A 62,637-nucleotide genomic window follows, 5' to 3' on the forward strand; every position below is an offset into this window, starting at 1 on the left:
AATTATCCCGATATGAGCTTGTCGGTAAGTCATATCCTTTATATAGTCAGGGTAAACTCGTTGTTTGTTCCTGAAGACGTTATCGCTCTATACTAGCAGAGCAAGCTGTCTAGGAGCCGTCCATCTCGTGATACTATATAGAAATAATCACTGAAAGTGTTCAGTATTCATGAGATATATCGTTGTCCAGTCGTGAGACTACATATATACATGTACTATGAGAGAAAGTACTCTCCGTTGAGAATTTGATGAGAGACTCGTGTCTCAATACTCACTTCTGATTGCTGGATCAGAGCTTCGTATAATTATGAGTTTACGATTTTAGCCCTTGTCGAAAATCTACCATCTACAACAGACTCACTTGAATTTGAACTCAAAAGTTTTAAACAATATCCATGAACAAAATTTAACTTCGAATCCAACTCTCTTCCTCTATCAAATATCATTCGAGTATAATTAGTACTAGATGAAACATTACCAATAGAAGTAGTATGAGTTAAGTGAGCTAAGGAGTACAACCTGATAAAATTGATGAAGTGGGATAGTATTTGTTGTAGGTTATTATCTGTAATAAACTCCACCTTTCAAACTGTCTAAATACATCATCAGAGTTTTGATTCAGCATGTTGAAGTCCTTCACGCCATAGTTTGTACCTTGAGAACCGATAACAACATTAAGAAAACTATGTTTAGAATTGAAGGGTTTACCCTCTTGGTAGTCGAGAAACGTCGAATATCCTTTGTAGTTCAGAACTGCACCAACATCACCAGCTCCTTCGATTGTTGAACAATTAGGTATGAGACATGGAAAACAATCATCCCTTGCAGAGGAATTAGAAGAATTTTGAGTGACCCCTTTTGACAAGTTGTAATCTTCTACCTCACTATTTGTAACTCTTCTAACTTCTTCTGCCGGACTAGGAGTTGAAGAATTTTGAATGAATTCTCTTAATGAACTCGAATCGCCTGGATCAAATGAAATTGATTCCAAATTGACATCAATTTCATTCTCAATTATCTTGGATTAAATAAGCTCAACACCAATTAAATCGATGTTTTCATAACCATATTTTAATTTTCCAGCATCAACTATCAATTTTGAATCGATACCCGGACCCTCAATTCCATCAATGAAACTTAGTCGACTGTTGAAAACCCTTTTCAAGTCAGCTTGAGAATTAGAACCTATTGGTGTTTCCGGTAAATCATCACCGGATCCAATTTTCTTCTTCAACAAACGTTCTTCGAGTGCCTTCAATTTATCTTCTAAGATCGTCTTCACGGAAGAGAGGAGTGCAGTTTCAAATTTATATATGATAGCAGTCTCAGAATCGACTGCTCCGATACTAATTGTAGTGATTTACACTACAAATTAGCACAAAAACAACTCATGATCTCTAATGATAGAGATGGATTGGGGAGAACAGAAGGTTATAAAGAGAAAAGATACTTTTGATTATTATTTTTCGTAAGATCTGAATACAGACGCGGCTGGACTATAAGTACTAGACTAGACTCATTTGCACTGCGTACGAGTCACCCAAACTACTAACAACAAAAATAAATTAATAAAAAAATAAACGGACAGTTATGTAAAGGCTAGCTAACAGGCACCCATAAGAACTGGTTAGCCCTTGATAACTATGGAACTGTGAGAACAGGTTCATGACACCGAAAGTGATTGTCTATGGATTGAGTCAAGACAATACAACTAATCGGTTCACACTTCATGTGATCGTCTATGGATACGAGATCGAGACAATACGACAACAAGATAACTTGCATGATTGACTATGTATACAAGATCGAGACAATACAACAACGAAGTATGATTACTTGATAATAGGTTCGGACTTAACCAAATAAAATAGGATTGCTATCAAGTAAATAGGAATTAACATTTGTGTATTTTACTTCTAATTATAATAAAAACAATTATAATTGCGGAAATAAAAAAGTAAAAAACACAGCAAGATTTTGTGGAAACCGCAAATGCAGAAAAACCCCGGGACCTTGTCCAGAATTGAATACTCTCAGAATTAAGCCGCTATACAAAATCTAAACCAACTTCGTATAGTTGAGACCAAGCAACTAAACATATAGTTCACCTAGTTCCCTCAGTATCCCTGCGCCCCCAACTTGTAATAAGTCACGCACTTGGAACAATTCCTTTTTCTCGTATTCCAAACAGTAAAGGAACAACAAATTTGTTCGGTAACAACTCTTTTCAAACAACGTGCTATGATTTTGACAAAAAGCTCGTTAAAGAGTGTGCACGAATTCACACTCATTTTAATCTCAAAAATCTTTGATCCCATTGGCTCGTTATAACTTGCTGCCTGTGCATGACCATTCTTTCAAATCTACTTGGCACTGGCACCTCTCCATTACCAAAATCTAGCCACCATTGCTTGCACTGGGTTCTTGAATTCAAACGCACCTTCACTTGAAAGGAAACCCCATAACTGACTACCGATTGCCAATTCAAAGTAACCTGTAAGCACTTTCCTCCAATGCATCGACGGCAACAGTCCCAGCCAACAAATATCTCACTCGGACCACAATCCAGCCATCTCTCGGACCTTTGTTCGCTGCCAATATTCTTTCATTCCCTGAGCTCCTATATTCCTCCAAGTTCATCTTCAAGTTCCCATCTCACAGAACCGAGCTCTCTATGCAGCCACCAATTACAACCATCTCGAATCAAACAATCCCATGCACTAGTCACCGTCATCAACCTGCACTCATTCCTTTTCTCATCATCGACTGCACAGATCCATTTTTTGCTGCCAATCACCATTCGAAAGATCGAGATTGTCGTATGGCAAACCTCTGTAGCACTAAGAAATAGATTCCAAGCTCCATTTTCGTTCCCATTGTGGATATTAGAAAACAGACACCACCGTTGCTGCAATAATTTCCTTGATCAATGACAAACAACAAGCCACGAAGAATTGTTGGGTTGGTCGACAAAAAAAAATACCCCCAAAATCTGTACCGACAACCACTCTCCATTTTCTCTGAAGCCTTGCAATGTAAACACCTGGGAGACACTTTACACTTTTAAATCTTCCTTCACCTGAAGCCAGCAGCTTTATCGACTGCACAACGCCAGACCCACTACTGCCATTCATTACTCCGACCCAGTCGAGAACAACGAGCTGCTATGAACTCAGTTCCAGACCACTGCCAACTTCAGACTCCGAGCAACACCCCCATCAACACCAAACAAAACCCCATCGTTTCAGCTGAACTGACGCTGCTTCATTTGGACATAAAAATATTGTTGGATGCTTGAGAACAGATCACACAGAATTGTGGTGGTGAGAAGCCCACGTCCAGTCAAAAACTTTAAACCTTCATCTCCTAATCTCGCATGAGCTAGGTCCCATTGCTCTTTAGATTTCTCTAACGAACACCTGGCAGCTCACACGCCCAATAATTAAGCTCCCTTCCCTAACTAGACTGGTTGCTGATATATGGAAATACCAGGCCAACCCAATTTCATCACCATGGTTGCTGATATATGGAGATATCAAGCCAATCCCATTTTATCATTGTAGTTGCTGATACATGGAAATACCAGGCCATCCTTATTTCATCACTATGGCTGCTGATATATAGAAATACCAGGCCAGCATAATAAGTGTTGTTGATATATAGAAATACCAGGCCAGCATAATAAGTGTTGCTGATATATAGAAACACTAGGCCAGCATAATAAGTGCTACTGATATATAGAAATACCAGGACAACATATTTGATCATTGTGGTTGCTAATACATGGAAATAACAGGCCAACCCCATTTCATCATTTTCGTCGCAAACACCATTAAGTCTCACATTTTGCTGTTTATTCGCTGGATGATCGAATTCACTTGTACTTTCTACAAAAGCACTAAAATAGTATTAGCAACTAAAATATTGTATCCTACCTAATATAAATATGGGTACAAAATGTAGCATTTACATGCTTATCAACACCCCTACACTTATATTTTGCTAGTCCTCGAACAAAACAGAGATATTATGCAATAGATTTTATTTATTTATTTTTTTAAAGAAAAGTGAAAACTTGCAAAAATATGGATAATTACCCACTCCCCCACACTTAAACATTACATTGTCCTCAATGTAATTGAGTCATTCAACGTAGAAATTAAGATGGAAAATACAAAAATAAACAATAAAAATAAGAGATAGAGTAGAGGGAACAAATTTGATGGGTTGACTCTAAAAAAAAAATCCTCGGCAACGGCGCCAAAAACTTGATAGGCTCGGAAACCTACGATAATAATACTGCAAGTGCATAGAGTTAACTAGTAGAACAATGGAAAGTACAGGTCGTTCCCACGAGGAGTGTGAAATACTACTACTAACTAATATCAAAAGTAACTAATCGAGAAGATGATGTTTTAACGATTTTTCAGAATATTGGGACAAAATGAATAATACTAATTATAAAAATAAACAAATGAGAATGGGTTATTAGGGTTTTCGATTTCCACCAATTCAATCATATAAAATTCTACTAATTACTATTTATTACTCAAGACAAGTATCGAACTCAATCTGATGTCTCGGAAAATAGTATGTTTAATTCTCGAATATTAATTGTTTCTCCGCTGTAATTTCCTTCGCTTCAAAGGTAGTGATTCTAAAGCATTACATATCAATCCTAAAGCATATCACGTCAAGGGATTCAACCAAAGCAAGAAATATCAATTGAAAAGCATACATAATCAAGAAAATCACATCATCAATTAAACACCAAACTATATGAAGAGAAATCACTAATCAATGAATCATTATTAGAAATATCATTGTAGAGTTTGTATAATTAAAATGGTTTCCATCTCAACACTAACAAACAACTTTAGCAAATCACGAAGAAACGAAAAATCCAAACTGCAAACCCTTGTTTTCTCCTTTTCACGGCTCTCCAGCCGCCTCCGGCCTCTACTTCCGCGTTGCGCTCTCTAGCCGGCCTCCCCAAACAGCATTCAATTCCTGATTTCATAAGCCGCATGAAATGACGCCATAAAATAATATTGTTTTCCTTCTAGCCAATGGCATGATGCCATGTCATCTATTCCAGCACATCCTTCCATTTTAATCGAGTCCAAATCTGTTCACACTCCTCTAACGAGTGTATATTTCACATATTCTTCTGATTGGTTGATTATTTAACTGATGGCCCTATTACCCTCCATGTTTAGAATCACGACCCTCGTTACATGACTTCCTAAATTAAATCAAGGGTAGGGATTGAAATGTGAAATATACACTCTTTAAAAAGTGTGCACGAATTCGCACTCATTTTAATCTCAAAAATCTTTGATCCCATTGGCTCGTTATAACTTGCTGCATGTGCATGACCATTCTTTCAAATCTACTTGGCACTGGCACCTCTCCATTACCAAAATCTAGCCACCATTGCTTGCACTGGGTTCTTGAATTCAAACGCACCTTCACTTGAAAGGAAACCCCATAACTGACCACCGATTGCCAATTCAAAGTAACCTGTAAGCACTTTCCTCCACTGCATCGACGGCAACAGTCCCAGCCAACAAATATCTCACTCGGACCACAATCCAGCCATCTCTCGGACCTTTGTTCGCTGCCAATATTCTTTCATTCCCTGAGCTCCTATATTCCTCCAAGTTCATCTTCAAGTTCCCATCTCACAGAACCGAGCTCTCTATGCAGCCACCAATTACAACCATCTCGAATCAAACAATCCCATGGACTAGTCACCGTCATCAACCTGCACTCGTTCCTTTTCTCATCATCGACTGCACAGATCCATTTTTTGCTGCCAATCACCATTCGAAAGATCGAGATTGTCGTATGGCAAACGTCTGTAGCACTAAGAATTAGATTCCAAGCTCCATTTTCGTTATCATCGTGGATATTAGAAAACAGACACCACTGCTGCTGCAATAATTTCCTTGATCAATGACAAACAACAAGCCATGAAGAATTGTTGGGTTGGTCGACAAAAAAAAATACCCCCAAAATCTGTACCGACAACCACTCTCCATCTTCTCTGAAGTCTTGCAATGTAAACACCTGGGAGACACTTTACACTTTTAAATCTTCCTTCACATGAACCCAGCAGCTTTATCGACTGCACAGCGCCAGACCCACTACTGCCATTCATTACTCCGACCCAGTCGAGAACAACGAGCTGCTATGAACTCAGTTCCAGACCACTGCCAACTTCAGACTCCGAGCAACACCCTCATCAACACCAAACAAAACCCCATCGTTTCAGCTGAACTGACACTGCTTCATTTGGACAAAGAAATATTGTTGGATGCTTGAGAACAGATCACACAGAATTGTGGTTGTGAGAAGCCCACGTCCAGTCAAAAACTTTAAACCTTCATCTCCTAATCTCGCATGAGCTAGGTCCCATTGCTCTTTAGATTTCTCTAACGAACACCTGGCAGCTCACACACCCAATAATTAAGCTCCCTTCCGTAACCAGACTGGTTGTTGATATATGGAAATACCAGGCCAACCCAATTTCATCATCATGGTCGTTGATATATGGAGGTATCAGGCCAATCCCATTTTATCATTGTGGTTGTTGATACATGGAAATACCAGGCCACCCCTATTTCATAATTATGGCTGCTGATATATAGAAATACCAGGCCAGCATAATAAGTGTTGTTGATATATAGAAATACCAGGTCAGCATAATAAGTGTTGTTGATATATAGAAACACTAGGCCAGCATAATAAGTGCTGCAGATATATAGAAATACCAGGCCAACATATTTGATCATTATGGTTGCTGATACATGGAAACACCAGGCCAACCCCATTTCATCATTTTCGTCGCAAACACCATTAAGTCTCACATTTTGTTGTTTATTCGCTGGATGATCGAATTCACTTGTACTTTCTATAAAAGCACTAAAATAGTATTAGCAACTAAAATATTGTATCCTAACTAATATAAATATGGGTATAAAATGTAGCATTTACATGTTTATCATCTTTCAAGCAAGGAAAGTGATGTTTGGACTGTTCTCTTTCCATCTAAGAAGATATGGTTTGATTCTTCTGATAATGCAATGAGCCATGATCCTCACGGCTCTTCTCTGGACGGGAACGTCTCTGTTTCTCATTTTGATAAGCTCTCTTTAACCATGAATCTAGTTTTGGGACAAGTTTGTGCCTAAAAAGTGAACTTGAAACTTCTTCCAAGAAACTTGAAGAAAAGATGGATCATCTGGAGTCTAGAATTGATTTGATCGAAGATGAGCTTGATGAATACATAGAATATGAGAAGAGTATTCAAAGTAAGTGAAATGCTTTATAGGAGTTTATTTGCCTAGTAAATCTTCTATTTTCCGTGTTTTGTTTAGAAGAATAACTAGAGTTTAGAATAACCATTATTGTGATTTCACATAGCCATGTCCAACGTTTTCATCTTCATGTTTTTAGATTTATTGGTTTAAATTCTAAATTTGTTCGGAAGATGATTTTTGCAGTATTAATCTTTATGGTTTTATATATTGCAATATTGTTATGGGATATGTGTGCTTACGTCCGTAAACTATGATTGTCCCATACCTTGTCAAAAGTAAAGTCTTTCGTATGTCGATTTGCCTATATTGATAAAAGAATGAATAGACTTTTGACAAACACAAAAGTTAAGCCTATTATGTCAATTATTGATGGAAGATAGGTTAAAATCTTTTTTTTTGCAAGGATTATGTCTATTGAATGTCGTTATGCGAATAGTGATGGAAAATAGAATGAATCCTTGTGTATTCCATAGTATTGATCTTCCCTGATCCATATTTTATGTATTACTGTGAGGCTCCGTAAAGTGTCTTATGTTGAGCGCTAAAATGGCCAAGTTGATTATTTTTATGATTAGCTTAGTTATTGTTCCGCGAGATACTTTATGTCGAGCATATTCAACTAAATTAATCATCTTGTTTGGTTATTTAGTTGTTGCTCCGTAAGTTTTCTTATCATGAGAATGACCAATTAAATTGATTACTTTTGTGATTAGTTTGGTTGTGTATTTCGATTAGATTAATTATGGATTCTCTTGTGATTAATCTAATTGTATTTTTCTTGAGTCTCCAGAAGTTCACTTATATTGAGCATCTTTCGATTAAATTAATCATGGGTTCTCTTGTGGTTAATTTGATTGAGTTTTTTGGATTCAAATTCATACTTGTATGGGATTTGTTATGTCCAAAGAAATCCTTCTTTTCTTTCGAAATTAAGGTCGCTCTTGTTGTTCTTTCGAGAATGACATTTTATGGGGGAGAGTTCTTAATTGAACTTGTGCTTAATTGCCAAATCTTCGTGGGGAGTGCGGCTGTGGAATATTATAGGGGTTATCTTGTATCTTTATAAACTCCTTGATGAATGCATTTAGATTCGGATTTATGATTGCATCTAAATAATATGATATGTGTTTCTTTCTTTTGGTCATGAAATGTCTCTTTCAGAAATTTCATTAGGATCCCGTTCTTGTACCTTTGCCAATTTTATTGACAAAAAGGGGGAGAATTAATATGTAGTTCACACTACAAATACATATGGTTTTCGGATCATTATGTAAGGGGAAGTGGTTTCCATGTGATATGGAGTATTGACTAAGGGGGAGTGATACATATCACCATAGTATTGTTGTTGAAGTTGTGATACAATTGAACTTTGACGTTGTGTAATGATACTATGACACTGTATAACAATGATTGAGAACTCTTGTTTTCTCGTTGTTATTGAAAAAGCAGGGGTCTAACAACACCACCCAATATTTCGATTAGCAATTTGTATGGACTAACTCCGAAACACTTACTAGAGAATCAACTAGACAGTCAGACTCAATCTAGATAAAAGTATCTCAAGGAGTTAATATCTCTCTCTTGTTTTGATTCACTCAAGCTAATAGAAATCAGCGAGTCTATAATCAAACACAAGGAATAACTTGGACGGTACCAAAGACCAATGTCCAGGGACCAATCAATATCAATCAACAACTAAAGGTCGGATTTCCAATTGATTGATTCAAACGCACAACCTGTATTATTTCAATTATATAAAAAATATAATGCGGAAATAGAAATAACACAAACACCGGAATTTCGTTAACGAGGAAACCGCAAATGCAGAAAAACCACGGAACCTAGTCCAGATTTTTTACACACTGTATTAAGCCGTTACATACACTGGCCTACTCCAAGCTAACTTCAGAATGGACTATAGTTGAACCCCAATCAGTCTCCCACTGATCCAAGGTACATTTGTACTCCCTACGCCTTTGATCCCAGCAGGATACTGCGCACTTGATTCCCTTAGCTGATCTCACCCACAACTAAGAGTTGCTACGACCCAAAATCGCAGGCTTTAACAATAAACAAATCTGTCTCACACAGACAATTCTACAAAGGATCAATTTGTCTCCCACAGAAAAAAACCCTAAAAGTTTTTGTTCCGTCTTTTGATAATAATCAAGGTGAACATGAACCAATTGATAATCCGGTCATATATTCCCGAAGAACGGCCTAGATTAGTCAATCACCTCACAACAATATTAATCGTATGGTAGCGAAACAAGATGTCATGGAATCACAAATGATGAGACGAAGGTGTTTGTGATTACTTTTTATATCTTTCCTATCGGAGAACTCTCACGATCTCAAGCCAATCAATATGATTGTACTTTTACGGTAGAAGATGCAAGATCAGATCACACAACTAAGATAAAAGTAGTATCGGTCTGGCTTCACAATCCCAATGAAGTCTTTAAGTCGTTAACCTGGTTTTAGAAGAAGAAAACCCAAGGTTAAAGGAGAAACGACTCTAGCACGCAAACTAGTATCACACGTAAGGTGTGGGGATTAGTTTTGCACAATACTAGATGTCTCCTTTATATAGCCTTTCAAATCAGGGTTTTGCCTTAGTTACAAAGAAATCAATATTCACCGTTAGATGAAAACCTGATTTAGATTCAAGCTAATATTTCTCAACCGTTAGATTGAAAACTTAGCTTGTCATACACAAATGACTGTACGCTTCTAGGTTTGTTAACCGCACCCAAACGTGTACATTGTTGGTTCAACAATAGTATACCCAAAGAGGTTAACCATATGAGCGTTTCATACCAACCACGTTCTTCTTCACCATAACTAGTTCAACTGACTCAAATGAACTAGTTAAGAGAGTTGTTCAATTGCAAGGAAATCTTATGTCACTACACAAGACATAATTGAAGAAAAGATGATTTGATTCACTCGAATCGGTTCATGAACTTCAATAGCCACAGTTTGCAAATGCATTCCTTAGTCTTTTAATATTAAGTTCAGAAATCATCTTTATATATATAACCTTCTCAAGTTCGCAGACTAGGTTCGCGGACTTAAGACACTGGATAGAGTTTACAAACTCCAACAGAAATTCTCGGGTTCGAGAACTACGTCGGTTCGCGGATTGGGTTCGCGGACTTGGCTCACACAAGTAGTTTGTCAACTCCAGCAGAAATTCTCGGGTTTGAGAACTTCGGAAGTTCGTGGACTGAGTTCGCGGAATTGGCACTTGCCATACTTCCGGTTCTCTTGATCAACAAAGTTCGAAAACTTCGGTTCAAGGAATCCATTGGTTATGTAATCTAAACTCTCATTCCAATCATTGAAACATTCTTAGAGGACGTTATATAGTTGTTACACTATTTCTCGTCAAAGCAATTTTCAAAGTGATTGAAACATTCATGACCTTCGTCACTAGGTAAAGATAAACTTGGTCGAAGCGAAAAGCTTACCAACACATATTTCGAGATATAGATAGGCGATGTATACTCGGCCCGAAATACCAAATGTGTATGATCTAGTCTATATATATAGCATACGACTTTTGTCTCAAAGAGTAGGAGATAGAATAGATAGACTTTTGAGTGACAGATAAGTTCAAGTCTCCACATACCTTTTTGTCGAGAAGTTCCACCGGTTCCTTGAGTAGATCTTCTACTTGTATGATGAATCGACATGAAGTCCTTGAGCTCAACTACACTTATTATCCTAGTCCGAGACTTAGCTGTAAGATACTAGAAATAAATACTTATAGTTTTGATCACTAACATTGACAAACATGTTTGAGATAGCAACGCATGCGAGTTTGACCGAGCAGTGCTCTAACAATCTCCCCCTTTGTCAATTTTACTGACAAAACTATCAATACATATGGAATACAAAAAAAGATAATGAAACTTTAGTAGCTCTTGTTCCACATGTCTAATCTTCAACATTCCTCGAAATCTTTGTCACTTCCAAGTACTCCAATGATCCCAAAGGTTGTAAGTTTAAAATCACCGTTGTTGAAGATCCGTAGCTATAACAATGAGAAAGCATCGGTCTCGATCATTGTTATACAGTGTCATAGTATTATTACATAGTGTCGAAGTCCAATTGTATCACAACTTCAACAATAATACTATGGTGATATGTATCACTCCCCCTTAGTCAATACTCCATCTCACGTGAAAACCACTCCCCCTTACACAATGATCCGAAAACCATATGTATTTGTAGTGTGAACTACATATTAATTGTCCCCATTTTTGTCAATAAAATTGGCAAAGGTACAAGAACGGATCATAATGAAATTTCCGTAAGAGACATTTCATGACTGAGAGAAAGAAACACACATCATCTTATTTAGATGAAATCATATAGCTGAAGCTAACAACATTCATCAAGGAGTTTTAAGATACAAGATAACCCCTCTAAAATTCCACAGCCGCACACCCCTCAAGATATGACCATTAAGCACAAGTTCTAAAGAACTCTCCCCCATTTGATGTCATTCCCAAGGGAACAACAACGAGCGACCTTAATTTCAAGAGAAACGAAGGATTTTTATTGGACACCAAAACCATGAGAATGACTTTTATATCCAACACTCAATCAAATTATTCATAAGTAAACCCGTGAATAATCTAGTCGGAATACATAATCAAATTAACCACAAAAGTGATCAATTTAATTCATTATGCTCAACATAAGTAAACTTACGGAGCAACGACTAAGTTAATCATACAAGAGAGTGATTGGCTTAATCGTTCATGTACTCAACACAAGAGAACTTGTGGAGTAATAACTAAATAACCAAGAAGATGATTAATTTAGTTCTAAATGCTCAACATAACGTACCTTACGGAACAACCAACAAAGCTAATCAAGAATAATCAACTTAGTTGTATCGTGGTCAACATAAGACACATCACGGAGCCTTACGGTAATACAAAAAGATGGATCAATGAAGATCTATACCGTGGAATACACAAGGATTCATTCTTTTGCACAAACATATACAATATCAATAAACCTTGGATACAAAATATTTTAACCTATCTTCCGTCAAGGGTTGACAATATAGGCTTAACTTTTGTATATGTCAAAAGTCTATTCATTCTTAAACCAATACGTGAATACCGATCGTGAACGACTTTACTTTTGACAAAAATATGGGACAGCAAAGTTCACGGACGTAAACACAAATATCCCATAACAAGTTGCAATATAACAAAATCAAAAATATTGCAAAACATCATCCTACAAATAGTTTTAGAATTTTAAACCAAAAACCTAAAAACAAGAAGATGAAAATAATAGCTATGTGTAGTCACAATCATCGCTATTCAAAGCACTAGTTATTCTTCCAACTAAGCCAAAAAGAAGACCTACTAGGCAACAATGTCTTTGAGAAATTCTTTATCATTCCCGAACTCCTTGTCGTCAACAACCGTTTGTACATAAGGTTCGTGAAGATAGGAGTTAATATCAACAAACCGTCTTGGCTGATGATGTCGAATCAGGGCTTTCTGAATTTCCAAAGATCTTAAAACGCAAGCTTTTATATCACGAATCTCCTTTCTTACCTCCTTCAACTCATCAAGAACATCGGAAAATTTCTGAGAGTTAGAAGGGACAGCCCTTGGCTTTCTTGTATTCCTCCTTTTTCTTTTCAAGGACGGAATTACTGGAGATTTTTCTTTTTTCTTGATTGATGGCTTAACAATCATGTTGACATCCTTTCCATCCAAAGACATGATGCTTATGAGAACAGCTATAACCAACTGATTTTTGTGATTGGAATTCACAATCTCCACAAGCAGTCTTGGAATATAAAGAATATCAAAGAGGAAAAAGGAAAGTAGGGTTCGAAACCTTTAAACAGGTTCGTGGACGTCCAACTATAAACCCTATAAAGAGTAGAATTGTCGAAAGTAACCCTTCCTTTTATTTGATAGACAGAAAAGAATAAACCTAAGAAATCTTTTCCTAAAGCATGTGCATTCAAAACCTTGTCTCTTTTGAACAAGCACATGAGACAAGATTTACCAAACAACACAATTAATTTGTGTTGTGGTGAACAATGATTTGTCCACCATTTTCCTCATGAGAGGAATCCTCTGACTTCTGTCTATGAAAGAGATTTGACCATACTTTCTTCTCAAATGGTCTTGTTTTGTCTTTGGAAACTAACTTCTTGGACGAAGATAAAATCCTACATACCTCAGCGGTCTTCTGAGCAAGTTTAAGCTTCCTTGCTAACTGATTTGCTCTTCGTTGAAGTTTGTTGGTGTGCCTCAATTGATGTTTTTACTTGTAAAATCTTGATAGTTCATGACCCTTCTGAGAACAAAACGAGCACGTCAATCTTGGATAATAATCAGGCATCTGTGGTGCAACAGCAGCTAAACACATGGTAGATCCTGAAACATTACAGACAAAGTTTCCAAAGGTTGGGTCAATTGATTCTTCCATCATGATTGGCTTCTTATCTTCACCAAAACCATCAAGATTGATATATGTATTGCTACAGTTATCAAAATCAATGTTTTCACATAGAAGACCGACACTTGATTTCCTATCTTCATCAGAATCATAGATCTCGGACATCTCATCAAGTGTTACAGCAAGACCTTGGTTCCCAGTGTATTTTCTACGATTTGGTCACTCGTTTGCAAAATGACCAAAACCTTTACACTTAAAGCACTGTGGCATATCCTCGTCATCAGCCTCGTCAGCGTCCCTATTTTTAGGAGGAACACGATTGTGAGGTTTATCTGATGACCTAGGTTTGTCTCTTGAAAACCGTTTACTTCTCTTCAAAAGAAGATCCCTAAACTGTCTTGTGATCAAGGAGACTGATTTTTCAAGATCTTCATCTGAAAAATCACCCTCAGACTGATCATCCTCAGAGACATAACCACTTTTACTCTTATCAAGTAATTTAGTGTTCTTCTGTGCTTTAAAGGCAACATCCTTTCCGATTTTGGATGTATGCTCATGATCAATGATCTTTAGCTTTCCAACCAATGTATTTCTGGAAAGATTGTCAAGGTTATTTCCCTCAATGATGGCATGCTTCTTAGACTCGTATCTAGATGGCAGCGATCTGAGAATTTTCATCAGAATGTCCTTTTCAGGAATAGTCTTACCCAATGCAAAAGATGGATTAACAATTTCAGACACTTTGTGATTAAACTCATCAAATGTATCTTCATCTGCCATACGAAGGTTCTCCCAATCGGAATTAAGGTTTTGAAGTCTGGTTTCCTTTTCACTATAGTTACCTTAAAATACGGTTTCTAAGATATCCCAATCATATTTAGACCTAGTGCAATTAGACACATGGTGCTGAAGATTTGGGGTAATGACATGTATGATGGCATTCAAACCGTCGAAGTTTTAGCTTTGCAACAAGTATCTCGGCAGGGATGTACTCACCAATATTCTTGGGAACGTTTACATCTCCAACTGCCACAACGGGAGCATCATATCCATTAACAACATATACCCATGATTGAAAATCACGTGCTTGAAGAAAAGCTCGCATAGCAATTTTCCACCATAAGTAATTAAAGTTATCGAATACTGGTGGTACGTTAATAGAGATAGAACCTCTGTCCATAGAGTCAGATCGCTACAAACACATACTTGTAAGGTCTTGAACGTGTTTGCCTACTCTGATACCAATTGATAAAGCGGGGGTCTAACAACACCAACCAATATTTCGATTAGCAATCTGTATGGACTAACTCTGAAACACTTACTAGAGAATCAACTAGACAGTCAGACTCAATCTAGGTAAAAGTATCTCAAGGAGTTAATATCTCTCTCTTATTTTTATTCACTCAAGCTAATAGAAATCAGCGAGTCTATAATCAAACACAAGGAATAACTTGGACGGTACCAAAGACCAATGTCCAAGGATCAATCAATATCAATCAACAACCAAAGGTCGGATTTCCAATTGATTGATTCAAACGCACAACCTGTATTATTTCAATTATAAAAACAAATATAATGCGGAAATAGAAATAACACAGACACCGGAATTTTGTTAACGAGGAAACCGCAAATGCAGAAAAGCCCCAGGACCTAGTCCAGATTGAATACACACTGTATTAAGACGTTACAGACACTAGCCTACTCCAAGCTAACTTCATACTGGACTATAGTTGAACCCCAATCAGTCTCCCACTGATCCAAGGTACAGTTGTACTCCCTAAGCCTCTGATCCCAGCAGGATACTGCGCACTTGATTCCCTTAGCTGATCTCACCCACAATTAAGAGTTGCTACGACCCAAAATCGCAGGCTTTAACAATAAACAAATCTGTCTCACACAGACAAGTCTATCAAAGGATCAATCTGTCTCCCACAGAAAAACCCTAAAAGTTTTTGTTCCGTCTTTTGATAATAATCAAGGTGAACATGAACCAATTGATAATCCGGTCATATATTCCCGAAGGACGGCCTAGATTAATCAATCACCTCACAACAATCTTAATCGTATGGTAGCGAAACAAGATGTCGTGGAATCACAAACGATGAGACGAAGGTGTTTGTGATTACTTTTTATATCTTGCCTATCGGAGAACTCTCACGATCTCAAGCCAATCAATATGATTGTACTGTTACGGTAGAAGATGCAAGATCAGATCACACAACTACGATAAAAGTATTATCGGTCTGGATTCACAATCCCAATGAAGTTTTTAAGTCGTTAACCTGGTTTTAGAAGAAGAAAACCCAAGGTTAAAGGAGAAATGACTCTAGCACGCAAACTAGTATCACACGTAAGGTGTGGGGATTAGTTTTGCACAATACTAGATGTCTCCTTTATATAGCCTTTCAAATCAGGGTTTTGTCTCAGTTACAAAGCAATCAATATTCATCGTTAGATGAAAACCTGATTTAGATTCAAGCTAATATTTCTCAACTATTAGATCGAAAACTTAGCTTGTCATACACAAATGACTGTACGCTTCTAGGTTTGTTAACCGCACCCAAACGTGTACATTGTTGGTTCAACAATAGTCTACCCAAAGAGGTTAACCATATGAGCGTTTCATACCAACCATGTTCTTCTTCACCATAACTAGTTCAATTGACTCAAATGAACTAGTTAAGAGAGTTGTTCAGTTGCAAGGAAATATTATGTAACTACACAAGACACAATTTAAGCAAAGATGATTTGATTCACTTGAATCGATTCATTAACTTTAATAGCCACGGTTTGCAAATGCATTCCTTAGTCTTTTATGATTAAGTTCAGAAATCATCTTTAGATATATAACCTTCTCAAGTTCGCAGACTAGGTTCGCGGGCTTAAGACACCGGATAGAGTTTACAAACTCCAACAGAAATTTTCGGGTTCGAGAACTACGCCGGTTCGCGGACTTGGTTCCCGGACTTGGATCACGGAAGTAGTTTGTCAACTCCAGCAGAAATTCTCGGGTTTGAGAACTTCGGCAGTTCGCAGACTGAGTTCGCGGACTTGGCACTTGCCATACTTCCAGTTCTCTTGATCAATAAAGTTCGAAAACTTCGGTTCAAGGAATCCATTGGTTATGTAATCTAAACTCTCATTCCAATCATTGAAACATTCTTAGAGGACGTTATATAGTTGTTATACTATTTCTCGTCAAAGCAATTTTCAAAGTGATTGAAACATTCATGACTTTCGTCACTAGGTAAAGATAAACTTGGTCGAAGCGAAAAGCTTACAAACACATATTTCCAAATATAGATAGGTGAGGTATACTCGGCTCGAAATACCAAATGTGTATGATCTAGTGTATATATATAGCATACGACTTTTGTCTCAAAGAGTATGTGATAGAATAGATAGACTTTTGAGTGACAGATAAGTTCAAGTCTCCACATACCTTTTTGTCGAGAAGTTCCACTGGTTCCTTGAGTAGATCTTCTACTTGTATGATGAATCGCCATGAAGTCCTTGAGATCAACTACACTTACTATCCTAGTCCGAGACTTATCTATAACAGACTAGAAATCAAGACTTATAGTTTTGATCACTAAAATTGACAAACATGCTTGAGATAGCAACGCATGCGAGTTTGACCGAGCAGTGCTCTAACAGTTAGAACTACGGATTTTCAACAACGATGATGTTGAACTTACAACCTTTGGGATCATTGGAGTACTTGGAAGTGACGAAGATTTCGAGTAATGTTGAAGATTAGACATGTGGAATAGGAGCTACAAAAGTTAATTTATTTATTTTTTGTATTCCATATGTATTGATAGTTTTGTCACTAAAATTGACAAAGGGGGAGATTGTTAGAGCATTGCTCGGTCGAACTCGCATGTGTTGCTATCTCAAGCATGTTTGTCAATGTTAGTGATGAAAACTATAAGTCTTGATTTCTAGTCTACTATAGCTAAGGTCTCGGACAAGGATAGGAAGTGTAGTTGAGCTCAAGAACTCCATGGCAATCATCATACAAGACGAAGGACTACTCAAGGAACCGGTGGATCTTCATCGACTAAAAGGTATGTGGAGACTTGAACTTATCTATCACTCAAAAGTCTATTTATTTCCTATCTTGAGACAAAAGTCGTTTTGCTATATAGACTTAGATTATACACATTTGCTATTTCTAGCCGAGTTTATCTCGTCTATCTATTTCTCGAAATATGTGTTGGTAAGCTTTCGCTTTATCCAAGTTCATCTTTACCTAGTGACGAAAGTCATGACAAGTTTCAATCACTTTGAAAATTGCTTACTTTGACGAAAACTAGTTTGTGAATAACAACTATAGAATATCAACGTCCTCTAAGAATGTTTCAATGATTGAAATGAGAGTTTAGATTATATAACCATTGGAGGATATAAGCATTATTGTGGAAACACATATATGGTGGCGTGAGCCAAGTCCGCGAACTCAGTCCGCGAACCCAGTCCGTGAACTTGAGTAGGTTATATCTAAAAACGATTTTTGTGAACTTATTCTTATATAAACTAAGGAATGCAAATTGCAAACCGTGGCTATATAGTACATGAGCCGATTCGAGTGAATCAAATCGTTTTTGCTTCAATTATGTCTTGTGTAGGTACATAAGATTTCCTTGCAATTGAACAACTCTCTAACTAGTTCATTTGAGTCACTTGAACTAGTTATGGTGAAGAAGAATATGGTTGATATGAAAGTGATCATATGGCTAACCATTTGGTTGACTATTATTGAACCAACAAATGTACAAGTTTGGGTACGGTTACACAAGCCTAGAAACGTGCATTTCATTTGTGTGTAACAAGCTAGTTTTCGATCTAACGGTTGAAAGATATTAGCTTGAATCTAATCAGGTTTTCATCTAACGGTGAATATTGAATGCTTTGTTACCAAGCTAACATTGATTGCAAAACCTGATTTGAAAGACTATATAAGGGAGAGCTCTAGCAACTTGGAAACCTAATCCCCACACCTTCTGTGTGATACTAGTTGTGCGAAGCTAGAGTCGATTCTTCTTTAACCTTTGGTTTCTTATTCTAAACCAGGTTAACGACTTAAAGACTTCATTGGGATTGTGAATCCAGGACGATACTACTTTCTTGTAGTTGTGTGATCTGATCTTGTTGTTTTTATCGTACGAGTAAAATTGTAATAATTGGCTTGAGATTGATATCTCCGATAGGCAAGATATAAAAGAAATCACAAACACTTCGTCTCATCGTTTGTGATTCCGCAATATCTTTTTCGCTGCGTCGATTAAGATTATTGTAAGGTGATTGATAATACTAGGTTGTTCTTCGGGAATATAAGTCTGGTTTATCAATTGGTTCTTGTTCACCTTGATTTATCAAAATACGGAACAAAACTCGTAGGTATATTCGTGGGAGACGGATTTATCTATTACCGTATACTTTTCGGTGTGATACATATTTGTTTATTAAAGTCTTCGACTTTGGGTCGTAACAACTCTTAGTTTTGGGTGAGATCAGCTAAGGGAATCAAGTACGTAGCATCCTGCTGGGATCAGAGACGTAGGAGCATAATTGTACCTTGGATCAGTGTGAGATTGATTGGGGTTCAACTACAGTCCAGACCGAAGTTAATTTGGAGTAGGCTAGTGTCTGTAGCGGCTTAATACAGTGTGTGTTCAATCTGGACTAGGTCTCGGGGTTTTTCTGCATTTTCGCTTTCCTCGTTAACAAAATTCTGGTGTCTGTGTTATTTCTTTTCCGCATTATATTTTGTTATATAATTGAAATATCACAGGTTGTGCGTTGTTCAATCAATTAAAATATCCGACCTTTTGGTTGTTGATTTAAATTGATTGACACTTGGATATTGGTCTTTGATACCATCCAAGTTATCTCTCTAGTATTTGACAAAGACTCGCAGATTTCTATTTGCTTGAGTATATATCAAATCGAGAGATTGAGATATAAACTCTTTGATATAATTTTTATCTAGATTGAGTCTGACTGTCTAGTTGATTATCTAGAAAGTATATTGGAGTTTGTCCATACAGATTGTTAAGCGAAATATTGGGTGTGGTTGTTGTACCCCCACTTTATCATGGATTGCACCAAACACAGATTGTTAGATATTTTCGTGTTTGCCTGCTCTGATACCAATTGAAAAGGCGAGGGTACCCAAATATACCTCAAGCTAAAACTTTCCTACCTATAAGTCCTTTCACTGAAAGTGATTGTCTATGGAGTGAGTCGAGACAATGCAACTAATCGGTTCACACTTCGTGTGATTGTCTATGGATACGAGATCGAGACAATACAACAACGAAGTATGTTTACTTGATAAAAAGGTTCGGACTTAACCAAACACAATAGGATTGCTTATCAAGTAAATAGGAATTAACGTTTGTGTAATTTACTTTAATTATAATAAAACAATTATAATGCGGAAAATAAAAGTAAATGACACATCAAGATTTTGTTAACGAGGAAACCGCAAATGCAGAAAAACCCCGGGACCTTGTCCGGAATTGAATACTCCCAGGATTAAGCCGCTACACAAAATTAAACCAACTTCGTATAGTTGAAAACCAAGCAACTAAACCTATAGTTCACCTAGTTCCGTCTGTATTCCCACGCCTCCAACTTATGAATAAGTCACGTACTTGGAACAATTCCTTTGGTTCGTAGTCCAAACAGTAAAGGAACAACAAATCTGTTTGCTATCAACTCTCTTCAACCAAGTGATGTGAGTTCGACAAAGGATCTTCTGTTTATCTCAATAAACTCCTTCGTCAGGTTCTTAGATCTATCTTATGTTCAACTACCAAAGGTAATTGTTAAGATTTTGCAATCAATACTTTTAATCACAAAGAATTGTATTGATGTCGATCTACACAACTAAGCAATCCAATTTACCACAAGGATAAACCGATTATAGTTGGATCCTCTTATACCGAAACAAGTATTGTGCACACTAAAGATTATGAACCACAAATCATAAATCTTCAATATCTTCTTTGTCTTCAAATCTTCTTAGATATTCAATAAACACTTGCACACAACAACTTGAATCTCTTGTGGTCAATCACGCACAGAACGGAGTCTGTTAACAATGGATTATAACAAGATCGTCTTTAGAACTACAAACAGTCTAAAGATCCCTGTCGAAACTTCGATCTAGTTTGAGTGAATCTTATATCAGAAGAGAAGATTCTCAAGCATAAACAAACTAGGTGCAATCAAAGTTCAACCACCATTAGTCAATCAAATCAATCGAAAACACAAAATAAACCGCAATTATCTAGTTTCCCACCAACGGCTAATAGAGCTTCTCAATCCCAAAGAAGACTTTAAACTGAGCGGCCGTAAGAGATTTCACCTAATTAGGTTACTCTCCTCTCCTAATAGGCGGCTACACCAGTAACAACACAACCGAGGAAGTTTATTGTCACGAAGGATTAGTTTGCTAGAAATGCAAACTTCAAGTATTTATAGACAAGGAAGTTTGGACACCAAGGAATTTCCAAAACCGAAAATATTCTCAAATATATTCCAAATTCGGTTTCCATAATTCCTGGAAATGCTCTGTCCAAAATAATGACCGAAAATCTCATTGGAAAATCTTTAACTAGTAAATGCACATTACTAATTCTCGTTTTCCTAAAATAAAATTAAAAACTTTAAATAAAAGATTCTTAACTTATTTATCTTTCGATCCGGGGATTTTCTTCCTTTAGCTATTAAGGAATAACTTTGAACAATAAAAGATAAACATTGCATCACATGTTCAAAGTATGTCGACATCCTTACTTTGTAAGTCCTCTTTCATACTTACAACCTTGAAACCGGTTTGCCACACTTCCAAACAAGTTTAGAATTGGTTCATCTGACTTTCAAGAACTATGTGATTGATCAAGAACACTCAATCACAAATCATGAGTTTAACGGTTCTACCAAAACAAGTTTCGGTTCTACCTCCATGTGAGTACTGTGCATAGTCACACTAGCTTCCCAAATTTCAGTTGACTAGGTACTATGATCGTTTCCCTACATATATATGGTATCTAACTTATATGTGTTGCACATGTCCATAGGATCGGTTCCTCTTTCTGCTACAAACTTGTTGCACCTCATACAAGGATCGATTCCCCTTTGTGATGTGTTGCACATCTTACTAGGATCATTTCCCCTTTACCCAGATTTGGTCATACACAAATCACAAACTCGATCATACCATCTCAGGTGATTACTTAAGATCGGTTTCACTAATAAAAGTCATACCAATACATAAGTCAGGTCTTTGTGAATAGTTTTACCAAGAACACAAACAAGTCATGAGAGGTTATACTAAATCACACATATTGGTTGTTCACAAGATATGCAATGAATAACAATACCAATAACGCCTGGTGATTTCCTTTTCGATTCATAAAAAAGTTTATGAACTTACTTCCTTAAAACACATGTAGAACATTGTTTCCTATGATGAAATCCTTACCTCATACCCATACATAATCACAATATCATTTAAACGATTATGTCGATGTCTTATCTACAAAGTTTAATGGTTAAGCAATAAACTTCATATTGTATTCCTTAATACTATGTATATCTAGAGTGTTCATGCTTCGCAGTTTTGTTTTCAATATGCACGACTTGAAAGATACGTTAGGGAATGAAACAGTTCAAGTAAAATATCACTAACCTCAAGTGGAAGGATGATGTTGTCGTTGTAGCTTCTTACTTCTTCGCTTCTTTAAGTCTTTGCAATACTTGTAATGTCTCATATCCTAATACTATCAAGCTATACGAAGTTGACTCTAGTACATAATCAAGCGACTCTTAAACTGAGTTTTGATTCACTAAAATATGACAACCAAACTTGACATACCAACGCTTGGTGGGTTCAACCTAGCTATGCTCTAACAATCTCCCCTTTTGTCAATTTTAGTGACAAAACTCTTACAATCATATGGATCAACAAATTACAAGAATTCATTACACATACGCTTGATTCCCGAATTCAACAACACAATAACCTCTATACATTCAATCCTTAAATATCGTTGTTGACATTATAATAACAAATTTAATACTCCCCCTAAAGGTGAGATAGGTAGATTTTATCAATCCGCACGTCTTTTTTATACCAATTAATATGATATGCTACTCCCCCTTTGTCTATGCTTTCACTCTTTCATTACATAAACGTTTAAGCACAATTGTCCTTTTCCTTAGTGATACCAATCAATATAAAATCAATGCCAGTATCACTTGTTTACTCCATATCTCTCCCCCCCCCCTTTTTGTCACAAAATGACAAAGAAACGAAAACATAAAGGACCAACCGAAAAGAATCTTACAAAACTCAAAATAGACTTGCAAACCTAGAGTTAAGCACGGGGTTCCACACACCATTTTTGATAACCAATATCAAAACCAAAACTACAAAGTAATTTGTTTTGATATGTTATCAAGGAAATAATTGTCCGAAGCAATTTTCCAAATTTAGTTTAGCAAACCAAAAATCAACTAAGCACCTTAGTTCCTTTGCTAAACCGATTGTACAAATACAACTGCTTCGTCCGATAAGACCAAAATAAAGATAACTCTATTTTTCTCATCGGGTTCTAATTATCCATATAACTTAGACCTTAAATTTTAAACAAGACAAGTACTAGGTTAGTTGTTAACTAGCATTTCTTATTAAGGCATTCGATTAGACTTGAATAACCGAAACCTCCACTTTGATAAGTCTAACTAAGATAAACTTAGTTTCTCTTATCCGGAATCGAATTGGACTAAGCAATCCATCTCGTAAACCTTTTTATTTCGTTAAGCCATAAACAATTCATCCAAACCAAATAAATCAACTTGCATAATTATTCACCTCAACCGGAAGCAATTGAAACAACACAAACAACCGGAAGTATTAATCTTCCCCGATCCATATTTTTATGTATCTACTGTGCGGCTCCATAAGTTCTCTTATGTTGAGCATTTCCGATCATGGGTTTTCTTGTGGTTAATTTAATTGAGTATTTTGGATTAAAATTCATATTCGTATGTGATTTGTCATGTCCAAAGAAATCCTTATTTTCTTGTGAAAGTAAGGTCGCTCTTGTTGTTCTTTCGGGAATGACATTTTATGGGGGACAGTTCTTAATTGAACTTGTGCTTAATTGCCAAATCTTTGTGGGGAGTGCGGCTGTGGAATATTATAGGGGTTATCTTGTATCTTTATAAACTCCTTGATGAATGCATTTAGCTTCGGCTATATGATGGCATCTAAAAATTTGATATGTGCTTTCTTTTGGTCATGAAATATCTCTATGGAAATTTCATTAGGATCTCACTAGTTTCCGTACCTTTGCCAATTTTACTGACAAAAACGGGGAGAATTAATGTGTAGTTCACACTACAAATACATATGGTTTTCGGATCATTATGTAAGGGGGAGTGGTTTCCATGTGAGATGGAGTATTGACTAAGGGGGAGTGATACATATCACCGTAGTATTGTTGTCGAAGTTGTGATACAATTGAACTTTGATGTTGTGTAATAATATTATGACACTGTGTAACAATGATTGAGAACTCTTGTTTTCTCATTGTTATAGCTACGGATTTTCAATAACGATGATGCTAAACTTACAACCTTTGGAATCATTTGAGTACTTGGAAGTGACGAAGATTTCGAGTAATGTTGAAGAACCAAGGAGATCATGCATGTGGAAGAGAAGCTACAAAAGTTTATTTATTTATTTTGTATTCCATATGTATTGATAGTTTTGTCACTAAAATTGACAAAGAGGGAGATTGTTAGAGCACTGCTCGGTCGAACTTGCATGCGTTGCTATCTCAAGTATGTTTGTCAATATTAGTGATCAAAACTATAAGTCTTGATTTCTAGTCTCGGACTAGGATAGAAAGTGTAGTTGAGCTCTAGACTCCATGGCGATCATCATACAAAGACGAAGAACTACTCAAGGAACTGGTGGAACTTCATCGACTAAAAGGTATGTGGAGACTTGAACTTATCTATCACTCAAAAGTCTATCTACTCTATCTCCTATCTTGAGACAAAAGTCGTATTGCTATATAGACTATGATTATATACATTTGCTATTTCGAGCCGAGTTTATCTCGCTTATCTATTTCTCGAAATATGTGTTGGTAAGCTTTCGTTTTGGCCAAGTTCATCTTTACTAGTGACGAAAGTCATATTAGTTTCAATTACTTAAAAATCGCTTTGACGAAAAATAGCTTGTGAATAACAACTATATAACGTCCTCTAAGAATGTTTCAATGATTGAAATGAGAGTTTAGAATATAACCTTGAAAGGATATAAACATTATGTGATAACTCATATGTGTGTAAGTCCTTATTCCTTGAACCAAAGTATGCGTACTTTGCTGCTCAGGAAAACCGGAACTAAAGTCTGCGTACCAGTATGCGCAATGTCGGAAGTTCACATCCCATGAATTTAAGCTGGAGTTTGTGAACTGAAAACAAACTTATTCCGGGTACCTAAGTCTGCGTACCAGTATGCGTACTTAAGTGGGTTAGTTTCTAAAAATGATTATTCGTGAACATAAACTTATATAAACTAAGGAATGCGTACTTGTAAATCGTGGCTATAAAGTTCATGAATTGATTCGAGTGAATCAAATCGTTTTTGCTTCGATTGTGTCTTATATACTTCTATGAGATCTAAGCAATTGAACAACTCTCTAACTAGTTCTCTTGAGTCATTTGAACTAGTTATGGTTAAGATGAATATGGTTGATATGAAAGTGCTCATATGGCTAACCATTTGGTTAACTACTGTTGAACCAACTAAATGTACATGTTTGGGTACGGTTACACAAACCTAAATAAACGTTCATTTCATTTGTGTTTAACAAGCTAAGTTCGATCGAACGGTTGAAAGATATTAGCTTGAATCTAATCAGGTTTTCATCTAACGGTGAATATTGAATGCTTTGTTACTAATCTAACATTGATTGCAAACCCTGATTTGAAAGACTATATAAAGGAGAACTCTAGCAACTGGGAAACTTAATCCCCATACCTCCTGTGTGATACTAGTTGTATAAGCTAGAGTCGATTCTCCTTTAACCTTAGGTTTCTATCGAGACCCTGTAGGTTAACGACTTGAAGACTTCATTGGGATTGTGAATCCAGACCCAACTATTTTCTCTGTAGTTGCGTGATCTGATCTTGCTGTTTCTATCGTATTTGATCACATTCGTAAGATTGGCTTGAGATTAATTTCTTCGATAGGCAAGATAGAAAATTAGTCACAAACACCTTCGTCTCATCGTTTGTGATTCCACAATATCTTGTTTCGCTAGACGATTAAGATTATTGTGAGGTGATTGATAATACTAGGTTGTTCTTCGGGAATATAAGTCTGGTTTATCGATTGGTTTTTGTTCACCTTGATTTATCAAAAGACGGAACAAAAACTTGTAAGTATTTCTGTGGGAGACAGATTTATCTATTACCGTATACTTTTCTGTGTGATACAGATTTTTTTATTAAAGTCTTCAACTTTGGGGCGTAACAACTCTTAGTTGTGGGTGAGATCAGCTAAGGGAATCAAGTGCGTAGTATCCTGCTGGGATTAGAGACGCAAGGAGCGCAACTGTACCTTGGATCAGTATGAGATTGATTGGGGTTCAACTACAATCCAGAACGAAGTTAGTTTGTAGTAGGCTAGTGTACGTAGCGGCTTAATACAGTATATGTTCAATCTGGACTAGGTCCCGGGGTTTATCTGCATTTGCGGTTTCCTCGATAATAAAATTTCTGGTGTCTGTGTTATTTCTTTTCCGCATTATATTTTGTTATATAATTGAAATATCACAGGTTGTTGATTGAAATTGATTAATCCTTGAACATTGGTCTTTGGTACCGTTCAAGTGATTTCTCTCGTATTCAATTAGACTCGCAGATTTCTATTTGCTTGAGTAGGTATTGAATCGATAAAGAGAGATATAACTCTTTGATATACTTTTATTAAGATTGAGTCTGACTGTCTAGTTGATTCTCTTAAAAGTATATTTGAGTTTGTCTATACAGATTGCTAAGCGAAATATTGGGTGTGGTTGTTAGACCCCCGCTTTATCAGGTTCTACCAAGAGTGGTGCCCGTAAGGGTGATGGTAGGAGAAGCGATCTCAGAACCACCATTGCTGGTATTATCATACTTGGGATTAAGATTATCAGTTACGGATCCGACCTAAGATCCATTATTTTGAACAACTAAAGAGTTGGTTTTATAACTGAGAGGTCGATCTCTCGATGTGGTCCAGAATTGCTTTAGGGTGAAAAAAATGTACTAGAAAATTACTTTTTAGGTTTGAGAAATCGAAATTCTACCAGATGGTCCAAATAAAGAAATGATCGTTCGTGCTTTGGAAGGTGGAGATGATGGGTTGGTATTAGAGGAAGGAATAAGAAAAGGTCGAGAAATCACATGTGATGTATATTTTAGTATAAAGTTGTTGAATTACTGTGTGAAGGATTTTAAGTCAGATAAGATCCCTTCTAAAAATAGATGAAGCCATCTATTTATAGTTGTAGTGAAGACACTGATTTCTCGTAAGTTGTGGGAGTTGTGAAGAAATGGAGATTGTGAAGGTATCATTGAAGTCATGTCTGTTATTTTATGGAGTGCCATCAGTTGTTTATAACCTTTACTCCCTCATTCCTCTAATTGTTCTTAACCATTCCCATTACTTCTTATCATGGGTGTGTCGCCGCACCTTACGTTGTAGTAAACTTCCTGACCAACACCCTAATAAGACTTCCCCTATGTGACATATTTGATACCTGTAAAAAATTAATGGAGACATGGACTACTACTATTTTTGGTTAAGTTAGGATAATAACCTGCTAAATTAGTGAGGCAAGTTGCACGGTTCACTATGTAGCTAAGTAGACTGTTCAATGTCATGTCTAGTGAAAATAGTAAGTTTGGTATTGAATTAAATTTCAATGTGTCTAGGAATGGAGCGTATTGATATGATTTGAGCATCGAGATCTCTGATGATAGGTTGTGATCAACAAGATCTAAACAATATGATGTGAGCAATGAGATATAAGTAGTGATTCCAGTTGCGTACATTGAGTAAGTGAGGTACCCAGTAATGACCAATGGTGATATTTTAAGTGATCCCTGAAAAAGCGGGGGTCTAACAACCACACCCAATATTTCGCTTAGCAATCTGTATGGACAAACTCCAATATACTTTTAAGAGAATCAACTAGACAGTCAGACTCAATCTTAATAAAAGTATATCAAAGAGTTATATTTCTCTTTCTCGATTCAATACTTACTCAATAAAATACAAATCTGCGAGTCTGATTGAATACAAGAGAAATCACTTGAACGGTACCAAAGACCAATGTTCAAGGATTAATCAATTTCAATCAACAACCAAAAGTTGGATTTCCCAATTGATCGATTCAACGCACAACCTGTGATATTTCAATTATATAACAAAATATAATGCAGAAAAGAAATAACACAGACACCAGAAATTTGTTAACGAGGAAATCACAAATGCAGAAAAACCCCAGGACCTAGTCCAGATTGAACACACACTGTATTAAGCCACTACAGACACTAGCCTACTACAAACTAACTTCGGTCTGGATTGTAGTTGAACCCCAATCAATCTCACAATGATCCAAGGTACAGTTGCGCTCCTTACGTCTTTGATACCAGCAGGATACTACGCATTTGATTCCCTTAGCTGATCTCACCCACAACTAAGAGTTGCTACGACCCTAAGTCGAAGACTTTAATAAACAAATTTGTATCACACAGAAAAGTCTACGATAATAGATTAATCTGTCTCCCACAGAAATACCTACAAGTTTTTGTTCCGTCTTTTGATAAATCAAGGTGAACATGAACCAATTGATAAACCGGAATTATATTCCCGAAGAACAACCTAGAATTATAAATCACCTCACAATAATCTTAATCGTCTAGTGAAACAAGATATTGTGGAATCACAAACGATGAGACAAAGGTGTTTGTGACTCCTTTTCTATCTTGCCTATCGGAGAAATTATTCTCAAGCCAATCTTACGATTGTACTCAAATGCGATAGAAACAGCAAGATCAGATCACGCAACTACAGAGAAAATAGTTGGGTCTGGCTTCATAATCCCAATGAAGTCTTCAAATCGTTAACCTACAGGGTCTCGATAGAAACCTAAGGTTAAAGAAGAATCGACTCTAGATGATACAACTAGTATCACACAGGAGGTGTGGGGATTAGGTTTCCCAGTTGCTAGAGTTCTCCTTTATATAGTCTTTCAAATCAGGGTTTGCAATCAATGTTAGCTTAGTAACAAAGCATTCAATATTTACCGTTAGATAAAAACCTGATTAGATTCAAGCTAATATCTTTCAACCGTTAGATCGAACTTAGCTTGTTACACACAAATGAAATGCACGTTTATTTAGGTTTGTGTAACCGTACCCAAACCCATTTGCATAGATGAGTGGGTTAAGTTTTAAAATCGGTTTAGTATGTTTACATACTCATGAAAAAATGAATTTATTTAATAAGGAATGTAATCTTTGCAAACCGTGGCTATAATGTTCATGAATCGATTCGAGTGAATCAAAATCGATTTTGCTTCAATTGTGTCTTACATACTTCTATGAGAATATAAACAATTAAACAACTTTATAACTAGTTTCATTTGAGTCATTTGAACTAGTTGTGTTTAAGATGAACAAGGTTGATATGAAAGTGTTCATATGGCTAACTTCGGTTAACTATTGTTGAGCCAACCAAGTGTACACGTTTAGGTACGATTACCCATATCTAAATGAAGGCACATTTCATTTGTGTGTAACAAGCTAAGACAATCTAACGGTTGAAAGATATTAGCTTGAATCTAATCAGGTTTTCATCTAACGGTGAATATTGAATGCTTTGTTACCTAGGTAGCATTGATTACAAACACTGATTTAAAGGGGGAGAATTATTGTGTAGTTCACACTACAAATACATACGGTTTACGGATCATTATGTAGGGGAGGTTTCATTATGAGATGAAGTATTAACTAAGGGGGAGTGATAGATATCACTGTAGTATTATTGTCAAAGTTGTGACACAATTGAACTTTGATGTTGTGTAATAATACTATGACACTGTATAACGATAATTGATAAGAATTGTTTTATGATTATTATGGCTACGGATCTTCAACAACTATGATGCTGAGTTGAACACGTTCAGAATCACTGGAGTACTTGGAAGTGACGAAGATTTCGAGTAATGTTGAAGAACCAAGGAAATCAAGCATTTTGATGAGAAGCTACAAAGTTTATTTATTTTGTAATCCATATGTATTGATAGTTTTGTCACTAAAATTGACAAATGGGGAGATTGTTAGAGCACTGCTCGGTCGAACTCGCAAGCGTTTCTATCTCAACTTTGTTTGTCAAGTTTACTTATCAAAACTACAAGTCTTGATTTCTAGTTTACTTCGGATTAAGATAGAATGTGTAGTTGAGATTTAGACTTCACGGCGTTCATCGATTGAAGACGAAGAACTACTAAGGGGAGCTTGTGGAACTTCATCAACAAAAGGTATGTGGATACTCGAACTCATCTATCACTCAGAAGTCTATTTCTATTTTATCTCCTATTGAGACAAAAGTCTTATATCTATATAGACTTTACATTATACACATTTGATATTTCGAACTGAGTTTAACTCCCTTACATATTTCTCGAAATATGTGTTGGTAAGATTTCGCTTTAACCAAGTTCATCTTTTATTCTTGACGAAAGTCAAAAGATGATCATGTGAAAATCAACTGGTAACATCTTATATGATTTGTGCAAGACAGTCATTTGATGTAGACTCAGAATATTTTGTATTGATCATTTGATCACTTGAAAGTTGCTTTGAAGCTAATAGTTTTTGTGAGACAACTATTCTCGTCTTCCAAGAATGTTCCAATGATTGAAATGGGAGTTTAGAACAATTAACCATTTGATTGGATATAGCACAGTATGTGTTAGAGCACTGCTCGGTCGAACTCGTAAACGTTGCTATCTCAAGCTTGTTGTCAACTTTAGTTGCCAAAACTATAAGTCTTGATTTCTAGTCTACTTATAGTTATGTCTCGGATTAGGATAGAATATGTAGTTGAGCATTAGACTTCACGGAGTTCATCGATTGAAGACGAAGAACTACTAAGGGGAGCTTGTAGAACTTCATCAACAAAAGGTATGTGGAGACTTGAACTCATCTATCACTCAGAAGTCTATTTCTATTCTATCTCCTATTGATACAAAAGTCGTATAGCTATATGGAATTGAAGACGAAGAACTACTAAGGGTATCTTGTATACTTTTATGATAATATAAACAATTGAACAACTCCATAACTAGTTCCATCTGAGTCATTTGAACTAGTTGTGATTAAGATGAACAAGGTTGATATGAAGTGTCCATATGGATAACTTCGGTTAACTATTGTTGAACCAACTATGTACACATGTTTGAGTACGATTACTCATACCTAAATGAAGTCACATTTCATTTGTGTATAACAAGCTAAGTTCGATCTAACGGTTGAAAGATATTAGCTTGACTCTAATCAGGTTTTCATCTAACGGTGAATATTGAATGCTTTATTACCAAGGTAACATTGATTGCGAACCCTGATTTGAAGACTATATGAGGGATAACTCTAGCAACTGGGGAACCTAATCCCCACACCTCCTATGTGATACTAGTTGCGACTAGAGTCGATTCTACTTTAACCTAGGTTTTTCCTAAAACCATTATAGGTTAACGACTTGAAGACTTCATTGGGATTCTGAAGCCAGACCTAACTAGTTTCTCTGTAGTTGCGTGTTCTGATCTTACTTTGTTCTATCGTGTTGAGTATTATCTTCTCTAAGATTAGCTCGAGATTTAATTTCTGATAGGTAAGATAAAAAGTAGTCACAAACATCTTCGTCTCATCGTTTGTGATTCCACAATATCTTGTTTCCCTTCCATACGATTAAGATTATTGTGAGGTGATTGATATTACTAGGCTGTTCTTCGGGAATATAAGTCCGGTGTATGAATTGGTTCCTGTTCACCTTGATTTATCAAAAGACGGAATAAAACTCATAAGTATTTTTGTGGGAGACAAATTTATCTATTCAATAGACTTTTCTGTGTGAGACATATTTGTTTATCAAGTCTTCGACTTTGGGTCGTAGCAACTCTTAGTTGAGGGTGAGATCAACTAAAGGAATCAAGTGCGCAGAATCCGGCGTGGTTAAGAGGTGTAAAGAACGCGACTGTACCTTAATCATTCTGAGATGGGTTAGGGCTCAACTATATTCCAGACCGAAGTTAATTGGTAGTAGGATAGAGTCTGTAGCGGCTTAATACAATGTGATGTTCAAATCTGGACTAGGTCCCGAGGTTTTTCAGCATTTGCGGTTTCCTCGTTAACAAAATTTCTGGTGTCTGTGTTATTTCTTTTTCGCATTATATTTTTATATAATTGAAATATCACAGGTTGTGCGTAGTTCAATCAATTAGATAATCCAACCTTTGGTTGTTGATATAAATTGATTGACACTTGGATATTGGTCTTTGGTACCACCAAAGGTATTTCTCATATTAATATGGATCACAGATTTTTATCTGCTCGATTGCAGATTGATTTGAGAGATTGAGATATAACTCTTGGATGTATTTTCCTTGATTGAGTCTGACTGTCTAGTTAATTCTCTTGGAAATATATTGGAGTTAGTCCATAAAGATTGCATGAACGAAATATTGGGTGTGGTTGTTAGACCCCCTCCTTTTCAATTGGTATCAGAGCAGGCAAACACGTTTAAGACCTCATAAGTCTGTGGTTGTAGAAATCTGACTCTATGGACAGTAATGCTACTCAATAAACGCATCAACAGTTCAGAAACGTTTTGACTTGGTTCAAAGCTATGCTTCTCCTGTACAATCTTTCTCATCCTCTCCATTGTCAAAATTTGTGTATAACTGGGAAACACGCCTAGATGAACAGTTGGATGATCTTTCGGATGAAAGTGATTCAGACGATGGATACGACGTTGATGGGGATGTCTCTCAATACATCAATCTCTTTGACCATCTCATAAAGAAAAAGAAGTCAACATCTTCATTGGCTGAGTTTCTGACTCCTCTCTGTCTAGAAACAAGAAATTGAAAAAACTCTTTAAAGGTTATGATTGTGGATATAATATCTTACAATCCCTTCTTAAATATCGCAAAGAATATGTGCGTTCAAAGAACTCTGAATGTGACAATCTTCGTTGAAATCACTTTAAGTTGAAAGAAGAACTTGTTGAATCTGAAACAAGATATGACTCTCAACAAAACTGTTTTAGTGACAGAAAAATTGTTTTTCTCGTTAAAATAAAAACAATTAGAGACTGACCTAAAAACTGTTATTGATAAGGTCAAATCACTGGAGGAGAACTTGAGAAAGTTCAATGCTAGCTCGACGAAATTATCCACTATGCTGGGAGCATGCAAGAAACATCATGATACACGAGGTTTGGGCTATGAAGGAATAGACGTTCCAAGTTGTGGTGTGGTCAATTTTATCTGCGTTAATGACAATCTCCATCATAAGGGTTCCACTGATGAAAAAAGTGAAAATTTACCTTTGACAGCAGAAGTTTTAACAAACCAAGGTAGTCTCTCTCCTAAAACTAGTCACATGAGAAAAGTTAATAACTCTCCTTACAGATGTTATTACTGCGGAAATAAAGGTCATATTTTGAGGAGATGTCGCTTTCGTTTGCGAAATGAAAAACTTCATAACATTCTTATCTGGATGTCTAAGGAAGTAATCAAACCAATTTCTCATATTACTGGTCTTAATTGTCTAACTCTCAGACAAACAAAGTGTTGTGATGAGCCAAGTCTTGTCTGTAAGGATAACAGAAAGGCTTTCTACAATTTTAAAAAGAATTGTGTTATACATACCGATGATTGTCTTGTTGATTCAATGACCAAGAAAACTTCTTCGAACTTTTCTTCTGAAACTAGAGGAAGTGTTGGATCAAAAGCGTCATTTTTACCTGAGCATATTTATATCAATAATCGTGTTTCGGAACTAAAGACCAGTATAAACAGACACAAGCGCAACATTAAGAAGGCAAGGAAGGAAGTAGCTTCAGGTATCTCTTGTCCTCTTATTGTTAATTCTCTTGAGATAACTCTATTGACTTTCCTGATGATATTCATGTAAGAAAAGGGGAAAATTTCAATACCTATGATGAGCGATATCCTCGTCAAACTACAACTTGACTGCTTAGAAATGAGCATCCTCGTTTAAATCATGTGAGGATGCTCATAATTCTCAAGAAGCCCTTCTTCTTTATAAAATGGTCTTTGTTGTATCAGTTTTCAGTTGAATAATAATAATTAAAAAAAAAACTAAAGTGATCATCTCATTGTTGAGCCTTGCTCCAGTTATTTTTCAATGATCAATAACTCTTGAGAAAAAAAATTTCTTTGTTGTTCACTTTGAATAACTTCGTTTTCCTTCGATAACAGTTGATTTGTGGTCTATCAACAATTATGTTGTGCTCTATTTCTGAGCTAAGATGTACTGTCCTTAGAATTTGTTTTTATCAAAAACTTTATTCTAAAAATAGGCTCCATCAGTTCCTTGGTTTTGAACCTGGTTCATAATCACGAACATTCGTGCACCCGTCCCTTACCGAACGTAAACAAGTAACTCTAGGGTTTCCCTATGAAAATCTTGTATATATATATCATGGACTCTTTTTCGTGATGTATATACACGTTCCGTAACATCAAGATTTCTCTTGAAATTTTTGTGGTGTGCACTATGAATGGACGCAAAAAGGAAGACAAAGTTGAAGTAGGCAAAGTTTTCGAGTTTCATGAGAACCCTGTTATCCTGCTACCATGCAGTTGATCATGAAAAAAAACTTCCAGTTCAGATGTCATCTCAATTGGTAGGAAATCTTCTTCGAGATTTTGAGGTAGTATGTGAACAACTTGAAATTGCAACAAAGAATCTTGAATTTCTGAAAAACAAACTGAAGAAAGCAACTTATGAACTTGTCCTTGTTCGATCTCTAGTTGTTGGATATGTCTGAAGACCTTCAGTTTTGTTCTTCTTAGGAGTTATATTTTCGACTAGGAAACTTCTTATGAGAATTTATTCTTGAGTTTTGAGAAGGATAACTAGGGTTTGGAATAGCCTATATTGTGATTACACATTGCTATTACTAACGATCTTCATCTTGCAATGTTTTTAGATTTATTTATTTAAGTTCTAAAGTTTATTTGGAAGATGATTTTGCAGTATTAATCTTTATTTTTTATATATTGAAAAAATTGTTATGGGATATGAGTATTTACGTCCGTGAACTATGATCGTCCCATATATGTCAAAAGTTAAGCCTGTTATGTCATTATGCAAATATTGTGGAAGATAGGATGAACTTTTGACTTCCAAAGATTAATTCTATGATATCATTATGCAAATATTGATGAAAATAGAATGAATCTTGGAATATTCCGCAGTATTGATCTTTCTCTGATCCATTTCTATGTGAAAGTATTGTATGGCTCCGTAAGTTCTCTTATGTTGAGCATTTACGATTAAATTAATCATGGGTTCTCTTGTGGTTAATTTAATTGAGTTTTCTGGATACAAATTCATGTTTCATGTGATTTATTAATGTCCAAAGAAACCCTTTTTTCTTGTGAAAGTAAGGTCGCTCTTGTTGTTCTTTCGGGAATGACATTTTATGGGGGGAAGTTCTTAATTGAACTGGTGCTTAATTGCCAAATCTTTGTGGGGAGTGCGGCTGTGGAATATAGTAGGAGCTTTCTTGTATCTTTATAAACTCCTTGATGAATACATTAAGTTTCGACTATGTGAAATCAACGAAACAAAGTTGATATGTTCTCTTTTAGTCATGAAGTATCTCTATGAGAATTTCATTATGATCCCACTAGTTTTCGTACATTTGCCAATTTATATTGAGAAAAAGGGGTAGAATTAATGTGTAGTTCACACTACAAATACATATGGTTTACGGATCATTATGTAAGGGGGAGTGGTTTTCATTGTGAGATGAAGTATTGACTAAAGGGGAGTGATACATATCACCGTAGTATTACTGTCAAAGTTGTGATACAATTGGACTTTGATGATGTGTAATAATATTATGACACTGTATAACAATAATTGAGAATAACTGTTTTCTTATTGTTATGGATACGGATCTTCAACAACTATGATGCTGAGTTGAACACGTTCAGAATCACTGGATTACATGGAAGTGACGAAGATTTCTAGTAATGTTGAAGAACCAAGGAAATCAAGCATTTGGATGAGAAGCTACAAAGTTTATTTATTCTTTAATCCATATGTATGGATAGTTTTGTCACTAACATTGACAAAGGGGGATATTGTTAGAGCACTGCTCAGTCGAACTCGCAAGCGTTGTTATCTTAAGCTTGTTGTCAAGTTTAGTTGCCAAAACTATAAGTCTTGATTTCTAGTCTACTTATAGCTATATCTCGAATTAGGATAAAATATGTAGTTGAGCATTAGACTTCACGACGTTCATCGATTGAAGACGAAGAACTACTAAGGGAAGCTTGTGGAACTTCATCAACAAAAGGTATGTGAATACTTTAACTCATCTATCACTCAGAAGTCTATTTCTTTTCTATCTCCTATTGAAACAAAAGTCCTACAGCTATATAGACTTTATATTATACACATTTGATATTTCGAGCTGAGTTTAACTCGCTTACATATTTCTCGAAATATGTGTTGGTAAGCTTTCGCTTTAACCAAGTTCAACTTTATTCTTGACGAAAGTCAAAAGATGATCATGTGATAACATCTTACATGATTTGTGTGAGACAGTCATTTCATGTAGACTCGGAATGTTTCGTATTGATCTATTGATCACTTGAAAATTGCTTTGAAGCTAATAATTTGTGTGAAATAGCTATTCCCGTCTTCCCAAGACTGTTTCAATGATTAAGATGGAGTTTAGAACAATTAATCATTGATTGGATATAGCACAGTATGCGTACTTGTACGCTAACTGTTGCAAGTTATTCAAAGTCCGGGAACCATAGTATGCATACCCATATGCGTACTTGTTTGGAAGTTGAAGTCCGCGAACTTAGTATGCGTACCGTCTTAGTAATCCAAGTCCGAGAATTCAACTGAGTTTGGTGGTGTATGACAGTATGCGTACCCGTTCGCATACTGGCGAATCCAGACCAAGTCAGGAAATCTAAGTATGTGTACCCGTTTGCACACTTGAGTGGGTTAAGTTCTAAAATCGGTTTGTTCATGAACTAATACATTTATATATTAAGGAATGCAATCTTTTGCCAACCATGGATATAATTTTCATGAATTGATTCAAGTGAATCAAAATCAATTTTGCTTCAATTGTGTCTTGTATACTTCTATGAGAATATAAACAATTGAACAACTACATAACTAGTTTCATTTGAGTCATTTGAACTAGTTGTGATTAAGATGAACAAGGTTGATATGAAAGTGTTCATATGGATTGTTGAGCCAACTATGTGCACACGTTTGGGTACGGTTACGCATACCTAAATGAAGTCACATTTCATTTGTGTATAACAAGCTAAGTTCGATCTAACGGTTGAAAGATATTAACTTGACTCTAATCAGGTTTCATCTAACGGTGAATATTGAATGCTTTGTTACCAAGATAACATTGATTGCATACCCTGATGTGAAGACTATATAAGGGAGAACTCTAGCAACTGGGAAACCTAAACCCCACGCCTCCGGTGTGTAACTAGTTGCGACTATAGTCGATTCTCCTTTAACCTAATTTTTTCCTAAAACCATTATAGGTTAACGACTTAAAGACTTCAGTGGGATTCTGAATCCAGGCACAACTATTTTCTCTGTAGTTGCGTGTTCTGATCTTACTTTACCCTATCGTGTTGAGTACTATCTTCTCTAAGATTTGCTCGAGATTTAATCTCTGATAGGTAAGATAAAAAGTAATCACAAACATATTCGTCTCATTCTTTGTGATTCCACAATATCTTGTTCCGCTACCATACGGTTAAGATTATCGTGACGTGATTGATATTACTAGGTTGTTCTTCGGGAATATAAATATGGTGTATCAATTGGTTCATGCTCACCTTGATTTATCAAAAGACAAAACAAAACTCGTATGTATTTCTGTGGGAGACAGATTTATCTATTCAATAGACTTTTCTGTCTGAGGCAGATTTGTTTATCAAGTCTTCGAATTTGGGTCGTAGCAACTCTTAGTTGTGGGTGAGATCATCTAAGGGAATCAAGTGCGTAGAGTCTTGCTGGGATTCAGAGGCGTAAGGAACGCGACTGTACCTTAATCAGTGTGAGATTGGTTAGGGCTCAACTACATTCCAGTCCGAAGTTAATTGGTAATAGGTTAGAGGCTGTAGCGGCTTAATAAAGTGTGGTGTTCAAATCTGGACTAGGTCCCAGGGTTTTTCTGCATTTGCGGTTTCCTCGTTAACAAAATTTCGGGTGTATGTGTTATTTCTTTTCCGCATTATATTTTCTATATAATTGAAATATCACAGGTTGTGAGTAGTTCAATCAATTAGATAATCCAACCTTTGGTTGTTGATATAAATTGATTAAGACTTGGATATTGGTCTTTGGTACCATCCAAGGTATTTCTCATATTAATCCGACTCGCAGATTTCTATCTGTTCGATTGCAGATTGATTTGAGAAATTGAGATATAACTCTTGGATGTATTTTCCTTGATTGAGTCTGACTGTCTAGTTGAAGTTAGTCCATACAGATTGCCTAAACGAAATATTGGGTGTGGTTGTTAGACCCCCACTTTTTCAAGAGCCTCTGTCAACGACTCATCTGCATCTTGTAGCAAGATTGATTAGAGTGGTTACCAAACAGATTCTTCCTTTGTTGTTTGGAATACGATCCAAAGGACTTGATATTCACGTACATGACTCTAAAAGTCGAAGGCGCAGGGATATTGAGGGAACTAAGTAGCTAGGGGTAGTCTGTTTCGTCTCAACTATACGAAGTTGGTATTAGATTTTGTATAGTGGCTTAATTCTGAGAGTATTCAAAACTGGACTAGGTCCCGGGGTTTTGCTGCATTTGCGGTTTCCTAGTTAACAAAATCTTGTTGTGTCTTTTACTTTGATTTCCGAAGTATAATTTTTTATTATATTAAAGCAAAATACACATATATGTTAACTCCGCATTAATTGATAGTGATCCTATATAGTTTGGTTATTACCGAACCTATTATCAAGTAACACACTTTGTTGTAGTATTATCTCGATCTTGTATCCATGGTCAATCACACAAGTTATCTTGTTGTTGTATTGTATCGATCTCGTATCCACAAACAATCACACGAAGTGTGAACCTAATTGTAGCATTGTCTCGACTCTATCCATAGACGATCACATTCGGTAGAGGACTTATAGGTTGAAACAAAAATATTATGGTGTATTTGGGTACCTTCGTCTTTTCAGAAAACATTTGGAGAAGAGTTGCAACCAGCACCAGTGGCAGTGGCATTATGAAGACAATGCTGCTCTATACTAATGGTCAATCAATCTAGGAGTTGTCGAATCAATGTAGATTCAATACAAAGGTGAATACATTACAAATACTGGGATATTTTGTAAATATATTAAATATATATAAAATATTGATGGTTCAGCCGGGTGAATCTCTATCATATTATATATATAAAATGTTTTGTAAGTATATTAAATAGATATAAAATATTGATAGTTCAGTCGGGTGAATCTCTATCATATATATGTATATATATACATATATATATATATATACGTATATAGACATGCCATAGGGATCAATACAGAACTCCCATGTTCATTGGTAGCTAGAGCCTATAACCATGTACTTTGTATTTATGCTACAAAGTAAATGCGAGTTTACAATTTTCACCTTTGTCAAAATTCCACCATCAACAACAAGGAACCAAACTCAAATTCTAAATCAACTTAAGCACTATATATATATATATATATATATATATATATATATATATATATATATATATATTCTTCAAACGTGGTAATTGTGCACTTCTCGTTTATGTTACCATAACAAATAAAAGCATGTGAAACAGTATAACATAAAAGAGATATTTTGTAAAAAGGTCATATGTTTAGCATCAAATTAGGGTCTGAGTCGTAAAACATGTCGTTGATGCATTAGGGTCGTAGATTGACCAAAGACCGTTAGAAAGATGTTAGTTGATATTTTTTTATTTTGCTAAGCACCTTGACCATTACTTGACTAACGTTGACTGTTTGAATATTGTCAAAGTATTTTGCTCTCTCGTCCTTTCCATCTTCTTCTATTTCTATGAATTCGTTACTTCTTCTCTATTCAAGTTTTATCATTTTCTTCCTTGATCGTTCAGTTACATCATCTTCGATGCCACCATAACTTCCATTGAATAATTAAATTATCATCAATATAACCCTTTTTTAGTTCTTTTTTCCTAGCACAATAATTCCTTCCATCAAATACCAATTCAATTGGGTTCAACAATACAACGCAGAACCACCAAAATCAAAATTCGGAAAAAGGGAAACAAATTCTTAAATTAAATTAAATTACATTCTTTCAATAACAACATAAAGAGGAAAAAAGGTTCTAATTTTTCTCATTATTTAGCCCTCAACTTCAAAATCACCATCCCGACCAACTATAAAAAGAAACTATCTTCACTCTTTGTATCCACAGTGAGTGAAGACTGTAGCCACAGAAAAGAATAAATGGAAATAAGGGACCTGATGTAGTGTATAACTATAGTGGAGAAGAATTTTAGTAAATAATTTTCTTTTGGGTTTGGTGAAAGAAACTGTGTTTGTAGATGTACTGAATTTGTTCGATAAAATGTCGGTAAATAGTTTGGTTAAGTACTTATGAGGGTGAAGATATAATATTTTAATTCTTTCATAAGGGAATTCTTGGAAATAAATTAAACGTTCAAAGTCAATTTACGACCCTAACTTATCAACTATATGTTCTATGAACCAGACCCTAATTAGACACTAAAACTTACGGTCCTTTTACAAAATAACTCAACATAAAAAAAATTGAAAAGAAGAGGGTACCAAGTACAACGCCAACTTTTTCATTCGGCAACATGTATGGACAAAACCTAATACAATTCTAACAAATATGAAACTTGCAATCTATCTTTCAAGATATAACTTCAACAAGAAGGAGACATGTTTTTTTATCTCAATTAATAAGGACTTAAACTATCTAGATTGGATAGTACTACCTGTGTTATTCATATTATAAAGATAAAACAATACAATGAAGGAAAAACACATGATGCTAGAAGTTTTGTTAACGAGAAAAACTGCACCAGTAGAAAAATACCGGGACCTCGTCCATCTTTGAACACCACACTGTATTCAACCGCTACAGATATTATCCTACTATCAGATTTCAGACTGGGATGTAGCTGAGACCGAATTCACCATCCAAGCAATTCAGCTGCAGTCGTGTTCTCTGCGTTTCTTGAACCTCGCAAGATTCTATGTACTTGATTCCCGTAGCTGACGTGCTTTATATCTTAAGAGTCGCTTCAACCTCAGTGAATACTTTCATACTTATCTGCCTCTAATAAACAAGCCTATTTCATTTCCCTTTTGATTTTTCAATTTAGGTTTGGAAATCTGTTTTCAACATACAAATCCTATCAAACCTCATGAATCCAAAACACTTACACTCAGTTAAATATGAAGCCTGGATTACTAACTAGCTCTCAAGAACAATCCAAACAAATTGAAGAAGAGTTTAAATATCTATCTCGAGGAATTACAAAATATGGGATGAAGAGAACTTTGTGATTTATATTTATCTCTTGCTTGATTTGAAATTACGAAAACCTTGGAGATCAATAAGAACAAGATCCTGATACCAGAACTATCAGGTAAAAGATAGTCAACCGGGCTTCGTGAATCCCTAAGTGAAGTTTTCAAAGTCGTAAACTAGAATAAAGTTTTATGAAGAACCTAGGTTATGTAGGACGACTCTAGTATGCAACTAGGATACAAGAGTTTCATGGATTGAGAAATCATGTTGCAAGAGTCTCTCTATTAATAGATTTTCAAGGATCCAGGTAGCTTTGAATTCAAGCAAACACTGTCGTAGTTTAGATGAAATTCTTATTAGGGATTCAATAAGCATGTAAGAAGTATGGCTTGAAATAACATAGGGTAATATACATCATGGTCCAGGGTTCTGGAACCGTGCGCAATGACGTCTTATGTTGGCAAGTATGCATATTGAACTTACAAGCATAAGTGGTGTTCAATAACACTCAAGACTTAAACCATGATCTACAAGCTCAAGAGATTTTGTGAAACAATTGGTGAGCTTAGAAGTGTCTATGAGAGTTGTACCAAAGCTAAACATGTTTGTAAAACAGTTTGTGAGATTATGCTTAAATCAGAACAGGGTAGGTATACGCACTGGGTATTCATACCAATGGACAGTCCACGAACTCAGTCTCCAGGGGTACGCGTATCAGGTACGTGTACCTTAGCCAGTTCGCAAACTCAGTTCCTAGGGTTATGTTACCTCCCCCATATTCCTGAACTCAGACTCAACAGGGTAAGCGTATCATGTATGTGTATGTTAGCCAGTTCACAAACTCAGTTCCCAGGGGTATGCTTACCGGGTATGCATACCTCCCCCATATTCCCGAACTCAGATCAACAACGTATACGTACTAAGTATGCGTACCTCTCTTGTTCCCGGAATTCAGATGTTCTGAAAATTTATCTTTAAAGGATATGAAACATTCCCAATAGCCATAAATAATAAATATCATTGCATGAGCAATTTCCAAATGATCAACTTGAAACAAAAATAGTTCATAAACAATAAATTATTCTTAACCAAGATTGTTAAGGATCTAAGAATCATATTTCGAGAGATTTATCTAGACAAGCTTGACTCGAAATTTCTTCTTTGCAATATTAATTCTAATAAATCATAGGATAGTCTCATAAGATGGAATGACAAATGTCGTGAGTAAATATGATAGGTCAGTCTTCACATACCTATTTTTTGGTGAATTTCTCGTAAATTTCTTCGTTTTTTTTTCAGTTTTAAATCTTCGAGGGTTATTCAGTGATGTATGATACTCAACTACCATACTCTAATCCTAGTCCGAGACTTGACTTTAGTGGACTTGAAATCAAGATATATTTTTGTGCATCTAACATTGGCAACAAACTTGAGATAGCAAAACTTGCGAGTTCGACCGAACAGTGCTTTAACAAAATTAACGAGAAATAAATGTTAATTAGTTGTCATAAAGTCTTGTTAGTTTAAATATATATATCGACATTGACTCTAGTAATCATGCAATAACATTATAACAACATGAACAGAAACTGGTGTAGGGAAAATATGAATATGCAAGGTTTGAATTGAGTTTATCTAAATGTAAAATAATATTATAAACAAATAAGAGTATTATAAAATTCATAAAGAAATGTTGTCTTATCTAACACAACATGTGTAACACCCCAAATTTTAAACTCGGATTCCAACTCATATTCAATACTAAAAACCCGAAATGTTATATTAATATCAAAGTACAGGACATGCTTTCCCTGTCCAAACTTATTAAGCAATTTATTGCTCAGTAGTTTAAGCATTATCAAAGTAATCTGTTGCTCGGAAGAAAAATAATCATAACTTTAGTTCCACATCAGTGAAGAGTTCTTCGAATCTACTTCTTTTATATTGAGAAAACCAACCCTTTGTCATGTGCCTTCTATTCAGCTAGCTTACTACACAGCCAACCCGAATAAACTCACGTCTGCCTTTATCATTCAGTGACGTGTAAACTGATCATTTGGTAATTGTTGCCTGTTAGGATAAGAGCACGTGCCCGGCTCAGATTAGTTAGTCATTAGAGTTTCTCTTCCAATCATAAGCGTATTTAAGATGTAATGAAACCCTGTTTTTGGTAAGAATGAATTAATGAAGTATTGAGGCTGCTACAGCAGAGTTACTATTATCCGATTGTTTCCGTCCATTTTCCGTTCATTTTCCGTTGATTTCATTCTCAGTCGTACAACTGGCATCAGAGCCGTTCCGTCCTAGCATCATGGTGGCTCAGATTTGCAAGGAGCTACAAGAAACCAACAACAGACAACAAAATGAGATCGATTCTTTACACTTCAAGGTAAACAATCTAGCTCTGCAACTCAGTACAACGTCGACGAAAGATGATTTACAGTCGATGAAGGTAAAACTTGATACTAGTATGTAGTCTCTTAAGACAGATGAAAAGGGTTTTCAATCTCAGTTGGATTTTTTTTTCTAATCGAGATCTCACCAAAGATCAAAATGGAGATTCAGGATCTAATACTGGTGGATTTCATTCTAATTCTCATTCTGATGGTCGAGATTCTAATCAATTTCATCGAATGCCTAAGCTCGATTTTCTTAGATTTGATGGCGACGACCCAAAAAGCTGGATCCATAAATGTGAATACTATTTTCAGATGAACAACACCTAGGAGTTACACAAGAGAAGGATGGCGGCCATACGTCTAGATGGTAAAGCAAATAAGTGGTATGACAATTTTTGCGTTAATAAAACTGATATTCCATGGCCATATTTCTGTCATAATGTTTGTTCAAGATTTAAAAATCCTGCTCATGATAATATAGTTGGCTTGTTCATCAAATTGGCCCAACAGAGCACTGTTAATGCTTATTTTGAAGAATTTGAGTATTACAAGGCATTACTCTTAAGTGTTCATAAGGATTTCCATGAGACATATTTTATTGCTAGCATTATTTGTGGCTTAAAGGAAGAACTCAGAAGTTCAGTTCTCATGTTTGATTTTAAAACACTACTCCATGCCTTTTCACTTGCAAGGATGCAATAAAAAACTCTTGTCCTGCAACAGAAAACCAACAAGCTTGCACCCAATTTGTTCTCTCCCTCATTTTCCAACTCTAGACCATTTACACCCACCACCCTTCCCCATAAATCTTCTTTTGTTCCATCTACTCCACACCTTGCACCCAAGACTAGCCCAACTTTAGCACTCAAAAGACTCACTCCAAAGCAGGTACAAGCTAGAAAAGCACAAGGTTTATGCTTCAATTATGATGAAACTTACAAGAGAGGACATATTTGTGAAAAGCAGTATTTATGTGTACTTATAGGGGAAGAGGTTGAAGAAATTTTTGAGCATGTAGGAGAGACTGAACATGAAACTGATGAAGACCCTCCACTTGAGAGTGATATGGAAATATCCTTACATGCTTTGACTGGGAATATCTCAGGAGACACTATAAGAATTCCTGGTTTTGTGAAGAAAAAATTTATTTTCATTCTTATTGATACTGGTAGCACACACAGTTTTATATATTGTTCTTTGGACACTAGCTTAAATTGTTCCATTGCTCAAACTGCTAGTTTATTGGTCACAGTAGCCAATGGTGATAAAACAGTGAGTTCTAGTGTTTGTTCTCAGTTGGAATGGACTATGCAAGGTCACAAGTTTTGTGGTGATTTGAGACTACTTCCTCTAGGAGGGTGTGACATAGTTTTGGGAGCAGATTGGCTAAGGAATCTTGGTGATGTTCTCTTCAACTTATCCAAGTTATGCATCACTTTCAAACACAAAGGTAAGAAGATCACATTAACTGGTATTCAGCAAAAGTCTTCACTAAGCATGATGAGTGGCTCTGCAGTCAAGAATTTTTCTCAAAAGCATACTCATGGCATAGTTGGCCAATTATTTTCCATTACCAGCTCTTCTGTCCAACTTACCACCCCACTACCAGTTTCCAACTTACTCAACAAGTTCTCTGATGTTTTTACTGAGCCAACCACTCTCCAAACTCAGAGAAATTTGGATCACAAAATCCCTCTACAACCAAATGTTGAGCCAGTAAATCTAAGACCTTATAGATGCCCTTATATTCAAAAATCAGTTGTTGAGAATCCAGTTAAGGAGATGATCCACTCAGGCATCATACAACCAAGTCACATCCCTTTTGCTTCTCCAATTTTGTTTCTCAAGAAGAAGGAAAATTCTTGGAGATTTTGTGTGTATTACAGAAAGTTGAATAGCCTCACAAATAAGGATAAACTTCCAATTCCTACATGGCTCCAAAGTTTTTACTAAAATTGATTTGAAGTCTAGCTACCACCAAATCAGAGTTTATCCTTCATATCCACAAGACTGCATTTAGAACTCATCATGGACATTTTGAATTCAAAGTTATGCCATTTGGCCTCACAAATGCACCAGCTACTTTTTAATCTCTCATGAATGACATTTTTCAAGACCATCTCAGGAAGTTCATTCTTGCCTTTTTGATGATATTTTGGTGTACAGTCCTTCCCTAGAAGACCACTTACTTCACTTACAAACAACTCTGGAGCTCCTCAGACACCATCAGTTGGCAGCAAATTTTTCCAAATGCTCTTTTGGGCAATCTGAGATTGAGTATTTAGGACACATCATTACTGGCACTAGACTTATGGCTGACCCTGAAAATATCTCTGCAATGGTGGATTGGCCTACACCAACTAACATCAAAGCCTTGAGGGGATTTTTGGGCCTCACAAGGTATTATAAAAAATTTGTGAAAGACTTTGGCATTATTAGTAGGCCCCTTATTGATCTTTTGAAAAAAAAGATTCTTTCATCTGGTCTTGTGCAACAACTACAACTTTCATTCATCTCAAAAAGGCAATGTCCACTACACCTGTTTTCGCTCTACCTGATTTCAGTAAGCAATTCATACTTGAAACTGATGTTTATGACTTAGGCATTGGAGTTGTTCTTATGCAAGAAGGCAGAGCTATTACCTTTTACAGCAAACCACTTAGACCAAGAGTTGCTGCCTTGTCCACTTATAAGAAGGAGCTTTTGGCAATTGTGCAAGCAGTCACTAGGTGGAAACACTACTTACAATGCCAGGATTTCATTATCAAGATTGATCATCAGAGCATAAACTACTTCTTGGAGCAGAAAATTTCTACAGTCTTGCAGCAAAAATGGCTTATGAAGCTCTTGGGTTTTGACTATGAAATATAAAGTACAAGAAGGGATCAGACAACAAAATAGTTGATGCCCTCTCTAGAAGAGCTCATTTAACTGCTACATGGTCATCCATTTCTCTATATCAACCTGCTTGGGCACAAGAATTACTCCTGAGAAAACTCCACATTATTCTTACATCAATGGTGTTTTGAGGTACAAAAATAGACTTTATGTTGGCAGTTCCTCTACAACAAAGTCCAAAATTTTGAACGCAATCCACTCTTCAGATGTGGGTGGACATTCTGGTATGCAGGCTACATACATTGGAGCCAAATCTTATTTCTTTTGGACTGCTATGAAGAAGGACATTCTCTTGTATGTTTCCACTTATGATGTGTGTCATAGGAATAAAGGGGAACACACATTCCCTGCTGGTCTACTGCAGCCATTGCCCATTCCAAAACATGCTTGGCAACACATCTCAATGGATTTCATTGAGGGATTACTAATGAGTGAGAGGAAATCTGTTATTCTGGTGGTGGTTGACAGATTAACAAAGTATAGCTACTTCATTGGACTGCATCATCCTTACACTGCTTCTTCTGTTGCCAGAGAGTTTATTTCAAATGTTCTCAAGCTTCATGGCCTGCCATCTTCTATTGTTTCTGACAGAGACAAGATCTTCACTAACAACTTTTGGAAAGACTTATTTAGAGCTCTAGGCACTCAGTTGCACCTCAGTACAGCTTACCATCCACAGACTGATGGTCAAACTGAGAGAGTGAACTCTTGTGTTGAGAGTTACTTGAGATGCATGTGTGGTCACCAACCCAAGATATGGCATTTACGGGTTCCACTTGCAGAATGGTGGTATAACACTAATTATCACACCAGCTTGAAGATGAGACCATTTGAAGCTTTATATGGCTATCTCCCACCCCACTTAGCTTTTCCTTGCACTGCAACCACTTCTGTTGCTGAAGTTGGGACATATTTAAAGCAAAGGGATGTTGTACTTTCCTTACTGAAATCTCAGGAGAGGATGAAGTTTTTTGCTGATCAAAAGAGAATCGACAGAGCTTTCTCTGTAGGTGACAATTTTTAGTTGAAACTGCAACCATATAAGCAAGCCTCTGTGGCCCTCAGAAGAAACTTGGAACTTGCATCCAAGTACTATGGACCATTTTTTATGGTACAAAAAATTGGTCCAGCTGCATACAAACTCCAGTTACCAGCTGAAGCAAGAATTCATCCTGTCTTCCATGTATCCCAGCTGAAGAAGCACATTGGCATCACTCACATTCCATCCCCTACACTACCTGTTTTGGATACAGATAGACAGTTTCTTATCATTCCTGCAACTGCTCTAGCCTCAAGAACAATTCTGCGCAATAGGATTTCTGTGCCTCAACTACTTATTCACGGACGAACTCTTCAGCAGAAGATGCTACTTGGGAGGATGCCAAACACATAGCTCACCATTTTCCTAAGTTCCATCCTTGAGGACAAGGATCTGCTGATGGGTATGTCATGTGCCTTCTATTCAACTAGCTTACTACTCAGCCAACCCGAATAAACTCATGTCTGCCTTTATCATTCAGTGACGTGTAGACTGATCATTTGGCAATTGTTTCCTGTTAGGATAAGAGCATGTGCCCGGCTCAGATTAGTTAGTCATTAGGTTTTCTCTTCCAATCATAAGCGTATTTAAGATGTAATGAAACCCTGTTTTCGGTAAGAATGAATTAATCAAGTATTGAGGCTGCTACGCCAGAGTTACTATTATTTGATTGTTTCCGTCCATTTTCCGTTGATTTCATTTTCCGTTGCTTATTACTATTAGCAACAAACATAGTAAAATTCTAAATAAACGGTTAAAGTGTTAGTGGTTATGTTTTTCTACTACGTACTTTTATTTTTTTTTATGTTTTTGACATAATTCCTGATTTCAACTTTGTACACCCTCTTCAAATTAGGATGCACATTCCCCACAACTTAATTGGCTGATGCATTACATTGAAAATAGAATATATCAGAAAAACACGAGAAAATTATAAGAATTTTGGTTTTGAGAAAACATGTCCATTCTCCAATGTGATGCACAGCCCAAATGGAAGGTGAAGAATGTGCATCCTAATTTTTAAGATTGTGGACAAAGTTGCATAATGGCATTCAAACCTTCTTTTTCTTTCTTTTTCTAATTTATTTTTAATGGAAAATGTCCTTCATGCCTAAGTAACCAGCACAACCTAACACAAAGAGTACTCAAAGGAAGCTCCATGGAAATAAGTATACTTTTGTAACAACATGAAGAAATGGCAAGCTCCCTCTTCATAATTTGTTTGTGACTTTTACTAGGTCGATTCTAGAAACGAGTGAAGAAAAAGAAAAAAAAAAGTGCACCGGAAATAACAAGGCATGGGATGGGTTGCATTTAGGATTGCTTGCTTTTTATTCTAGACACTGACATTGACAACACAACACATTTGGCCTTTCAAGCAAGAAGTAGTCTTATTTGTCAGCAAGTAGTATTCTTATTATAAACTAAGACCAAATAGAGACCCCAGTGACCGACTTCCCTTGTGCCAATTCAGTTTTTTGATTCCAATAACTAGTAGGTTTACAAAATCCTTAGTACATTGCATATATATGATCCCAAGTCACATTCTCTAATCTCTTCTTCTCCCCAGTCCCCCCCATAGATATCGGCAAACAAAACAATAATAAAAAGAGGAACACCCAAAAAGAATAATAAAAGGATTTAACAACCACAAAACCTATAACCGTCTGTCTCTTCTTCTTCTACTGAAATACTAGTCTCTCTATCTAGCTTGCTTGTCCATCCTTGTACCCTTCAGAAGCGATCATTCAGGTGAGAGTTATCGCCATTAATCTCTCCTTTATTTTCTCTTCGCTTCCATTTATTCTTATCTTCTTCTTCTTTGATTGTAATAAACCATGTTTGTCTTTATACTCCTCCTCACCAAAAATAAATAGGTGATTTTTTTGTTTGTTTTATTTTCTTTTGTAAAAATAGATTTGTTAAAATAAAAATTTATCTAGGTTTTACCTTAGATTGAAGAAGATGGAGTTTTCATTAGTTTTTGTGTTAAATAAAAGGTTACAGAAAATAGAAAATGGTGTTAGTGATTTTATTAAAATCTTATAAAGAAATTCTACAGCTTTGAATGTTTTGATGGGAATAGATTGACCTCAAAGTTTGATTCTGAGATTGTTTGTTTAACCCTAACTTTTTTTCTTTTTCTTTTTCTTGGTCATATAGAAAAGTCTACCTGGTCATAACATTGTCTAATTATTATGCAATAATACTGAATTATCAATTATGTCATTTTCATATAAATTTTTAATTGCTTGTGTGCCCTTATAAGTGCATTAGTACTTTTCTTCTCCACAAAGTTACAAAAAAGGACCTCTTATTTCCAATGTGCTTTTCTTGCAACAATAAGCTTCATTCAACTTTATTTTGTTGTGCTTTTTATCAAATGCATAAACTGATTTGTGGAGTTTGATTTTTCTGTTGTTTGTAGTTTTGAGGAAAATGGCAGGAATCGTATCGAATGGTAGCGTTTACCGGATAAGACAGTGTGCCCTCGACCTATTATCGATTGTTGATTTGATGGATGGCGAGGTTTCATGGGACATTATAGGAAGAGATCTCCAGCTTAGATCAACATTCTTATACTGTGATTTCAAACAAATCATTTCTAAAGCAGCAGAGGACGAAAAGAAACCCTTAATTAACCTTGCCAACCGCTTATTATGTTCTATAGAAGAGGTAAAAATGGGTTTGTTCTAGTTCAATTTCACTAGGCACTAGGTTCATATGGCACTTATATCTTTGTATGTCCGTTTTCATTTGATTCGTCATATCTTAATAGGCTTAGGCCTTAAGAGGACTTCCAACTTACAATGTGTAATGCCTATGCAGATGAGCTATGCAGTAAAACTAAAAGATCGTACTTTGATGGAGAGCAGATACTTTGACACAGCAAAGGTTTTGGAAGACTTGATGGCTCTCCTTCCTTATTGCGATCTGTTCGTCGAGGATGAATCGGACGATTAAGTGAACCCCTCATTTACTGTATATGTTTTACCCCTTCCCTCATGTCCAGCTGGTTCTTTCCTTCTTGGGCTTTAAGTACCATCCATCTGTAAATACTAAATACCAGTTTAGAATGATTTCATATGTAAAAAGTTTGGTTTAGGCTTAAATGTTTCAAATCCTTAGCACGCACATCTGTTTTAACTTTTAACAGCAGTAATTTTACAGCCGGTGATGGCATTGAGCTAGCTTACTGGATAGATTCTACTACAATACTCCCTCCGTCCTAGGAAGAGCGACACTTTTACTTTTTCAATTTGACCTAATTTTAGACAAAAATGAAGAAAAACAGAAGTATCACTTTTCCTGGGACTGAGGTAGTAGTATGTACTGTTGCGGGACTGAGGTAGTAGTATGTACTGTTGCTTGCTGACAGTTAAAATGGGAGTTAAAAACTGTTTACTAAGAGTTGTGAAGGAGAAATCTGCTCTCACATGTAGTGAGTGCGGACCAGCATCCTCCGCCAATGAAGACAAACCCTGTCTCTTGTGAGATTGCTCCGTGCATAAGAAACCTTATCATCATCGGACAACATTACACGCCAAATATTTTGACCACTCAATCCCTATGTAAGAAATCGAACATCCCAGAGAGTACTGCTTGGCAGAAAACAAATGGCATTATCATCATCCCCATTAGTATATCTAAAACACTGCATCCAATCTTCACAACATTCAACCATGACTTCTCAAAAACTCCTCACTGAATGCAGCATTTTAAGTAGTAGTAGTGGTAGGAGTAGGAGGCGTAGAACAATTACAATAGCAACAGTGAGTAGTATAATGCTGTTATCAAAACAAGCAATCTTGACACCAGAAATTGGTCATTGCTTAGACTTAAGAATGACAGTTCCAGACCAAAGCTTGGAAGAAGCGGAAGAAGGACTCGGAACTCATGTTCGAGATTTAGTAAATGTTAAAGAGTTGATTGAATTGGAGTCATGGAGAGAAACACAAAAAGCTTTAAGAAAGAGTTCATCGCTATTAAAACAAGATATCTATACTATAATTCAAGCTAAACCAGGTAGCGAAAGATCTCTGCTCAGGAAACTCAATTCAGAACTCTTCAACAGTGTTACAAAAGTAAGTAATACCAAATCTTGCTAGTTTTAGAAGAATGCCATAATTTGTGCTGGTATCGATGCGTATGTGACTTGCGTCTTACGACATTTGACTCCATTTCTTGAAACATAAATGGTCTAAACTCTAATTTGCACGCAAATGATGAGGTATAAATGTGGAGTCAGTAAAATTAGAAGTGCCACCTTCCATCATTTTAGATTTACCAAATTGCTATTTCTAAATAAATGCAATCCGTTATATTACTGAATCACTAACTATTTTTTATCCTTCAAATTCAATATGAATAATTTTGCAGCTAGACTATGCAGCAAGGAACCAGGATTCAGCCCTTGTTCAAGAGTGCTATGGGAAAATAATTGTTGCCTTAGATAGTATGCTATCAAGATTATAGGCTTGATTTCCTTTAGCATGTCAGCTTCTGGAAATAAGTACTTTTTTTTTCTTCAGTTCTTCCTATCAATTAGATTCACAATGTGTTCTGGAAGGAAGCAAGTGATCCTTCATGACATCCATGCATCTAGGACGTTTCTCCCAATTCACTAGAGCAAAATGTTAGCGACTTACTATAAAAACCAAATCCTTACTCTCTTAAGACTTCAGTTCATGGTCCAAGGCTTCTCATCTTACCTTTGACGTCCTGTACCTATTCAAAGAACTAGATAGTTGGCAATAGAGATGACGAAGAGTTCGAGTGGTAGTTCAGGCAGATCGGTTATCACTTCACCGTCAGGACGCATGCCTATCGTTATAAAATGTGCAGTACCAGTGATTATGTTGGCATCGGTGATTTCCACAACTGAAGCTACCAGCCCGTAGTAGTCGAGTCCAAATAAGTAACCACCCAAGAAGATGCCGTCGTCGTTGCTGTTGCCCAATGAAGAGTCAATTTTTTACATGCTTCAATACAATTGGGTATGTCACAATGAACTGTTATTTGGCTTTCATTGATTAATTAGTGGGATATCACATACATGACAGCTTGCTGCTCAAGTCTTACGAATGCTGGTTGGGATTGCTTTAGTTCTAACTTCAGTAGATATAAAGGTCTCTTTGAAGTTTGTAAAACAGTGTAACTGAATCCTGTTATCACTCTTGGAAGTTGCAGTCCACGTCTTTCTTGAACAGTTTCTGAACTAAAATCTCATATCATGTTGGCAATAAACGATATCTGTGCAAATAAATGTCCTTTCTTACTAGCTTTGCAACTTAGCGGAACTCAAAGATGCTTAGTGCAAGCTGCAGGCCAGTTTCTTAAATAGAGTGCTCCTTTACCAGTACCCAAAAAAAAAAAAAAAGTTTTCTTGAGTAGAAAAATTCCTTTGAATAGGAAAACTTAACAAAATTTACTATGTCATTTTCTCTGTTAACATGATTCAGAAGAATAATGACAGTCATTAAAAAAGGCATTTTGTTATATGTGAATGCCTTCGAAAAAAGAATGAAAAAGAAGAGAGGAGCAAAGAATTTCAACACAAAAGATTCATCTGACTGTCCCTGTCTCATAATTTATACACAGCTCCAAATCAACAATCAAAGCTCACATAAGAGAAGGGTGAAAAAGAGAATTTCTGGTTACAGAGGCTCAACCTGGATCCCAGGAGCATTACTAAGCTTCTGGGTAGACCTGGTTTGCTTTGGACTTCAAAAGCTAGCGATGAACTGTTTCAAATTCCAAAATGGGATATTTATACAAGTTTTCTTTTTGCGGAATTTAGTGGAACATGATGAAACATTGGGCTGAGTGTAATATTTCTGTAGGTAAAGTAAGATAGAGCTAGCAGTGATCGCTTTACCTGCTTCTTATGCATTTACAGGAGAAAATCATTTGTACTAACGCAGCCGTGTAGTTATCAGTATCTTTTTATCCAAGTTATCTCTCTCCCCATCAACATCTTGGCTCTTGCTTCATAAGATGATTCCTACTAGGTGAGTTATAAAGCACTGCCTGCAAGTTTCAACAAAGTCATAATTAAGATAGTACCGGTATAAGGTCCTAAACCCACTAATCCAGACTTCATCATGCTGAAACGTTACTGGAAATTAGTTCATCCACGTGTCTACAGTCAAACAGGATTATTGTTTGATTGCATGTCAAGTCCTTGTACTCTTATTTGTATATTGTTCACCCAAATTGCAAAAGGGTCACCTTTTCATTCATCTCACTATAATGAAAAGGGTTTAAGAGTCCAGTTCTGTGGACAAACTTATGCTATCTGACATCTAGAACCATGTTGAGCCATAAAACTCAATAGTGGAAAAATGTTTATTCAAGTCCCAAATGAGTCAATAAAATTGCGCTCCACCTTTTGGGAGAACAATAAGGACCATGATTCCCTGACTCGACCCTTCTAGGGAACATAGGGAACCATGCTTCCTTGAGTCCACAGTCTGTTAGTACATGGGAAGGATAATGTTACCTGAGTTGAAATAGGTAGAACAATATTTGCAAGGTCCTGATTGATTGATACAGGCAATGGCGGCATCTGGCTCATTATTCCAGGCATATCTCTCATGCTGCAAAATATCGAATAAAGCATGATCTTCACAAACCATATGTAAGAAATATAAAACCCAAGCAGCCCCATAGATATCCTCTAAACCTAATAATGAAATGAGTTGTTGCACATTCACTTACTTGCTCAATATGGTTGTTATATTGTTTCTCGAGCGACAAAAGAGATCAATGTTCTCCCTCATCTGCATAAAAACCACAAGGTTTCACATCTAGACTCTCCAACTCAATATAATCAATCGATACGAAAGAACTTTTGTCGCACATATGTATCAGAGGGAAAAAAAAAAGAAAACATAAGTGACGACAAACCCATAGTAAATTAGGCCATTACAGCTGCAAATACATGATACAACATGCGAACAAGACGAGGAAAACAATACATGATTTAGAAGACTTATTATAGACACGATAAACTTACAGAGCAGAAACTAAGATGAAAAAGAGAATCACCACTAGTGTAGTTACAGAAACGGTACATGACATGCTTTTTTTTCTTAAAGCTTCCTACACCTAGTGTAGTTACAAGGTATCTCAATTATGTCCATCATGGATTCATATGGTGTGTCCTTCCATTAATTCAGGATTTTAAATCATGGCAGAACAGAATCGCCTATAAACTCCATAATTTGCATTTCGTAGATATGATTCTATAAATCCAACTTCAGAATGACAAAACAACAGAACCAGATTGAAACACAATGATTATAGTTTCAGTCCAGCAATAAACAATCATCTCAGGCAACGCTGATTCTCAAAATCTACCCCGATACCCGTAGCTAATATCCACCAAAGACAAACAACTGCCTTATTTTTCTTAGCTGACCTTCTCATCCTAATAAAATCTATCAACTGACACATAATTAAGGAGTAGAAGAACTTAACCCTTGGAATGGAACACATAAAAAGTCTATCTCAGAACACGGACAACAGAAACTAGGTTGTTACAGTGAGAAAATTGAGACCTATGTGAGACACATAACAATACCAACTAACAAAATCAGACCTAGAACGTAGGTCTAAAGTAAGTCTAAACTCTGCAGTTCCTCACTCTCAATTGGCATAGAATCTAGCAGCTGATATATAATTAAGAAAGTATAAGACCTCAATCCTCGGAATACATAAAAATCTATTTCAGAACATGGACAACAAATACTAGGTCGTTACAGTGAGAAAATTGAGACCTATGTGAGCTCTTGCCACATAACGTACCAACTAACAAAATCAGACTTGCCCTTGAAGAAATCATAAAAATCAGACCCAGAATGGAAGTCTAATCTCTGCAATTAGAGTCCTCAACTCCTCGCTCTCAATTGACATAGCTGGGATGAGCTACCTCTCCAACTATTGTTTGTAAAGAGGCATTATGATGACAAGCTAATGATCTTAGTATTCTTATATGTTACCTGGCTAAAACAAGTTCTACGGCCATCTTGTTATGCAGGAGATGAAGAAATGATCAAGATCAATAAATCTACTATGCTAAGATGTCCACATACTTGTTTAAATTACTGGAATGGAACTTGAATTTCTGAAAATAATCCCACATCTCAAATTCAAGTGAACATAACAGAAATGTATTTAGAATGGACATAATTTATGAAAAATAGTAGCATACATCCAAACCAATATGTGAACGATCTTAAACGGGCATCAGGTCCTGCTCCTCTTAGCAAAATGTTCTATAACAGTATTACAGTATGTTCAAGTTTCACAATGATAAAATATCTAACTTAGCATCATAACAGTGTTTATGGATTTTCCTCGAAACCTTCACTTAATAATTTAGAACGGCCGAATAAAATCACGAACCCTGTCAAAAGCCTAGACTAGCAGTTTAACAATAATAATTTTCCTTGTAATGCATATTCAGCACCCTCTCCAAACACCAAAAAGGTTATCCCGAAAAAATAAAAGCCCAATTATCCTCATTTCCAACAGCTATTTAAGTTCAAAAGGAGAAACTTATCTGATTTGCTTACCTTATACACCGAGAAGTTATTGACGATTTGGTTAAAAACATCAGCATTCTCATCTAAAAGACGCCGCGTTGTCCCGCTTAAGGCTGAATACAAGAAAGCAGCAAGTTGATCAACCAAAAGTCCACAAGCAGTTAAGTGATCAAACTAACCCTACCAGGGATTTATATTAATCTAAACAGGTAAGGCCATCCTACTGCTCTCCTAGAAGAAGCTAACATGGCAATTAACTAGGAAGGTGCAACACGATGCAGTACTTTCTCCACATGACAAAGAAAATAACATGCTACTTACAGAGTCCAGCATCACTCACACATCAAATCAAAACCTTCCACGTGTATAAGAAACAATGTGAAGACTTCGGCAGAGACAAGAACACCTTCTACCGGAGTTTCAGCAAAGGCTTGTAATAGGGAAACCTATAGGGGAGAGGCAGAGAGGATAACAGAGTGGAGATATTGATGCACTTCTATGGTTCCCAAAAGGTATACAAAGGCGACGCATGAAGATGGATACAACTAAACATTTTCTACGAGCCAAGAAACAATTATCAGACATATGTAGAGGCACTTTAGATTTGATGCAAGGCATGCTCTTTGCAGATATTTTCACACTGACGGTACATAAAGACACCTATAGAGGCATATACCAGGAGGATTTTGCAAGTACTATAAAACTAAATGGCATGCAGGTGTAACGGATATTTTCTGTTTCTGAGCTGACAGCCCAGCCCGACAGCCTAGTTGTTATGGGTTTTCTAGTTTCTAAATAGCTGTACAGCAGCTGGAGACGCTCAAGCAATATATGCATGCAATATTAAGTGTAGATATAAGAAACATAATTTCAATATTGGAGGGAAACGCTGCAAGCTATTCAGCTTCACAAAGTTTTCCATAGAACCGCTTTTTGAAACTTCAGCCTAAGGTCCAATGAAGGAGTCCATCAGATTTAGGCTCAAATTTCAGAGAAGGTGATGCATTGCACTCTGCTACAAGAAAGAGGAAAAACTGATGTTGCTTTTTTTTCTTTGTAAAAGAGTGTAAGATCGGCGAACCAACCAACCTTCACATGATACCAGATCATTGCGGTCCACCTGCTGAATCACAGGACAGTAAGCAGACATGTTCACTGGTGCAGCTCTTGGAACATTTGCCTTTGGAATCTCCATTAACATATCCTGAAATGATCCGGTACAAGTAGTTAACTCACTTCAACACTACAATTATCAAGAAAAAATTCCCCGTGTTTTATGTTTTGATATAGTACGCATTGAAAGAAGTATAGACAAGACTGGAAAAAAAATGGAAACAAAATGATAGATCATAACAACATCAAATTAAGTGTTAAGAATTGATTTTAACTCATACACCATACTTCCCAGCAAACATGATAAAGCTGGGATGAAAAAGTTGCGCTAAATGTTACACCGTAATCTATATACACACTTTTCTTAAATTGACTCCATATAGCAATTCTTTATGTTTCATTTTTTAAGATCCAAATCTGCCAAAAGTGATAAATATGGCCCACCATATGGAAATTTCAACTTTAATTCGATTCATTACTTCCAGAGATAGACCTTACAATCAAATTAAGAATCGACTACGGTTTCTGAAGTTCCAAAAAAAAAAAACACGAACATTTATGCTAATGATTTATTAATTTCCAAATAACCAACAATGTAAGATTGACACAGCCCAGTCACCTTTACACAAATGAATGACACTGAAATTGGGTGCTTGAATTCACATATGACCTAACAGATTATTTTCTTAATTTTTTAGTTCTCCAAGATGTGGAGTGCTGCAAGTTGGAACCAAAGAGCATAGCTTAGCAGTAATTCTGTATTTGGAATGTAAACAACAAATTCTCTGTAAGACCAAATTAAACTTTTCATACCTTCCTATCTTTTGTTTTCCTCCCCAAGTGATGTTCATCTGGTTTCCTTCGTTTCCCATTCCTCTCATTCTATGACCAATTTGTAGGAGAGGGAAGATATCAAAGCAGTAATTATAAAATGGCAAACAAATGAAATGTGCTGAACAACTGAACAACTAGTGAGACTATAGATAAAACTTTTTTTTATTATAAAACTGGATCTAAACAAAAGACACAAACAAGTGAAGTTCTAACCGTTGTCCACCGACATCTCATAGCAACATCACGTGTAGTCTTGTCATGTAAAGTAGCAGCGATCTTAATGTACCTCATGATAGTTGGCTCATCAGCATATCTACGAATTCGATATAAGAAAATTAGCTTGTCAAGATCTGAACTTATGCACGAGGGAGAAAAGCAGTTACGTACAAACTATTATGTGTAACCGGTAAAGCAGGGAAGGTAGGTGAAAAAGAACCATATGCACTAGAAAAAGTTTATGGGACTTAAGGATAAGAAACAGAACAGCATGTGTAAGGAAATGAAGAAGGAGAAACTCATCTGTAAGCAGAACATAATACTAGAAGACAACCAACAGGAATAGACATAAGACAAATATATCATTTAAGTTAAAGTTTTGCTACAAATATGATATACAAAAGGTGCACAATTCATAGCTTGCTCAGACATATTTTTTTAAAGACATTTTCAAGAATAATAACTGACATCCCGAGCATTATTACCCAAATTCAATGCTCACTGAAATACAGCAACTAGTTTTAATACCCAAATAATTTGCAACTCTACAGGTTGATTTCTCATCATATCAATATTATCCTACATTCTTATTCATCCTTGGCCACTAATCCATACGTGAACAATCAATTGTACTCTAATTCATAACTGGAAAAGATAATGAATATCCAAGTCCAAGCAGAGCCTAGACTAACAAATACTCACAAACTAAAGTTCAACGAGTACAGTCTCGGACGAGCGGAAATAGTTACAATCAGACCAAAACCAAAGAACTTCAAAAATTGAGGTAAAGTACCTACTTGATAAGGCCGTGCTCCAATCTTGCTTGTTCTTCAGAAGACCACTCAACAGAAACTCCAGCTTCATTCTTAAGATCAGGAACAGAATCAAGAAGAAAACCACCAGACGAATTTCCAATTTGAGTCATCCCAGAAGTGTTGTTCATCATACCGGAATTTCCAGAAAGAATCATCCCACTCATGTTAACCTGATTCCCAAAAGAAGCCATCCCAGAAGTGCTAGGCGCCACACCTGATTGAAATGAAATAGCATGACGATTCAATGTAGATGCCATAATTGGGTCGTGGTTAAAACCCATGTTGGAATCAGCTGACATATTTCAACAGAACACCTTCAATTCCCTACTCCATCATAACACAACAAAAAAAAAACACCAATTTGTACAAATTTCTTATAACCCAATTTATTTCCCACACCTTGAAACCCCCTAAATTCTCATAAGCAATTGGTTACGCGCAATGAATTACACTTCCTTTCTGAAACCATCCAAAACCTATATAATTGCTGCAGAATCTCAATACTTGCCCGCGAGACTCAGACCTTGATATGAAGCACTTTAATCAAGTGCAAAAACCCTCTAAATCTCATCCTCAAATTACAGTCCAGGAGCCACTTCACCCCAAAGATTCCAAAACCATATGTCAGCCAACCACCAATTTCTCAAATTCAAAGCATTAATTTCCTGAAAGCATACAGAAACAACTCAGTAACAACAACCACACTAAAACCAAAACTCAATCTAAAACCCTAAAAATTTCACATATAAAACCTAATCAATAAAACTTGCAAGAAAGATATTAATAGTACCTTTACCTTTCTAAGCAACTTTTTTGAAGAAGAAGAGAACTGAAAACCCTAGTTGGTTCAACAACTTTTCCTATTCCCTGTCTCTCTCTCTAACTTTCCCTAATGGGGTAGTGGGAAAAAACAACTCTCCACCAATCGAAAAACATAGGAAAAGCAAAGTCGATTTTCTGATTATTTATTATTTTTAGGTTTTTTTTTCAAATGAAATTAAATTGCAGTTACAGATCTTGGAATTCAACAGTCCGAATCCCTATAAGCATTTGATACTCAATTATTATGCAAAACCCTAATTTCTTTATTATTATTTTTTTTTTTATCTCTCTGCAACTCTAGTTCTCAATGTTTTCTACTTTTTTTACACAAGGAAGAAGAAAGAGTACAGTCCTACAGTAGTTTTTAGGCATCGAATTTCACTTGCGCGTGGGGAAATGAAATGGAGTTTTCCATTTACACGCGCTATCCTAATTGGGTGAGTTGTCTGCGTCGAATGCTTTTGTTTGACGAAAAAGAGAAAGTTTTCTCCACCAATAGGGAGGATCAAAAATTTGAAGCCCTACACTCGTGTTAAGTGACACGTGGTTGAGTACTTTATATTCGATGAATGAATCAATGATGATCAAGTTGTGTTGATAAAGGGTGTGTCTGGGGCCCAGATTATAATTGAAAGAATGTCAAAATATCAACTCTGGGACCCTCTTTATTCATGCCCAAATGATTCATTTGGGTTTGTGTCCTCCAGATGTGTAATTAGTGCTGAGCAGCTAACCTATAATCTTTTTATAAACGGTTAACTACTTTCTGTCTGTTGTTGTTTTTTTCTTCTTATTTTTTCAGCACAGTAGCACCATGGTTTGCCTTATGCCGTTGTATTCGGTGTAATGCAGTGGTGCCCGTTGACACTCATCCAAGATTTTAAATGTAGTATCACCCAACCGATATTAAAATGAATGGAATTGAAATATAGATGGAATATCGAGACATACAACATAGGGCACAATATCTTACAATTTACACGTAAAATCAATTTATTATTTTAAAAAGGAGGGAATAAGTGTCGTTTCAAATTGGAAAAATTATGCTCAGGTCCCATCCATGGGTAACCTATAATATGAGGCCCTTAGTTAAAAGAAGTTTAAATCTAGGCCTCGAATTATTAAAAGACCTTGATATCCTTATGCATATTGTCAAGCCCATAATTAAATAAAATTTAAATCTAGACCCAAAATTATTAAATCTAGGCCCGAAATTATTAAAGTATATTGTGAATAGGGCTGCACATAGTCTGGTACGGCCCGGTTCTCTTATGGAACCGGTCCCTGTACTTGGTGTTGACCGGTATCTCCTTTTGAAGACCGGTACCTGTACTTATACCTGGTGTTGTATTTGTACCTCCGCTACCGGGTTTTTACCTGAAAACAATATTTACATACACAACAAACACAACTTCAGATAAACAAAGGAATAACAGTGTGTTCTTAATACATTAAAACATTATGTTCTTAAGATAAACATTCTTCATTCTCTGGATCTCAAGATTATAACAGCAGCTCAACCTTCCCTGACTTCTTAACAGCAAAACCACCATCTCTTGCATCTATATCCCTGCATCGCAATTCTTTTTCTCAACTTCCTAACTGAACTAACTCAAACCATCTGCCATATTCCAAGTCCTTCAGTTCCTGCAACTCTATGTGGCTCAGCACCGTTTCTTCTCTACAATCTCACTGCATCATTATCAACTGTTAAACTCATGAATTCAAACCCTGTAAAATCAAATTGGGTAAGTACCCAACTCAACATTTTAAACACACATCAAAAACAAACAAAAATTGAAACTTTTTTCTTAAAGCAGCCATAAAAATTAGAAATTAGGTCAAATTGGAATTAGAATTGAAATTTTAAATTTTAACCAAAACCTAACATGCAATTACATAGACAATCAATAGACTATTTATGGGAATTGAACCTTAGCTCGCTAATCCAAATCTCCAAGGACAACAAACACCAAAAACGAATTTCTTCACTTGAAGCTTTATCTTCAAACCACCAATTATTGCTTATGAATGGAAGAAGGGAAAACAACTTCTGTAGCTTTGTTTATGGTTACCCAACCTTTAATTTTCCCCCAACTACTACTGATTACTTGGAGGAAATAAAAACTAGTGTGATTCTTTCACAAACTGATCCCGTGAATCGAAATCACTACAAACTTGTTGTTGGTAATTGATGATGGTGGTGGTGGTGGTGAAGAAGGAGGTGGTGAAGAATCTTATAGAGACTCA

At 36.2% G+C, this 62,637-nt stretch overlaps 3 protein-coding genes across 7 annotated transcripts; 2 read left to right on the forward strand and 1 right to left on the reverse strand.

Annotated features, from left to right (window-relative positions):
- Window positions 1-49,508: 49,508 nt before the first annotated feature.
- Window positions 49,509-51,173, forward strand: LOC113292937 (photosynthetic NDH subunit of lumenal location 3, chloroplastic-like). 2 transcript variants are annotated; one of them, XM_026541745.1, is made up of 3 exons: window positions 49,509-49,790; window positions 50,467-50,714; window positions 50,868-51,173. In XM_026541745.1, exons 2-3 carry the CDS (start codon window positions 50,478-50,480, stop codon window positions 51,000-51,002), a joined length of 372 nt encoding a protein of 123 aa, XP_026397530.1. In that variant the 5' UTR covers window positions 49,509-49,790; window positions 50,467-50,477; the 3' UTR covers window positions 51,003-51,173. The 2 variants fall into 2 exon arrangements, with proteins under 2 accessions (XP_026397530.1, XP_026397529.1); XM_026541744.1 differs by lacking the exon at window positions 49,509-49,790 and adding an exon at window positions 49,806-49,915.
- A 418-nt stretch (window positions 51,174-51,591) lies between these two features.
- Window positions 51,592-53,245, forward strand: LOC113298250 (psbQ-like protein 3, chloroplastic). The gene is made up of 2 exons (XM_026546940.1): window positions 51,592-52,123; window positions 52,419-53,245. The coding sequence occupies exons 1-2, from the start codon at window positions 51,656-51,658 to the stop codon at window positions 52,512-52,514; spliced, it is 564 nt and encodes a 187-aa protein (XP_026402725.1). The 5' UTR covers window positions 51,592-51,655; the 3' UTR covers window positions 52,515-53,245.
- Window positions 53,246-53,562: 317 nt separating this feature from the next.
- Window positions 53,563-60,714, reverse strand: LOC113298251. Of its 4 annotated transcripts, XR_003334122.1 has the most exons (10): window positions 60,362-60,714; window positions 59,548-60,230; window positions 58,748-58,847; window positions 58,514-58,582; window positions 57,677-57,791; window positions 56,618-56,700; window positions 54,759-54,820; window positions 54,541-54,637; window positions 53,917-54,068; window positions 53,563-53,782 (listed from the first exon to the last, which is right to left on the reverse strand). XR_003334122.1 is itself a non-coding variant. In XM_026546942.1 (9 exons), exons 2-9 carry the CDS (start codon window positions 59,862-59,864, stop codon window positions 54,009-54,011), a joined length of 903 nt encoding a protein of 300 aa, XP_026402727.1. In that variant the 5' UTR covers window positions 59,865-60,230; window positions 60,362-60,714; the 3' UTR covers window positions 53,563-54,008. The 4 variants fall into 4 exon arrangements, 3 of the variants coding, with proteins under 3 accessions (XP_026402727.1, XP_026402729.1, XP_026402728.1); XM_026546942.1 differs by having other exon boundaries at window positions 53,563-54,068; XM_026546944.1 differs by having other exon boundaries at window positions 53,563-54,068; window positions 59,544-60,230.
- Between the last annotated feature and the right edge of the window lie 1,923 nt (window positions 60,715-62,637).

This window comes from Papaver somniferum, chromosome 7, assembly GCF_003573695.1.
Source record: "Papaver somniferum cultivar HN1 chromosome 7, ASM357369v1, whole genome shotgun sequence".
In the NCBI taxonomy this organism is placed as follows: domain Eukaryota; kingdom Viridiplantae; phylum Streptophyta; class Magnoliopsida; order Ranunculales; family Papaveraceae; genus Papaver; species Papaver somniferum.

Coding starts and splice junctions, on each gene's coding strand:
- LOC113292937 (XM_026541745.1), top strand. CDS start 50,478: ATGGCAGGAATCGTATCGAATGGTAGCGTTTACCGGATAAGACAGTGT. Junction 50,715..50,867: donor TATTATGTTCTATAGAAGAG/GTAAAAATGGGT, acceptor ATGCCTATGCAG/ATGAGCTATGCAGTAAAACT.
- LOC113298250 (XM_026546940.1), top strand. CDS start 51,656: ATGGCATTATCATCATCCCCATTAGTATATCTAAAACACTGCATCCAA. Junction 52,124..52,418: donor TCTTCAACAGTGTTACAAAA/GTAAGTAATACC, acceptor ATAATTTTGCAG/CTAGACTATGCAGCAAGGAA.
- LOC113298251 (XM_026546942.1), bottom strand. CDS start 59,864: ATGTCAGCTGATTCCAACATGGGTTTTAACCACGACCCAATTATGGCA. Junction 58,848..59,547: donor TTGGAGCACGGCCTTATCAA/GTAGGTACTTTA, acceptor TCGAATTCGTAG/ATATGCTGATGAGCCAACTA. Junction 57,792..58,513: donor GGAAAACAAAAGATAGGAAG/GTATGAAAAGTT, acceptor GGATCATTTCAG/GATATGTTAATGGAGATTCC.